General features: G+C 37.3%; 1 protein-coding gene across 1 annotated transcript; it reads left to right on the forward strand.

The window, feature by feature from the left end:
- Positions 1-1,317: 1,317 nt before the first annotated feature.
- Positions 1,318-47,867, forward strand: CCDC82 (coiled-coil domain containing 82). The gene is made up of 8 exons (XM_036747212.1): positions 1,318-1,533; positions 2,938-3,671; positions 4,200-4,404; positions 6,883-6,975; positions 11,064-11,188; positions 12,453-12,623; positions 40,051-40,236; positions 43,686-47,867. Exons 2-8 carry the CDS (start codon positions 2,952-2,954, stop codon positions 43,749-43,751), a joined length of 1,566 nt encoding a protein of 521 aa, XP_036603107.1. The 5' UTR covers positions 1,318-1,533; positions 2,938-2,951; the 3' UTR covers positions 43,752-47,867.
- Positions 47,868-72,089: the final 24,222 nt, after the last annotated feature.

Here is a 72,089-nt window from a genome sequence, read left to right on the forward strand (position 1 = left end):
CTTCATGAAGAAGTCTTCAAGAAAAAGTTAACTGATCACTTGTCAGAGGTGTTGGAAGGGGACTCATGCTTTAGGTAGGTGTTGGACTAGGTCACACTAATAAGGTCCTTTCCAATTCAGGATTCTATAATCTCTAAATTTTTTAATCAGTCAGGAATCATTTATTAAGTGCTTACTGTGTGCTAGAACTTTCCTTCTTAAGTGATAGGTCTTCAGAATGCCCCTAAAAGAAATTATATTCACAGTTTGGAGACCAATACAACCATGCTTGTTTGAAAAATTATCTTTTTCTGGAAATTTCTAGAAATGTATTATTAGAATATTATGCTAAAAATCAATAATATGGTATAGACAAGATAGGCAAATTTTCATCAGTGCTATGTATTTTCTTCCTGCCCAGTGGCTTTCATGGTTCACATAAATTTATGGGTTATGGCTTCATTAATGTAGACTGAGATTTTTAAAAACTAATTTTTAAATTTTGATTTAAGGAATTTTTTCCTAATGTTTTATCCTGAAATTATAATTTTGTAGAATTGTTATATAAACTGCTGGCCACTTTAGTGGTCTCTCATTTTAACAATCTTAAATATAAATAATGTTGACATCTGTCATTTTGTAGCACTGGATTAATACCTGTTCTACTTAATATTTCTATTATCTGGGAAAAGTCACTTAGTTTCTCTGTCCCTCAGTTTGTAGTGGAGGAATAACAACAGTAACTCATATGGATATCATGCTCTATGGTTTACATGGAGTTACTGAGAAGAGAAAATAGCATTATGGAAAAGTACTTTGGAAAACATTAAAAGTACTGTCACAAATGCATTCATTTTTTGTTATATGAGTCCTATTCAAACAAGTACATTATCATTACCTAGAACTGATATATAAATCTGTTAGTGATGTGGCAAGTATTTATAGTGATTGACTTATTAATTGATGCTAAAACATATTAGATACATTATGTAATGTGACCAATTAACATTTATTATATCATTTTAGCTGCTGAGATAGCCAGCTTTGTTTTTATTTTTTTGGACTCTAATTTTTCTTCTGCTTATTTGCTGTAACTTGGTTTCTTTGTATGTTTTTATGTTAACTTATGTGTCACATTTAACTGTATTATTAATTTTATTTATCACTCTGTCTTTTAGTAGTTATTTTCTGAATTATATTAGGTTTCATACTTCTGTTATCTAAAATCACACAAATCTATACAACAAAGCTAATTTCTGGTATATAACATTAGCAACATTATTGAGCTTGTTACTAGAAGGCATGACTGTAAAGTAATATGACTCATTTTTTTAACAGACATACCAGAGCCTATATCCAGAGAAGGATTGCCTCCCTCAAAGTAGTCACTTTGGAGGCTCTAGTGATGCATCTGTTGCTATATACATTTTTGAAATACCTCTTTTGGAATTGCCTTTGTAACCTGTAGCAACGCCAAAAATCTTTGTCCTTTGAGGGTGGATTTTATTTCTGGAAAGATCCAAAAGTCATTTGGAGCCAAGGCTGGTGAATAAGGTAGGTAATCCGAAAAATGAGTTGTCCCTAGAGTATTGAGAGTGGCTTTCTTATATGACTTGCAAACTTTTTGAAGGCATTTCCAAATGAGGAGATCCACAAATATTTTGAGTAATGGTATCATTGAAACACATACTCCCAAAGTGAGGTCTTTGAAGGACAATAGTTATTTGTGTGTGTGAATTCTACCTCAGTAAATCTCATATTTTTCAGCCGCCTCAGCAGCTCATCCTCTGATTGTATGTCCCATCACTTTGCTAATCATCGTATATCTTGGTCTCTATCATTAACTAAGTTTTTCTCTATTACCTCCTTGTGACAATGTTTTGTGGCAATTGTCCTATTCTCAATCTCCATGATAAACCTTTTAGCTTCAGCAACACAGTGCCTTGCCTCAGCCATAAATTAAACATATTATTGGTAAAGATGATGTGATAAGGTACAGTGTTTTGATATCTGAGTATTCTGTTGGGTTGTTTGTAGTTTTTCTGTCTGTTTTACTCTCTTTTCACATTCTGTTGCTTTATGACTATGGTCATGTTTAACAATCAGTCTCTATAAGTTGCAGTCTGACAAGTTTCTGTTCCTAAACAGTTCATCTGACAGTTCTATCATTGTTGATGTTACTTATTGCCCGACTGCTTTTTTCACATAGTTGAATGATCTTTTCTATTATTGTTCATCTCATTCTCCTGCTGAGGAAACCCAATATGGATAGAATAAATTTAGCTTTTCAGCCTGGCGTTTAAAGCCTTCCACAATAAGGCAATACCCTTCTTCCAAACAGTCCTTGAACTCAAAAAAAGCTCTCTGCCCTTGTTGTCAAGTACGCCTTTTTATTGTTCTCTAAACCGACCATATTCTAGCTGAACCTCAAACCTTTATTCTTGCTGTTTCTCCTACCTAGAATGGCTCCCTCAACATTTCTCCTTACCCAAACCCTATCAGCCATTCAGGGCCCATGTCAAGTCTTATATCTTCTACAGTCTGATATTCCTGCCTCAATCGCTTTGCCTTATCTCTGAATTCTTGTAACATTAATGTCAGAATCACTCATTATGGCACTAAATCACAGTCTCCTTGGATGCTGTTACTTAACTGTTTTGTGTGTGTTTGTCTTGTTTCTAAACTTGAATTATAGATTTTTGAAAGATAGGGAGTATGTCTTCTATTGTTTGTAGCCTTCTCAGCATCTTGCAGTCATATGCATATTGTAGGCACTCATTACATATGTGGTGAGTGATTGTTTTATTAATTCTGCTAGATTACTATGTATGATTTCCTAGAATGACCATGATATGACCCTAGATTAATATAATTGACATCATAAATACATTTATTACCTTAACCTGACTACCATCTTCTTTATTATGAGATTATTCCTAATAACATTTTTTTTTGTAGAAGCTTAAGTGAAAATGGTACATGTTAGAAGATATGAAACAAGGAATAATTCTAAGACTCAAGTGCCGGCGTTGAAATCCCGGGTTGACTGGAGACGGACTAAACGAAATAATATCTTACAGTTACTTGATAGTGATGAAGAGCTTGATAGTGATGAAGAGCTTGATAGTGATGAAAGTGTTGATAGTGATGAAGAGCTTGATAGTGATGAAAGTCATGACAGTGATGAAAGTATTGATAGTAATAAAAAGCTTGATGATAAAGAGCTTGACTTAAGTAATAAGGCAGAAAATAACAAAGAACACGTAACTAAAAGTGGTGGCCTTTCAGATCGTGAGGAAGAAAAAAATGAAAATAAATGTAAAACCATTAACACAGATTATGAAAAGGATCTAAGTCAACAACATATTGATTCTAAACAACAGAATGACCAAATAGTTACAGAGGAGGATGTAGAAGAAGAAGAACACATCACTCGAGGAAAGCGAAAAAGGGTATCTTCTGTGATGTATGACAGTGATGATAGTGATGACAGTGACATTTTAGTTAGAAGAGTAGATGTTAAGCGTCGTCGTATAGTGGAGGATGATGACTGTTCTTCAGTGGAGGTGGATCAAAAACCTCCTAAATCTGAAAAAAGCTCAGCCATTCGGAAACAGGAACAACTCCAGAAGCTGAAAGAGCTCTCAAAACAAAGATCTCGTCAGAGACGCAATAGTGGTAGAGATTTTGAGGTGTGTTTTTTTTTATTGAATTTCACTTGAAGAATATTTGCATTTTATAACAAAGAAGTGTTGATTATCATATATTTTTGAGTCAAATTATTATTTTTTCTTATTTAAAAATTTCCTGTGTACATTTGACTACACTGTCATATCCAATTTCTTATTTGTCATAACAACATGAGACTCAGCTAGTCTATCATCAGTTCTGTTTTAAGAATTGAAGGCTACTTTTTGTTTTCGTACAGTCCTTTCAATTTTTAACTTTTATTAAAGCTTTCATTTTCAATCAATCATTTTGTATCATTTAAACATTAAGAAAATAATGTCTTGTCTTCTTCATTTTAAAAGTCAACAATTAATATGAAAAGGAAGTCATTTTTTTTACCTTAAGTCTTGAATTCACTTAATTTCTCTTTATCATGCTTAGAAGTATGAATTGGTCATTGTGTTTCACATTCATATTGAAATTATTGTGATTTTTAAAAAGTAAAATAATAGATATAAAATTTCCTGATTTGCATGTTCTGATTTAATTAGGATTCTGAAGAGGAATCTTTACCTGATAGTGATCTTGATGATGATGAAGATGATGATGATGAAGATGATGATGATGAGGAAGGAGATGATTATATTATTGATGGTTTTGTAGTTCAAGACGAGGAAGGCGATGAAGAAAATCAAAACCAATCAGGAGAAAAAATGACCGCATCACAGCTTCAATTAGTGAAACGAAATTCTCTTTGTAAGTTAAATATTAAGGGTAGGGGTTTTGGTTTTTTTTTACTTACAACTTTTAATCATGGTACCCTATTATTTTGGCTTTTTAAATAATTACTTTCCAAACTAATGGTAAGAAATGCTGATTTTAAATAAGGTAGGTCTTTTGTAATCTAGGTTTTTTTTACTTAGGCATTTTGCTTTTCACAGATTTTTTTTTTTTAATGCATGAGTAAGAAATTAACCACTTTAAATGAGAGGAAATAAAATTCATGGTAGTCTTCTGCTACCTTGTTGTATGTTTGGTAGAAGTTTAGTATGAATTTGAAACTCAGGTTTAATATTTTTCTAGCTATTTCATTCATTTATTACTATTCCTGTTGTCTTTGAGCATGACTGGTTTAGAGTTGTTAGTATCTTACAACTTTTTAAGTTTATCTCTATTGATAGCTTTTTAAAAATATCAGATTCATTGTTTAATATATCCTTCTTTCCTCCCCTACCTAGCAAACATTCCTTGTGACAAATATCTTTTCTAAAAAGTACAGGAAAACTAACCAACAAATATCAAGTATTAAATTTTTTCTCTCTCGCCTTTCCCTATTTATTTGGGGAAAATAGAAAGAAAGAATTGTATTACTTATGTCAAAGTCTAATAAAACAGGTTGTTATACTGCTGAATCTTTTTCTGAAAAGTTTCCTGAACTATTTCCTTACATTTCACATTGTGATACATAAGTAAAGTAATAAAGGTTATTACAATTATATCTTATTATCAGACTGTTAAGCCTTATGACATAATTAAAGAAAAAGAATGATATAAATTTCAGGAAAATTCACCTTCCTTGAAGAGCCATGTAAATTAGTAGCCCTATGCACTTGGAGTGTCACACAATTTTACCTGAAAATAGTAAACATTGATCGAGCTGGCATCTGGGAAATAAGCTATTGTAGAAATCCAAAAATCCCAACAGAAACGACTGGCCAGCATTGTAATTCAGTTACAAAAAAGAATGGAAAAGAAATAAAAGAATTTCCACAGAAGTTTAAAAGAACTCTGAAAGTAGCACAGCAAAATGTATTTCTCCCCTTGATTCCCTCTGACCTCTGTGTACTAATTTGAGTGCATAGTATTTCAGTTTTGTAGAACTTTTGCTTTCACTCACAAACTTGATGCATGTGTGCTACAAGATTAGATCTCTTGTTTCAAACCAACCTGTATCCTATATCCTTCCCTCACAGAGATGGTATCCTTAATTAACTAGGGTCTAGTTAGGGATTTGTTCTGTGAAGTTAGGATTCAGTCAAAGGGCCACACTTGAGGACCTAGAGGGCCACAGGCTCCCCACCTCTGAACTAGATAGTATTAGCTACTGGTCTTGGGGATGGATTATATTTAAAATGGCCCAAAGAGGTTAGGGGAACCAGAAAGTAGGCACTACATTCTCTGTGATAAGAAGTTACTAGGGTTCAGAAATCCCACTACAAGTTTTTCTGTAAGGGCTAAGATCCATCTGGTTTTAGGGCTAGGATTTAGATGCTGCCTATTTATCATTATGTTTATTATAATGGCATTCTTATTATTCTTAATAGGACCTATTCTCACCAGAGCAACATTTTCTGTTTCATTTATCTATTTTCTTAAAGTTCACTGGCACAACGTCTTCCTCTCTTTAAATAAAAATTGCTTTGATTCCATAGGATTCTAGTCATTTGACTGTACTAATTTTCTAAAAAATATTATCTAATGAAGCTCTATGTCCTATTATTTATTATAGGTGTCCAGCTTATATTTATTGGTTTTTACAATTTACAATACATTCGTTTAAGTCCTCCTGTAATATCTTTACTCTGTTGCCATATTCCACTGCTTTTCCTGTTCATACTCTTTCTTTCCCGTTACCTAGAACCAGCCTGTATTGGATTGAAAAGAATAGTGGAAAAAATTTTGTTCTTTTTGTCATATTCCACATTTTTGTGTGGCATTTATATTTAACAATACTTCCTATCGAGTTGCCATAGGAAATGGAAGTGTTATGAAAAGAATATAAGGTCCCAGATATATGATTAAAAATCTCTTTAATGCAGAGAAGTTTTGGTATCTTTTTAAGAATAATTTTGTGTATAATAGTAATAATGTTAACCTTCATACTATGTTTTACTTTGAGAGAACCATTTTAATCATTTATTCAGAACTCTAATTTCTTTTTTTTATTGTCAATTAGACTTTTCTAGAGAGACAGCATGAGATAGCAGCCAAAAATACTGTATTTGGAGTTAACAGATTTGAGAATTCCAAATCAAGAGTTTATAAAACTGGATCCCAAATCTCAAGAATGTAATACTAACATTAGGAAGATAAAACTAGATCCCATATCTACCTGTATCCTAGAGATTTGAACGCTAGTAAGCTGATATTTTTCTTAAGTTTAATGAGGAGATGGATTTACATATATGTAGCTTTTGATATTACTTTCTAAATTTTATCTAAAACACGTTACAGATTCTTTCAGTGACCACTACACTCACTTTGAAAGAGTTGTCAAGGCTTTTCTGATCAATGCTTTGGATGATACTTTTCTGGGAACATTATATGGTAAGTGAATAGTATCTAATAGCACATTTAATTATGTATTTTTTCCTCTTTTTCTCATTTGAAATAAAGAAAAGCTGTCCTTAAGACCTTTTCCTTATTCACCCTACAAACAACTTCATCAAAGTCAGGTTAGTTCAACACGTAGTTATTGGACTCCTATTATTCAAAGTGCTATGTAAATCATTTTAAAAATGGGATTCTTAAGAATAAGTGGTCATTGCCTTCAAATACTTACAACCTAGTAGGAAAGACCGAATATATGAAGCCACTAAATGATGATACAAAAAGCAATATATTCTTAAATGTCAAAATAATTATTACAGACAATAAAATGATATAAGAATTCAGACGAGGGAGACATCACTGTGGGTTGGGTTGGTCAGGAAAGCTTTCCTAGAGGATGTGGCACTGGATAGATAGGTAGGACATGTATAGCTAACAAGGGAGAAATAGCATGATCAAATGAAGAATAGGTGTGTTATGTTTGAAGAGCAACAAAGAACCTATCTTAGCTGGAGCAATAGGGTTTAGTAGGAGTAGTAGGAAATAATATTGGGAAGGGAAGGTGGGAAGATTATGGAGAGCCTTGAATATCAGCTTCTGTGGAGTTTGAACTGCTATATATCCTAAAGCCATTAGAGAGCTTTTCAGTGAGGAAATGAGAGAGGGAATAAAATGGCAAGCCAGTACATCTGGTATTGCCCATCTTATTACCATCAGAAAGTATTTGGTAAATATTAAATTGTATACATTACTATGCAAGATATTATACCAAAAGAACTAGAGACCTCTTCCCTACCATTGGGACACTAAGTGATTTTTACTTCCTTTTGATAGTGTGATTTTTACTTCTTTTTGATAGCTCTCCTCCACAAAAGTCCTACTCTGATGCCTCATCGTGGTGTGGAGGTGACCCTGGGTTCTCGAAGGCTATGCCAGCGGAGCGCAAGCTCTGACAGGTTCTACCAAGCTGGAAAGGCTTCGAGTATGGTCCCAATGACAGACTGTGTCTGCTGTCCAAGGACCAGCCTAGCTAAGTACAGAGAGGCTCATCACCAGAAGGCTGGCCTCTAGGTGATGAATTCTTTGTCCATGCTGACGTATGAAACATAAAAGTAAAAGATGGCCTTTCATCTTTTTCAGTCTACTTCCATCTCCACGGTGACAGTAGTGGAAAAAGGGGCAGGGGGGTACTAAGAATCACACATTGTTTAGACTGTCTAGAGACATTAATTTAATGGTTGGTACTCTTAATATGAGATTTTGATCCAACAACCAAATTGACAGGCTCTTAGAGAAATTGAACCACATCTATATTGACATTTTTAAAAAGAAGTCTGAAAATATAAAGAAGTTTCATCTAAAATGAAAGATCGTTCACAAGTTTTTCTTGAAGAGATGAATAAGGAGATAATGGAGTTGGTTTCATGGTGTTCCCAAAGACAACAAAAACATCATTTCATGAGCCACTTGGTCATTTTGCCTTGCAGTGCTCATGATGAACATAAGCAGACTATCATGAAGATAATTGTAGCTTTTGTGTCAACATCTGCTGCAGAATATGAAGATATAGAGCAATTCTATGAAGAATTTGATATGATTCTCTGAATTAAATCAACATACTCAGTGATTTCAATGAAAAAATGAGCACAAGACATGGAGGTAAAAATATGTTGGAAAATATAGTTTGGGAATAGGAATGAAAGTAAGTAAAATCTTGTAAACTATTCAGAAGCACCATGCTTGTATATCCTGAATAAGTTCTTCTGGAAGAGATTTGGAAATCACTGCATATGTCCAAACTGCATCACAAAAGATGAGATTAAGTATATTTTAACAGAGAGGAAATGACTAATTGCTGACCTAGGAATCATTTGAGAATCATTGGTCATTGGGCAGTCAGGTTAGTAGCTGATTAGAGCAAACATTAGAACTAATACCAAATTAGAATAAAGGAAAAAAATAATAAGACAACACTGCAGGCAATTATAATAATTCAGTCTTACTTTATTTAGACAATTTGTTGAGTCTGAAAAATTGGAACTAGAGAAAAACAAAGACATTGGCTTTGGTTATCATTTATTAGAGAACTCAGACCAGTGTAAAACAGTTGCCATAATGACTGGCCAAAAGAGCCCAGAAGCTACCCTGGTTGACCAGTGTTTGATCCTCTACTCAGGCAAGGAGATTTGTAGAAGACAATGGCAACATCAATTCAGGCCACAAGTTCATTTATAAGACATGGAACAAGATGGTGCAAGAATGCCCAGCAATAGGTTTATTCCAACAAAATAATGAAAACTATGGAGGATAAAACTAATGCTGCAGAGAACTTGGTATGAGATTCAAGAGGATTCATAGATGAAATTGGAAAGATGCCAAATAGATATGAACTGGAACCAGTCTGCCAACTTTCTTGTAATGGTCTGTTCTCATCAGTAATGTTAATAGAACTACCACATTTTGATTCTTCCACCATAGTACTAAATGTGCTATGTAAAAAAGTGGTAATGATACTTAAGAAGATACAAATAGGAATAGCATCTGGATCTTCCCAAATACAGAAGAAATCTATGTTAAAGGGTGCAACATGTTAAAAGAGACTCAAGGTTCATCTTTTCAAGATAAATCTAAAAGGGGAAATTTCCAAACCAATAGAAATGATCATGGGTGGTGGTGTTAACAGATGAAAAGTGAACAAGAAGAGATAATCAACTATCAGATCATATGTCTACTTTCCTTTTGTCTATAAAAGCTTCATGAGAATTTTATATATACGAGATGTGCTTGATGGAAACATAAGAAAATAGGCAGGCTTTCATAGGTGATTTTCTGCTGCATTCCACATCTCTTCACAGTCACATGATTGAGAGAGATAGAAAACATAAGATTACTTTGTGTTTGTTGATTCAAATAAAACTCCATTCAGTAGAGCAAAATGCATCCTTAAATTCTTTCCTTCAACAAAATGTCTCCCATACATATTTTAGAACCAAATAGGAATCCTTGATAATCAACAAGGTTAACTTTGTTCAATGATCTTTGACATGTCAAGATCAAGTAAAACATGAGATGTGTTCACTAAAGGTGTTCACAAATATCATGGAGGATGTCTTGCACCAAGTCGAGATAGATGAGAGCTTCTTTTACAGATGGAGAGGTTTTCTTAGTGCTCTTATTTGCAGATTACACTGTGAGTATATCAAGTTGTGGAACATTATCAAGATAATATATAAATAAGATACATTGCTAAAAAGAAATTATTTCAGCAGTCCATGTGAAGAAAACAAGTGGTTGAAGAATGCATGTTGTCCACATTATGAAATGTAATTGGATGTTCTGCTCATTAAATCCATCCATCCATCCATCCATGCATCTTGGACAGAAGAGATTGAAGTGGATCATATTTAGGAAATGGCACAGTGCTTTCAGCGATCCCAAGCTGCTTCCTGCCACACGAACCCATTTCTCTAATACCAGTATTCTCTCCTTGTTGCTATTTTGCTGGCAGTCATAGAAAATCATGACCTTAGAAGGATCAGAATTGCAGGTGATTCAAAGGGCAATTGAATTAGGGCATGGTGGTTATAAACAGGCTATAGTATTAAAACAGTGATGACTCATATGTGAGTGGTAGGCATCACGGACACACAAGACCAGAAAACACACTAAACCAGTCTTGTAAGAAAATCAGAAATTATAGATTGTACAACATGAGTGCTTACCTGCTATTCATGAAATATTAAAATAACCATAGGAAGGCCTTCAGCATTTTGAATAGATCCTCTATGGAGGACTTATGGAAAATAATGGACAAAAATCGTACAGCATGAGCAGGCGTGGAAGAGTTGTGATCTGTACTATTGGAGGGATTACCTATATCGATGAGATCACGGATCCATTGTGCCAAAGTAAGTTTGATAGCTCATTTTCTCTCAAAATGTACTTTGTTCTTCCTGACTAATCATGGAATCTGCCTGAAAATAGAGGAAGAGATCCTTCAGTGTAAAGTTAGATAAATGTTTTCATGGCTGCAAAGTTATTTACTTATTTACTTGCTCACTTTTTTTTAAATTGACTCTTAATAGATGGCACAAGGCAAAAGTCATATGCACAAGACATGTTAACATCTCTTCATTATTTGGATGGCCGTTTTGTTCAGCCTCGCCTAGAAAACTTAGTTTCCAGAAGTCGCTGGAAAGAGCAGTATAAGGTATTCAGTTTCTTTATCATTAGTGCTTGAAGATCCTAATGGCAACAAGAACAGATTATCGCAGCCTCAGGGAAAACTTTCCTTCACTTGCTTACATTTAAATATTCAAAACTTTTAACCCTGCTTAAATGTAAATGACATTTGTATTTATAAAATCAACTTGTTTTCCCTCTCCCTTTTTAGGAAGATGTTGACTGTTTTGATTATTCTTACTTGTATGTAGTTCTTGATTAGATTATTCTAATAGCTGTTTGATTTCAAATTCTCTAATTTACTATTGAATGTAACACCGTTTAGGTCCCAGACATAGCTAAAATACCTTGAAAGTCTTACCCCCTTTTGCATTGTTCTGAAGGCCAATTATTTAGTTTGTGTTGTTGGGTATCTAAAGGCAAGGGAGAAATAGGCCTCCACATTACAATCCTTTATCACTACAAGGCTATTCTAGGAAATTCCCATCCTAAATCTCTGTAGATACAACTATGGTAATTTTAAAAGAATAAGAAAACTAATATTGTACCACAGCGCCACCTGGCATACATGAAACAGTATGCGTCCAGATTGCTTCCGTCTGTACCTAAACTACAATATTTAGCACTTAAATTATATTACAGCTTTTCTGCAGATGAAACCTCCCTTTCCATTTTTGTTTACTTCCCAAGGACTTTGACAGTACCATGGGAGACTGGGAGACAATTTCCATTACAGTACAGGTTGTATTAGCATTCAGAGTAGACAAATAACAGGAGTACTTTAGCCAGTTTCCCCCATGTAGTTAATATGCATGAAAAGCTTGTGATTCTTGGAACCATTTGTTGCAAACTTTTTATAAATTGTTGCATTGGTTGGAATGCATCATGGTCAATTTCTGACACACCTAAAATAGAAAATCCACATTATGGATTATCTAGTCCCTTTGCTTCCTTTTCCAGATAGTTCTTTAATAGAGAAAATCATTCAGTTTTACTACTAGTTATCAATTCTTATAATTTAAGAAGATAAAAATGAATATATTAATATTTTCTCATATATATGTGTGTGTATATACGCTGTGTTTCTTTACATTAGTTCAGTTAATGTAATGAACTATGAATCCATTCATTTAGCAAACATTTGTCAGGTGCTTGCTATATGCAAGACATTGTTCTAGGCACTAGAAGAAATAAATACCTCGTTAGCTTTTCTTATATAATTCCTAAGGTCATTTTGAATATACTTATTTTTTAAAACATCAGTCATTCATTAATTCATTCATTGTTTTCAGGAGCGGGTGGAAAATTATCCTAATGTAAGTATCCGTTGGAGAACTCCTGAAAATTGTTCTTGCCAGGCCTGTGGACTCCATCGATACTGTAAATATACAGTACATTTATCAGGAAAATTGTACAATGACAGGACCATGGAAACAGATGATTTCATGTCACATGACAAACAGGTAATTAGTTTTCTTCTAAATATTTTCAATAGCTAGGATTTAGAATTTTGTAGTAAGTGAATATATGCTGGTTGTCATCATCAGAACCAATAGAAGAATATAGGTTCAAAGTAGAGAGGACAGTACCAGTAGTTAATATCTGATTGAATCTGGAATAAGTTGATGATTTTATGCAGTAGATTTACCTTACTGTTTATATTCTGCTTATGCTAATATGAACATAAAGTTCATGTCCCTAAATACATATTAACTGGGTAGTGATTGGGAAGGTTAATGGTTGTAGAGTAGTCAGTTTAGGAAAGTATTAGGCATTGGGTTAAGGATGAAAATTTTACTACAGATAATTCACTAAATGGAGAATTACTAATGAAAAAAGTTTTAATCCATTTCACCATACATGAAACCATAATTTCAGGAGTTTCTGTAACATCTCACTGTAGCTTAAGAAGTACATAGAGGGTTCTCACTTTTGGGTGCAATGTATTCCTGAAGATATGTCTTAAAAAGGATTGCTATAAAGCAAAATCCTGACTGCACATTTATTCTTATCTTTGTTTGGACTTCAGTAGAAAATATCAAGTGAATGAGTAAAGCCAGTAAGAATAGTTTCTTGTTAGATATTATTTAATGAATTAAAACAATGAAATGTCCATCTATCCTCCCCCCAAATGGGGCCTATTTTGGGGGGGGAAATCTACGTTCTAAAATGTACTGCATTTATAACCAACAAAATGTCTATAATTGAGAGATGTTCCTGGAGATTAATCAGCATTTCCATTGTCTGGAGTTGGAAACCCCAATCTGAACTCTTTAGTTCTTCACAGCCAGTCATCAATATGGCAAGGCCTGCATTTCTCTATCATGTAAGGTAATGTGTTTTTTCATAACTCTTGTGCAGTGACTGACCAGGTTCCTATGGGGAAATTATGATGTGAATACTGCTCAAAAGGTTCATAGCAGGTAGTGAATTCAAAATTAGGCTTTATCGATTAAATAAATTATTGTAAAACGTCTGCCTTTCTGATTGTTTTATGCAATACTTATATTGTCCACTTCACTCATTTGATAAATTATCATATGAGTCAATAGACGGCCTGTATAGCCTGTGCCTTTCAATCATGGGAACAGGATTTACCCAGCTGTGTGTTTGTGGAATTAAAAATACCTGTTCACATCATGTTTGTCATGTATAGCTAACCCTGGGTCTGTCCCAGAAAAGCCTCCCATCTGTTTAATTGAGAATAGGGGTAAATATCAGCTCTTAACAAGATGGGGTTTGGGCCTAGAGAGAAAGCAGAACAGCTGCAGAAAATTGGCTATACATCCATTTCTAGGATTACCTGATATGGGATAGACTAAGCAGGATTATCAGTTTTATTGAGGCTCCTCTGAACATCCCATATTCCATAACTCAAGAAAACCAAGGTTCCCTCACTTTTATGGCAGAGGATATTCATGATCTAAATGTCTTAAGATCAGACTCTATCTGCTGAAAGGTAATGCCTGCCATTAGGAGTTAGAAGTCAGGTTCAGGATAAGCCAGATGCTGCAGTCCTGAGTATTTTTCTTTCTCATTGACAGAAAAAGATCCTTCTGTAGTGGCCTATGGAATTAAAACTAGTAGGGCTGACTAAAAAAGATGATTCATTGAGCACTTGAAAGAATCCACAATGAACTTCTCAATTCTGCTTGAGAGTCTATAAATCAAGGACTCATTGGATTAACAATGAGTCCATTTTAAAAATGAAAATAAGCCTATAGTTTATTATAGGCTGCTTGAGTTGCTCCTTCATAAAACAGAGCCCACTATGAACCGATTTAACCTTATTTCCCAAGGAAAGCCTAGAGTGGTATGGCACTGAAGTCAGGGAGGAGCAGAAGACTTGCTTTGTTAACACATTTGAGAAGGTGCCCTTTCTCCTACACTTCTCAGATGCCTTAGGGAGCTGAGGTTTCACAAGTGACTGCTAGAGTCAGATATGCCTGAAAAATGCAGTGTCTTTGAAAATAAAATTTGATGGGCTCAAGTGCACTCAAGGAAAAGAAGTGAGCTTGTCTACTAGTAAGAATTGAAGACAACTCACATGGAACACTTTAAACAAAAAGAACAGGAAGAAAGCCTCTAGTACACAGGGTATGGAGAATTTGTGATAAAACATGGACAAGAGTCACATAGGATGAAAAGGCAGAGTCTGTGGTTTGTATTAGTGTGGGCAGGGTCCACCCCAATGAAACCAGAGATCTTTCTAACAGAATGTCATAGCTTATAGGAAACACTAATTGATTAGGTTATTCAGATTAGCAACTTTTTAACTCATTTTTAGCACATTAGTTGCACTAGCTAATTTTAATTTCCATCTAAATTTTTAAATAACTACTATCTTGAACCCAGGTCTTCTCGATTGTAGGCTCATAGGATTTAGATAGGATAAAGATCATCTAGTTCATCCTCCTCAATTTACAGATGAGGAAACTGAGACCCAGCAATGTGAAGTGACTTGTCCAAGATCACATGAATATTAAATAGCAGATCCTGGTTTCAAACACAGGACTACTGCCTCCAATGCAGTGCCTTTTCCACTCTATCAAACTGAAATCCTGTATCTACAGAATAAAACTAGTATATCAGCTATAAATAGTTGGAACAATAATTAACTAAAATCATATTCTGAAAATAAGGTTAACTAGTACAATTTGATTTGAATCTCATCTGACAAAACAGTATAAAATTCTGGTAGTACAATTATCCACCATAATTTTTTTGTTGATAATTATCCATGTGTCCTATTTATTTACCAATTAATTTTTGAAACTGCTTACTGGACCTGATGATTAAAAAAGCTGCTTCTCATAGAATTATGATCTTACCTATGTTAGGTACTTCTTTAAACAGGGCCAGTCCCAATTCATCCACATAATTTCATTCTGCATAATTTTTGTCCTTTGAGTCCTCCCATAAATCCTCCCCAGAGTGGCCACCCAATTTGCCTAGGGACCTTCCTCTTGACCTTTTTGTGAGTATCCATGCAGCACTTGGGCTTTCCATCTGTTAGCCATCAGTTTCACTGCATAATCATCCCACCTTATTTCTCTCTCATACTTTTCTTCTGAAAAGTATTGCAGCCTATGTATGCCCATCATGTATCTCTCCATTGTCTTTTGGGCAGCCTGTAATTTTGATTCTTTGAAGATTGACTCTATGATGTCTAGCCATATGGTATCATTGGAAGAATATTGGTGTTAACATTAGCTGAGAGATTTGCCAAATACAATTCATCTATTCTTTCCTTCATGTTCAGATCTAAGGCTTACCTCGTTACTCATATGCTTTGTCTGTCTAAAATATGTGTGTTGATGGACTGGCATTATGTTAAATATTAGTACTATCATGGACACACATGCAGATTACACTAATATAAAAGTACCTTTTTAGTTGGAATTAAAAGCTGAAAAAATAACTTCTGAAGGTTTTTAAAAGGGGTTGAACCCAATGGGAAGTTTTAATGCAAAAATAAATTTCTGACTTCAGGTTTCCATCAATTTTTCTACACTCACATGGCCAGCCTCTTTGTTTCTCACCTGAACCACTTCAGTGGCTTAATAATCATTCTCCCATCTTCAACTCTCCGCCCTCTCCAGTCTTTCCTCCAGCTGGTAAATTGGTATTCATAAAGCCCACATCTGAAAATGTTACTCCCAGGCTCAAGAAGCTTCTTTGACTCCTTATTACCTCTAGAATAAATACAAATTCCTTGTTTGGTATTTAAAATTCTTCAGAGTCTAGCTTCAACCTATTTTTATAGAGCAAAGTTTCCTAACCTATATTTTCCTAACTATATTTTAATATAAGTGGCTTCCTTTGTTATTCTACATATTTTATTTTATGCATTTAAAATCATTATTCTGAGAAAGGGCCATTAGGATTCACCAGACTGCGAAAAGGGTTCATGACATAAAAACCCATGCTCTACATCAATTTCATGTTACTTCCCTCCCCTCATTCACTCGGTGTTTTAGCCAAATTGTATATTCTCCATCTGTGATTATCTCATCTCTCACCTTTGTGCCTCTGCAGGCTGTCCCCCATGCCTGGAATATTCTTCTCTTCACCTCTGCCTTTTAGAACCGCTAGCTTCCTTCATTGCTTAGCTCACAGACACCTCCTAGACAAGTTATTTACTTATTCCCCCAATTATTAGATTTCCCCCTGACAAATTACTGTGTTTTTATTCTGTATATAGTTCTCTGTTTACATTTCATCTCCTATATTCTTCCTTCCTGGTAGAATATAAGCTTTTTGTGGGCAGGGACTTATTTGTGTTTGTATCCTTTGCATATAACAGAGGGCTTGGCACATGAAGGGCACTGAATAAGTCTTAGTTAAATTGAATTTTATCATTTTTTTTCAACTGATGCATCAACAGATAATATGCTGACTTAGTGTAATATATGGAGAGTTTCTAGTTCTTTTGCCAGTGAAACTCTGAGAGTCTCCCTGAAGCATTCAACTCCCTGGATTGCTATGGGAATTTTTTATATTAATCTCTTTTTAGAAAAATTTCCAAAAATTATCCAGAAACATGGAGATGCCAATTTACGAAGGACCTTTATTCTACATAAGAACATTATAGCATTGAATTAGTTAAGCATTGGTGTGGCCGTTATATCATGCAACCATGCTTTACTCCATTGATGACAGAGAAAAGGGAGACCCGCCATGCAGTTGTGTAATAAATGGGAGAGAAAATTGGTGAACTAATTAGGGCAACCAATTTAAAGTATTCTCAGAACCTAGGTCTCTTAGAATCATGCTTTCATAAGAACAAAAGTGTAGCCTGGATGTTCCCTGTACTTGCACTGTTTTTTTTACAGGAAACATCATATTGTGTTCTCTAAAATCACAGTTGCAAGGGATTTGGTAATGATGTTTGGTAGCTGACTGAAGAAAATTCTAGCCATGATCTTGCCAGAAATGGAGAATAAAAATGCAATAATCGTTGCCACAGTTTCCTTGACTTTCTTTAAAGTAGCTGTTTAGCAGCATTTTAGAAGTCTGGTCATATATCTGCATTGCAAACTCTTTTAGTATGCCAAAGCTGTTCCCAGAAACACCACTGTTGGCAATAACAACAGCCTGCCTAGGATAATTTTCTATAACTGCTTTTGATACAACACAGATAGTGGATAATTCAAGAGGTTTAAATTTAATTCAAGTTGCATAACAATAAAAGCAAACTTTTTTTACATTTACAAAACACTCTGAATATATTATCACATTTGATTCACGCAACAACTTTGTGAGATAGGTAGAATAAATAATGTCCCCACTTGAGATTAGCTCTCCCAAGTCTAAATTTATTGCTTTTTATTTCCACAAAGTAAAGAAAATATTTTATAGTCAATTTTTAAGTTGGAGAGAAAAGGAATAAAAATATTTTACATTTCAATTTCCTAGGAACAAAAGCATTCTTTATAGGTAACATATTTTTTACTAATCTTATTACTTCCATTAGCAGCCTCCTGGATTAGATCTTTACCTATCCAAACTGCTATTCTTAAAATTTTCTGCAAATATCAACCTACACAGTGGTTACTATGTTTTGTTTGCAAAATCTTGATAAGGAATTTTAAAATTTTATAGAATATAGTAGGTTTCTGTTATAAAATGTGCCCCCAGTGGTGTGTGTGTTTACATTTTAAGATACCCTTTTTGCTTGTTACATGAATTCAGACACTTTTTGCTTGCTACATGACTTCACATATACTTCAATTCATTTCATGTCTCCTGAACCACAGTTATACATAACAAAAACTTGAACTAACCATGATAAAGCCTATAAGGTGAGGATTAGTTTATTCTAACAATACCAATGTAATATAGAGTACTCTCTGCTGTATTTTGAAAAATTCAATAAAGTTAGTCAAAAGATGTGGCTAATGTAGTTTCCTTAGTTGTGACCCTTTTCATATATTGAGGAGAGAGGGGAAGTTTGTTCTTTTAAGAGAATAGTCTCATTTCTTTTATTTACCTTTTTACTGTCAATTTTTTGTTTCTGATTATATAATATTCTCCCCCAATGTCACTCCCATCCGATCTACTAGTTTTGAATTTCACACAAGAATCAGGACATGTCCATTTGTGACAGTTTATACCAGCAATGAGTCTAGTTTGTTTCTATGTGTAGAGGAAGTTTTATGCTCTTTTGTGTAGTTTTTAGATTTTTCATTGTATTTATAATCGTCTCTTTTTATTCCATAGTGATCCAGATAGAATAAGATTATAGCTTCCCATAAACATTATTATTTAATATTTATTGGCCATCAACATGCTTTTATTTTAATACTAAAGATGGAGTTTGACAAAGTCCTTATTTCTTAAAAATCTAAACCCAGTTTAACAATTCGACACATGGCAACAGAATTATAGAACAAAAGGGGAGGGGTGGGCATTGAGATCTGTAATTAAAATGTAAAATAATATACACTGGTACTCAGTTAAATCCTAAAGTAGTCACCATAGCTAGAGGCTGTGAATTTAAAAATAACAATTTGACTGAATAGATCTAGGTCTCAAAAAGATGTTTTTCAGATTTATCATCTTAGTAAGTTGTGTTTTTGAATACAAAATAGAATGCTTTTACAAGATTCATGTTCACAAATTTGGTATATATTTACATGAGTATATATCGGATTCCATGAATAAAAAGCTCACTTTCCTCATCATTGCCCTTTGTCAAAGGTGACTAATTGTAGCCACATTACTGTCTAGTCTTAGGAGGGAACAATTTATTGAAATATATTTTTGCCCCTTGTGATAAAAGGTTCATCACCAGAAGGTTGTCTACCAGGTGACAATTTTTTTTCCTATAGCAACCACAGATTAAAAATAATAAGTGGCTCTCATTAAGTACTATTGTGAAGGATGGCAGAGAGACAAGAAAGGGGGCAGAGAATGCTACAAATACTGTCTACAACCATTGACCATCACAGTATGGACTCTGTCCAATGGCCAAGAGTGAACACACTACTGGAGAAGGTGTACAACATGCATAATGACACTTTCTCTGTAAATGAAATCAATAAACAAGCTTTTTAAAGTGATTGCCATATGCCAGCCACTATACTAAGCTTTGGAGAGACAAAGAAAGGCAAAAACAATATAGCAATTAAATTGAAGGATAAGTCAGGCTCTCCTTGGAGAGGCCAATTTTGAAAATCAGTGGTATTGGTCTCATCACGTGCCGAAATACAGGACACATCATTTCATGGAATATTTGGCCCTTTTGCCTTGCATTGCCCATCATGAATGTAAGAAAAGAGATCATCATGAAAATAATTGCAATTTATATGCTAAGATCCATTGCAGAGGATGAGTAATTAGAGAAGTTCAATAAAGAATTTGGCAAGATCTTCCATTGTGAGTGAACTCAGTATATGCCTTTCTACTTGGTAGCTTCACTGCAAAAATAGATGGAGGAGAGGAAGCTAAAGCTTTTTGGAAAATGTGTTTTGGGATCGAGAAATATGAAACAATGATACTCAGAAACTATATACCTATGAATATTTGATTCAAGAAGAGGTAGATAATGCTGATGGTAGAAAGCACCAAAGCACAACATAAAAAAAATTAAATTGACTATATTTTAACATACTGAAAGTAGTTTGTTACAGATGCAGGAGTCATTTTGAAATCAGCTGGCTGTACAATCAGATTGTAGCTAATAGAGCTGAGATCAAAGTAAATATTAAACAAGAAGAAAGAATAACACTGAGAAGATAATTTTTTGTTATTACCACAGCTCTAATACAGCCTGAATAAACAGCTAATTCTTAAAAATGGGAAATGGACAAAGTAAGAAACATAGACTATGCCACGGTTTAAGATACATTATAAAAATAGTATAAAAGACATCATCACAGACATGTATAACCAGAAAAAAGAAATGGATTAGTCACATACTAAGACTGAAAGATAAGCAGATCTAGAATGCCACAATGATACCCACAAAATATTTTTAAAAGGCAATGAATTGGGTAAATGTGGATATTAAAATTTATTAAAATGCATGGACAAGAATCCCTTCAGGTGATGATTTGAGTGCATAGTGGTCTAAAATGGTGGAGTATGACAGCCCATCGTAATGCCAGAGGTCACATATTTATGGTTACATAATTGACTGAGAACAGAGAAAATGGGAATCAGTAGAATTATTATATATTGATTTTAAGAAGTATGCAATTAGTTCCAAATGAGATGTAAAATGGAGAGCTAGATGATTGCCAATCTGTTCTATTGCCATAGAAAATATCCTTTGTAAAGTGCCAGCAAAAGAATTCACTACTAAAGATGTGCACCAAAGCTTTTTTAGTAAAGTCCATAGCACTGTGAAAGATTGTTCTAACTATCCACAGAGTAGGCAAAAAATATGTATTGTTCAAACTGACAGGCCTCTGAATAGGTAGCATGTTGAGTTAATTTATCATCACAGATACATTTGTACACAGAGGTAGGTATTGGGCTTGTGTCATTGGTATAGGGGAATCCCAAGTGATCAGATACCCTCTGCCAGTGCAGGTCAGCATCTTTCTTAAAACATGTCAGCTGATCAATAAACATTTATTAAGCAATTACTATGTTCCAGGTACTGTGCTGGGCCCTGAGAGCACAATAAAGCCATCCCCGCTCACAAGGAATTTTCATTCTAATGCAACAAGGACATATATACATACAGGACAAATATAAATGGAACAAATATGAAGAAAGCTTGAAAAGGTTCTTTAGAAGAGAAGGCTCTAACAATGAAGGGGATCAGGAAAGGCATCATGTAGAAGGCTGTGCTGGAGCTTCATCTTAATGGAGAAAAACGAGGCTCTCTGAGGTGGAGCTAAGAAGGGCATTTCTATCATGGAGCACAGCCTGTGCAAAGGCATGGTGATGAGAGAGGAACAAAAGGAAGGACAGTTTGACTGGATCACAGAGTGCAGGAAGAAAGTAAAGTTCCATGAGGCTGGAAAATAATTTGGAGCCTGGTTGTGAAGAGCTTAAGTTAAAGCTAAACAGAGGCATTTGTAGTTAATTCTAAAGACAGAGGGAGACCATTGGAATTTATTGGTAGTTATCTGCAATTGAGGAAAATCAGTTTGGCAGCAGTGTAAAGGATGGACTGAAATAGGGAGAGATTTGGGACAGAAGACCAATTAAGAGACTTTTGCAGTTATCTAGGCAAGAAGTGATCATCTGAAATAAGGTAGGAACTGTGTTAGTAGATAGAAGAGGTTGAACATGAGCAATGGAGTGGGGAAAATAATGTTTTAAAAGTTATTGAATATGTGGGGTTAGGGACAGTAAGAAGTTGGAGATAATTGCAAGGTTACAAATCTGAAACACTGAAAGAATGCTGGTGTCTTCAACAGAGGGAAGTGTGGAAGAGGGATGGGTTAGAGTGGAGGGTTTGGAGATACTGTTTCGGACATGGTGAGTTTGAGATGACTCTAGTACATCCAGTTTGCAATGCCCAATAAGCAATTGGTAAGGTGAAATTGAAGCTCACAAGAGAGCCTCGAGCCAGATGTAGATGGTAAGAGTAATAAATAAGAGATTTTTATTAAATCCATGGGAGCTGATGATGTCACTGAGGGAGTGTAGAGTGAAAAGAATAGGCCTAGGAGAGTGGAGAATACCCATGATCTAGATCAGTCAAACAGATACGAGGAGAATCAAAAGAGTAAATGTCATGAAAGTGGTCAGCAGTGTCAACTGCAGCAGATTGGTCAAGAATGATAAGGACTGAAAAAAAGATAATTGGATATTGCAGCTAAGAGCTCATTGCTAACTTTGGAGAGAGCAGTTTCAGTTGAGTGATGTCAGAAGCCAGACTACAAAGAGTTTAGGAGTGAGTGAGAGGAATGAGGGTAGATAGCTTTTTCTAGGCGTGTGGCTGACAAAGGAGATAGAGCTACTGAGGGAAAGGAGGTGAAAGTAGGAGATGATAGGGATGGATTTTGAGATAGAAACAGGGGGAAAAGGAAATTTTGGAAGCTTGAGGGAAAAAGGAAACGTTTTGAAAAGCTTTTGTGAAGTGGCAGGGAGTGACGTATGGAATTAGCTGAGGAAGAATAAAAAGATTGCCTGGATGCAGAGAGGACCTAGTTATAAAGATCACAATGACAATTCTTAGTTTGACTATAGATGCTTGGACACCTTGTAATGAATCTTTTATAGAACCACTATTTTAGGTAAATATTTTTGTTAGAGATCCAAGTGTTGTGCTCAGTTGTAAATGATAGAAAAGGATTTATTTCAAGGCAACCCAACTCATGCTTTATCTGAGGGAATAAAGCTGGAAACAAAGTCTGGAGCAAATGCACATCCTATTTTAAAAATATAATCATTTGTAAAAGAAAGGTCAGTAGCAAAAGAATGATTTATCCTGGAAAGTGCAATATTGACAAATACAAGCATTTAATTCATTGCTAACATTTTTTTTGTCATAGTTCTTCTCTGGGAAGAATAAGTGAAATGGGACTTTTTTTTCCTCCTTAAGCTTCAGGAGACAGAAAAACTGACTGACTCTCCAAAAGAAGCCTAATTAATGTAATGTTGAAGGGACCTAAAACATAGTTTTAGAAGAATTTGTTTAGGGTCACGTGGTCAGAGGCAGGACTTAAACTTTGATCTTCCTGACTTCAAAGCCAGCTTTCTATCCACCACATCACACCGTCTGCCTATACAGTAGACTAGGACTAAATGAAGTAAGAATGTGTTGCCCACACTACTATTACCTCTTATCTTGGCAAGTGCTAAAGCAGAGCCAAGAAATGAAGTGGAGAAAGGGAGTAGATTGGACTGCATTTGGGAAATGTACAGCATTTTCTGTGGTCCCAAATTGCGATAAAAAACATATCCTTTAAAAACTGATATTCTTCCGATGAACATATATCTTTGTGAATTATGGAACATAACAGTATCCAAAAAAACAAAACTTTGGTTAACCTAGAGGGCATTTGCGGACATAAGTAGGCTACAGCATATACCCAATAATGCCTCATGCATAAAAAGTAGAGCAAAAAATATTTCATCCAAGTAATAAATGTATGATGAGGAGAGGAATTAGGGCAGTCATGTATTGAAAGCAAAGGATAACAAAAGGACATTCTGATTATTATACTGGTACTGAAAAAATGTTAAAAGATATAAAAGGAATGCTTTCATCATATTGAGTAAATCATATATGGAGAATTTCTGGGAGAACATGGAAAAGAAATATACAGCATGAAAAGGCATGAATGGTTTGTGCTCTCCATTGTTAAAGGGAATAACTATGCTGATGAAATCTCAGGTCTGTTAAAATTTTTTAAGTATGGATTTTAATTCCAAAGTTTATGATTCTATAAAAGGTTTTATTTTATTCAAATAAAACTAAAAACAATTTCTATTTTCCACTCAGAACTTTGCAAACTGTGTTTTTAAAAACTCATTTGAAAACTGTTCCAAAAACTGTACAACTCTAAGAAAAAGCATAACTAAATGCCACGGATTTAAATTATTAATTATTTCTCTGGTTCACAAAAGCTTTCCATGCATTTACATGTTAGCCCTAAACTCTTTCTATTGGTGCTTTTTAAAATGCCTATACTATAAGAAAGTCTGAATATGAAGCAGCATAGCATAGTGAAAAAAGTACTGGACATGGGAGTCAGAAAATCTGAGTTCATGTCCTGACTCTAATTACTAGTGTGACCTTAGGGAAATGACTTGGCCTCTCTGGCTTCAGTTGGACTAGATGAACTCTAAAATTATAGAGATGCAAACAGATATCACCAACTAATTTAAATTAAAAAGACACATAGAAGATTGACGCAAAGGTGATTAACAGAATGAATATAAGCATGGGACAATACTCTAAGAAGAGTGTCAGTGTTGAATTTCAGGACTAGGTAAGGCTGGGGTAGAAAGGGGAACACAGGATTTGGGGGAGGGGGAAGGTGAAGATCAAAGAAAGGAAAAGACTGAAAATCAGGGTTGATAGGACAATAGAGAAGGCACAGGTGCCCCATTCTTATTTGCTTCTGAGAGTTGGTGTGATGTGGTCTCCAAAGCGGGAGCTTTGTACCCTTCATGGAGCCTTAGAATGACTATATGGAATTCATAACTAACCAGTGGGCTAATGGAAAGATGGATTACTTCCCACCATCCCTGAAATACCATTTGAGAGACTTGTTTCAAAGGCATCACACCTTCACCCATTATTACTAATACCACCCCCCACACACACACACACACACTCTGTACAAATTCCAACCTTTTCCCTGACTCCAGGAGTCAGTTCCTTGGGGTAATTGTAACCTATGACCTAGATACCCAGGAGTCAGTTCCTTGGGGTAATTGTAACCTAACTATGACCCAGATAAGGTGCCTTTGGGAAAATCCCCTCTTTCCCCGCAAAATACCCAGATCCTACTCTCCAGATCACCTCATGGTTTTAATAGGTGCCTCTTGGCTGGTTCTGGGGACCAGGGCAATGATTAGAGAGAAAGATTCCTATTTCCTCCCACCTTTTCATTTTCAATAGGATAACAAGTTGCAGAAGACATATAAGGATGGATTAGTTGCAGTCTGTATCACACAATCTTAATATCTTTTGTCCCAAACTGACTCCTCATTTTAGTTCCCCTATATCTGTTAAGAAAACCTTCAATGCACTCAGATTTACAATGTTGGAGTCATCCTTCACCCCACGCTCATTTGCCCTACCATATCCAGTTGTCAAATAAGAAACATCTACCTCCGCAGCATCTCACATCTTTTCCCTTCTTCCTCTACACAATACTTCCCTTCTTCCTCTACACAGCACTATCAAGCAGTCACCTTCATCACCCCTTATCTAGACTACTTCAATAACTTCCTAATTAGTCTCCCTACCTCAAGTCTCCCCTCTCCGATCAATCCTCCACACAACTACGTAAATGATAAAACACCATTCCGCTGTCAGTCCCCTATTCAGTAATCTCCACAGTAAAAAAAACTCTGTTTGAAAAACCCATCACAATATGGCCCCTTTCCTGCCTATCTACCCTTATTATGCACCACTCCCTGTCCTGCATTGTAAAGTTCAATCAAACTGGTCACCTTGTTGCCATATGACATTTTATCTTCCATCTCTGTGCCTTTTCACTGGCTATCCTCTATGCTTGGAAAATATTCCTCAATTCTGCCTTCAAGATTCTTTTGTTTCCTTCAAGGCTCAACTCAAGCACCACCTTCTACATGAAGTCTTTCCCAGTCCCATCTGTGTAACTTCTAGTGACCTCCCTCCCCATAGTAACATGTACATATTCTACATGTGTTCATTTATGGGCTCATCCCCTCTCCCCAAGAGCATAAGCTCCTTGAGTGCAGGCGATTTCCCTTCTGTCTTTGCATCTCTAGCATCTAGTAAGTATCTGGCACGATAGAGGTACTTAATAAAAACTATTGATTGATTAATTGTTGGAAGAAATTTCCAAATCAGTGGGATCACAGATTAATTATGTATTTAAAAGATTCATCTGTTTGGTTTCAACATCTGCAAGTTGAGCTAAATCCTTAAGTCATGAAACAAAGCCATGGGAAGAATAAAATCTGTTGAAAAAAGATACAAAGAGAGAGGCAATAAATTTCAAAAAGGCTTCATGGATTCTAGACTTAAATATTGAGGGAAAATGCAGCTATTTCACCATGAAATATTTATTTGGCAAATGCTACCAAAACAGTTAAAAAGAACTCCAAAAATTTTTGTCAGGAAAGATTATATATGCCAGCATCTTCTCCACACAAAAATTTGCTCTTTGTCTCCTGGGACTGTACTTAAAAGAACTACTAAACTTAAAGATGTGTTATACAGCTTTCTTCCACAAAAAATAGATGTTTCCTGACCTTTTCTCTAATGAAAAGTGACTGTCAGTAGTATATGACCTAACAGATTTTTGAAAAAATGGAAACATTGAATATGTCCCCTTAAGATAAAGGTGACATTTTTTAAAGAAATATTGATATCTTCTTTTTATAGTTATTTTTGTATATCCTTCCCCTACTCAAGGATCCATCACTTATTACAAAAATATTTTTAGAAGAGGGAAAAAGCAGGCCAGAAGAGCTAAGCAAAACATCTATAGTTACCTTCCTTTGAGAAGAGGGAAAGCCAGTACATTTTCATATCCTTTATTCAGAGTCCAACTTGGTCATTACTACACAGCGCTCTATTTCCTTGTGTTTTTTTCTTTACATTTAAAATGTCATTGTGTATCTTGTTTTCATAGTACTGCTTGCACTTTGCTTCAATACATATAATTCTTCCCTTGCCTCCCTAAGTATTTGTTTCTTATGGTGAAGTACCATAGTCTTTATATCCATTCTCTAGTAGACAGGCATCTATTTGGTTTGCAGTTCTTTGCTACTAAAAAAAGTACTGCTGTAATTGTTTTGTTATACATTAGATCTTTCTTTTTATAACCTCCTTAGGAAAACATACCTAACAATATTAGAGAGTGGATCAGAATGGAAAAGAGAAAGGATCAGAGAGTGTAAACATTTTTAGTCACTGTCTTAACATAATTCCAGATCGCTCTCCGGCATGATTGGATCACTTCAAAACTCCATCAACAAGTGTTACTGTGACTCTTTCTTGACTCATTGAGATCTTTTGCTATATTTAGCAATTTTCTGCATGTGAAGTGAAACCTCGGTTGTTTTTATTTACATTCCTCTTAATAATAATTTGGAGTAATCTTTCATATGGTTGTTAATTTTTTTTAAAGTTTTATTGCTATGTTTTGTTTTTACTTTACAAATATTTACAGATTACTCCCTCTCTGTGAAAGGTCTCTTCTAACAAAGCAAAGCAATTATGCAAAACTAACAATGTAATAACCTCATCTGAAAGTGCACTGCAGCATTTTACATCAGTAGCATCTACACTCTCCTCCACTTATCTGTTTTTTAAAGTTTTTTTCAAATTAACAGAAATTTATTTTCTCTTCCCCTTACCTTCTACCTCATTGAAAAAGAAAAGAAAAGCAAATTACTTATGACAAATATTCATAATCAAGCAAAACAAATTCTTTCATTGGCTGTGTGTGTATATATAAATGTGTGTATGTGTATAATAATAATAATACTAACTTTAGTGCTTGCTTGGGCCAGGCACTGTGCTAAGAGCTTTATGATTATTATCGCATTTAATCCTCACAACAGTTCTGGGAAGTAAGTGCTATTGTTCTTATTCCCATTTTACAGAGAAGGAAACTGGAGCAAACAGGTTAAGTAACTTGCCTGGCTAGTAAGTGTCGGAGGCTGGATTTGAACTCTGGTCTTGCTGACTCCAGGCCCACCATTCTATGCACTGTGCCACATTATATTTGTCTCATTCTGTACCCTAAATCCATCTATGTTCTTTAACCCAACAATCCTTTACAATTAAGTTATTTAGTTTTCAATTGATTTTAATATGTTTTTAGTGTTCTTTTATTTAATATAATTTTTATTACTTAGTGGTCAGTAACGGGTACATATAATATGTCTATTTTTCTGCATTTGTGTGGGACTTTTAAGTCCTAAAACCTAATCAATTTTTGTAAAGGTGCCATGCGCAGCTGAGAAAGATATAAATAAACTCCTTTCTATTTCCATTCAATATCAATGTCTCTATATATTTTATAGTTTTTTCCTTTCTATTTACTTCCGGGTTTTTTTTTTTGTTAAATGTAAAGAAGAGGACAAAATACTATCACAGTAGAGCAGTTTTTCTTCTCAGAATCAGACAAAAAACCCAGAAAACTTCATAGTGCAACATCATGAATCATTTGGTTGATTATAAATAGTTGTTGGTGATTTTTTTCTTTTTAAAGAAGTATTTATTTTTAACATTATTTTTAAATTTTGAGTTCCAGATTTTCTCCCTTCCTCCCACCCCTCCCCCACCACTGAGAAGGCAAACAATATATCAATTATATATGTGAAATCATGCACTACATATTTCCATATTAGCTATATTGCAAAATAAAAAATAAGAAAATTGTACATCACTTTGCACTCAGAGTTCATCAGTTCTCTGTGGAGGTGGATAGCAATTTTTATTGTGAGGAAGAACTTTTATAGTGGAGGGGAAATGGGGGGAGCAATGGGCAATGTTTGAACCTCACTTTTATCAGAGTTGCTTCAAAGAGGGAGGTGGGGTGTGTGTGGTCTCTGTCTCAGTTTCTCTCTCTCTCTCTCTCTCTCTGACAGAATTCCATCTCTTCCTAATAGGAAAACAATAGGGGAAGGTGATAAGAGATATGGGAGTGGGGCAAACGATAGGAGGACAGATTAATACAGGCAATGGTCAAAACAGATTTTTGAGGAGGGACAGGATTAAATGAGAGAGGAGAATAAACAGAAGGAAATAGGATGAAGGGTAATGTACAATTAGTCACCATAACTGAATGTGAATGGGATAAACAACCCAAAAAACAGAAGTGTTTGGCACAGGGGTGGGAAACTTGCAGCCTCGAGGCCACATATGGCCCTCTAGGTCCTCAAATGTGGCCCTTTGATTGAATCCAAACTCTAACCTAAATTTGTTCTGTGAAGTTTGTATTCAGTCAGAGGACCACACTTGAGAAGCTACAGGGCCACATATGGCCTCAAGGCTATAGATTTCCCATCCCTGGTATAGCAGAATGGTTTAGAAACTAGAATCCAACAGTATGTTGTGTACAAGAGACACACAAAATAGAAATATAGTTAAAGAATTGGAGCAGAATCTATTTCAGCTGAAGTGAAAAAAGGTAGGGGTAGCAATCATACTATCAAAAAAAGCAAAAGCAAAACCACATCTAATCAAAATAGGTAATCAGGAAAACTACATTGCCTTCTGCATTATCATATTCCAAGTCCTCTATTCCTTTAACGTAGAAGCTGCTAAATCTTGTGTGATCTGACTGTGGCCCCATGTTGTTTGAATTGTTTCTTTCTGGCTACTTGCGGTATTTTCTCCTTGACCTGGGAGCTCTGGAATTTGATTATAGTATTCCTTGGAGTTTTCATTTTGGGACTTCCTTCAGGAGATCAGTGGATTCTTTCAGTTAGTTCACCTTCTGGATCTAAGATGTCAGTAGTTTTCCTTTATAATTTTTTGAAGATGATGTCTAGCCTCTTGTTTTTTTATCATGACTGTCAGGTAGTCCAATAATTCTTAAATTATCTCTCCTCAATCTATTTTCTAGGTCAGTTGTTTCCAATAAGATATCTCTTCTATTTTCATTTTTGACTTTGTTTTATTGGTTCATGAAATCTCACAGAATCATTAGCTTCCACTTGCCCAATTCTAATTTTTAAGATTTTTAAATGACCTTTTGCACTTCCTTTTCCATTAGGGCAACTCTTATTTTTTAAGATACTGTTTTCTTCAGAATTTTTTTTGTGCCTCTGTTGTTTGTTGTTATTCTAGAAGAGAATTCATAAGAAAGTTGATCCATGATGCAGGCTCTATGATTTTAGTCATTTTCCAGTCATGCCTGACTCTTTGTGACCCTATTTAGGGTTTTCTTGGCAAAGATACTGGAGTCATGAAGAATTGGACACAGCTGAACAACAACAAAAAATGAGTGAGGAAGTAACTGCTTCTTGATAGAAACTCATGCTGTGGTGAAATCATTTTGAAAGTGAATATTTGGAAGTGTTTCCATCATTATGTGATTTTGTCAAAATTTTTCCCCAAAATGATGTGTTACCTATAAAAAAAAACTACAAAAATTCTTATATCCATCTGCTTGAAAAACTTAGAAACAGAATTTTCTAACCTGTTTAAAATTATTTCCTATTTCCTTCAAACATGCCCACTTCTCCCCTATCCTCTTAAAAAAATTATTTTACTACAATCATACCTTAGCAATGAAATAATTGAAAAATACAAATACCGTCAACTTTAAATACACCTAGCAATTTTTTTTCAGTAAATATTCTCCATTCACGTCTAATAAAAGTAATAACAACAGACTTATCTCAGTAAAGCAGTGCTCTGGTCTTTACCTGAGAAGGAACCCTGCTTCTCTGCAACTGCAAGTACTAGTGCTCTTCTTGGCCTTGGAACCATGATGAGGGCCCCTGCTTCCTGGTGAATAATCATATTTGCTTCTCTCTGTCAAGAAGTAAATAAGTAGTGGGTTTCATCTTCATGATTTTGGGACTTATAGATTATCATTATATTGGTGAAAGTACTAAAGTCTTTTAAAGTTGTTTTTCTGTATTATGTTTTCATCATATAAATTACTCTCAGGAGCTTTGCTCACTTTCCTCTATATCAGGTCATAGAAGTCCTCTTAATTTTCCACGAAACTGTCCTTTTTGTCATTTCTTATGTAACAACAATATTCCATTCTATTCTATATACTACATTTCATTTAGCCATTTCCATATAGATAGACTTTGTTTCCATTTTTGGCTAACACAAAAAAGAGCTACTAAGATATTTTGTACATATAGACCCTTTTCTTCTTTTATCTCTTTGGGGTATAGTTGGATCAAAAAGTATACACAGTTTAGTAACTTTGATGACATAGTTCCAGTTCTTTTGCAAATGGCCGGACCAATTGTAGCCCTACAAAAAGGGCATTAGTGTGCCTGTTTTCCCACAATTAGTCCGCCATTTGTCATTTTCCTCTTTTGTCATTTTTGCCAGTCTTGGAAATGAGTTTGAAACTCAGAGTACCTTTAAATCACATTTCTCTAGAAAAGAAATGAAAACTATGAAAGAAAGTATTGGAAAGGTTATTAACGGCTTAGCACAAGAGGTACAGAACTCCCTGAAAATTAAATCAGACCAAATAGAAGCCAATGAGACAATGAGAAATATTTTTTAAAAGCCAAAAGACTGAAAAAAAGATAAAATATATGGTATCTCATAGCAAAAACAACTGATCTGGAAATCAAAGAGAAAAAAAGTTAAGAATTATAGGACCACCTGAATGCCATGACCAAAAAAAAAAAGTCTAGACCTCCTATTTCAAGAAGTCTTTAAAAAAAAAAACTGCCCAGATCTCTTAGAACCAATCTCTTAGAATTCTACTTTTGAAAGTAGAATTAGAAAGAAAATGTTGATCACTCCTTGGGAAAAAAAAAAAACCAAAACTAAAATTCCCAGGAACATTATAGCCAAATTCCAGAGGTCCCAAGTTAAGAAAAAAAAAATACTGAAAGCAGCCAAAAAGAAAGAATTCAACTACTGAGAAGTCTCACATGACTTAGGATCACACTTGATTTAGCAGCCACCACTATGAGGGATTAGAGACCCTGGACTACAACACAGGAAAAAGATAGACTTACAACCAAGAATTACCCAGCAAAACTGAGTACAGTCCTGTTGTTGTTCAATAATTTCAGTCATGTCCAACTCTTCATGACCCCATTTGGGGTTTTCTTGGCAAAGATACTATAGTGGTTTGCCATTTCCTTCTTTGGCTCATTTTGTGGTTGAGGAACTGAGGCAAAATTAAATGACTTGCCCAGGTTCGCACAGCTAGTAACTGTCAAATTTGAACTCAGATTTTCCTGACTCCTGGTCCAGGGTACTATCTGCTGTACCCCCTATGGCAGGGGGGAGTGAACCTTTAATATAATAGAGGATTTCTAAACATTTCTGGTGAAAAGACAAAAGCTATTTAGAAACTTTAAAATTCAAACACAGACCTAAAATACCAAAAAAAACCACAAAACCATGAATGACAATAAAGGACAAGGATAAACTGTTTACATTCAAATATAGAGAGATGATAGATACTTTTGTCTCCTCTGAACCCTATCATAATCAAGGGGCATTTTTGTTTGGTCATTTCAGTTGTGTCTGACTCTTTGTGACTCCATTTGGGGTTTTCTTGACATTTCTTTCTCCAGCTCATTTTACAGATGAGGAAACTGAGGCAAATAGGTTAAGTGACTTGCCCGGGGTCACACAGCTAGTAAATGTCTGAGGCCACATATGAACTCAGGAAGATGAGTCTTTCTGATTCCAGGCCTGGCCCTCTATCCACTGCATCACCTAGCTGCCCCTATCAGGGAGCATAGAGAGAATCCAATTGACAAGATCTAGCAGTGGTCCTGTTTTGTCTTGATGATTGTAAGAGAAAAATGAAAAGAGGAAAAATAATACACTAGGAGGATGGGAAGGGAAAGAAAGGTAAGAGGAAATTATCTCACATAATCAAGATACGCAAGTCTGTAAACTAGGAGGAGCATCAGATATTTGAACCTTACTGTCACCTGAACTGGTCAAGGAGGGAAGAACACACACACACACACACACACACACATAGTAGAGTACAGAATACATTTCACTCAACAGGGAAATAGAGAAATGGCAGAAGAGAGAAGGGGGAAAGTAGATTAAGGGAGACAGCCCTAAGCAAAACAAACTCTAAGGATGTATAAAATTATTTATAATTTTTCGAAGTAGAAAACAATGAGAATCTGAGGAGATGCTGGTAATTGTGGAAGGGCTGAACAAGTTTTGTTACATAAATGTGATGATAGAATGCTATTATGTTTTGAGAAATGTTGAGAGAGATGGTTTCAGAGAAACTTGAGAAGATTTTTATGAGTTGATATAGAGTGAATTGGACAGAACCAGAAGAACAATTTATATAATGACAATAATATGGTAAAGGCAAACAACTTTGAAAGAATTAAGTACTGATCAGTGTAATGACTAACCATGATTACAAAGGACTAAGGATGTTACCCCCCTCCTCATAGAGAAGTGAAGTCTTCAGAATACAGAATGAGATATAATATTCTTGGACATGGCCAGTGTGGAAATTTTGTTTTACTTGACTATACAGGTTTGTAACAGGAGCTTGTTTTTCATTCATTCTCAATTGGGGTCAGGTGGGAAGAGGGAGAGAAGGTGAACTTTTGCTGAGTGAAAAAAAAGGAAATAAGATTTTTAAAAACCTTAAAAGTTTGCTGTGTACATTTTTTCCTCAGCTATTCATTAAAATATTTACCAGTACACCCCTGCTACTCTCTCTTCTAGTTCTACTACCTATTTAACTGTTTCTTTCCTGTTTTCTTTGCTGATTCATCATCCAGATAATACCTCTTACTATTGATGTTCCCCTAGGCTCTAAGATTCCCGACTCTTCCTTTATCTACTCACTCCTTGTTGGAGACCCTATCAGCTTCCATGGATTTAATCATTTTGCCTATTCTGATGACTCCCAGATTTACATATCTGACAATAGTCTCTCCCGTAAGTTTCAATCCTGTATCACCAGTTGCCTACTTGATATTTTAAACTGGCTTCCTTGGATAATCTCAAACTCAGTTTGTCTAAAGCAGAATTCATCTCATGCCCAACCCAAACCCCTCTTCCAAACTTTCCTATTTCTGTCAAAGACACCATGAATCTTCCAATCTCCTATGTTTATAAACTTGGCATTAGCCTTGACTCCTAAATCTAGTCAGTTACCAAATCCTACTTTTTCTACCTCAACATGTTTTATCTGACTCCTTCTTTATACTTATACAGCTGCTACCTAAGTTCAGGCCCTTATTACCTCTCATCTAGATTACTACATCAGCCTCCCCCTAATTATTCTCTTGTAGTTCAGTGCATCATCCATACTAACATGTAAGTGATTTTCCTTAAGAATAGGTCTCACCATGTTAATCTCCTACTCGGTCATCCCTAGTGGCTTCTTATTGCTTGTAGAATGAAATATAATCCTATCTGGTTTTTATTTTAAAGGCCTTTCACAACCTTGCCTTGACTCATTTTTCTTGATTCATTATACATTGCTTTACCTCCTACACTCTGTGGTCCAGCCAAACTGGACTTCTCTCTGTTTCTTATGATACTCCATCTTCTGTCATATTTAGAATGCATTTCTTCCTTACCTCTGCCTCATAGAATTTTTCTCCCCTCAAGATGTGACTCAAGGGTCATCTTTTACATGAAGCCTTTCCTTCAATTTCTAGTGCCCTCAAGCTACCTCATATATAACTATTTTGTATTTATTCTGTATGTCTATTTACATATGCATGTGTATATGTCCCTGTTCTTTCCTCCATTACAATATAAGCTCTTTGCAAGAAAGGATTGTTTCATTTATTGTATATGTCCCTAGCACCTAGCACAATGCTTAGCTCAGTCAGTGTTTTAATAAATACTTATTGAATAATTGATTGAAGAGTTTCAGTAGTATTTGAACCCATTTATTAAAAACATAAAATTCAACACTTTTGAATTTGTGTGCAAGAATAACTGATTCATTAAGATGGACATGTTTTAGCTGAATTTCAAGAAAAAACCCTTGAACAATTGGTAGAGGGCTTGAAAAAAATGAGTATCGTGGTTTCGAAAGCACAACCAACAATGTACTTCTTCCATTTGAACCTGCATATCTTTGTGAAACATCTTTTTTAGCCATGATAGCCAGTAAGGCTAAATATAAAAATAATCAGAATTTAGAACTATATACATGTATAGGGATAGGAACAAGGACTGGACCTGCCATCCATTGATTTAGAGAACTCCCTGATTTAAAAAAAAAAAAAAAGCCCTCCAGCAATGCAGGTTGACACTTTCTCTACAACTTATTATCTTACTAAGTTTCCTAGAGCAGTAATTTACAAATAAATATGCATATGTTGAGGATACATGCTTTTTTTTTAACTATTTAAAGTTTTTTTTAGTTTTTTTTTAAACTATTTAAAGTTCAGGAGGAAAAAGTTTGAAGACCATTAGTGTAACAGAATGCTAGTGGGGGTATTCAGGAGAGATAGCTTCAAATCCTAATGCAGACATTTTCTAACTCTGTGAGTCCGGGTAGGTCATATGACCTCTTTGAGAATAAGTTTTTTATTTTTTTAACATGCACTTAGCATAACAAAAACATTGCCTCACAAGGTTGGTGTGCAGAGCAAATGAAACAATTCTGTAAAACACTTTGCAAATCTTAAAGTGCTAAAGTTATGGATAGAAATGAGATTATTTTTTCATCTTTTTCTTGATCATAATTCTCTTCTGTCTCAGGGAATAACCTTTGGACCAAAAAGGGCAGAATAAAAACAGCATTTAGGGAGTTGATACTGTAAATAAGGACATAGTAAGAGATCACTAACTATAATTGATGAATTCAGATCACATGGCAAAAAAGAACTGTATCCCTGAGTACTGAAAAAATTGATGTGTGAGCCACCAATAGTTATATCTGAAAGATTGCATTGAATGGGTTCCTCCATTCAAAAGGAGTGAGGACTGATATAGAGGGTGTTCCTAAAGTCTGGACACATAGGCAAAAATGCATATTTTCAAGAAACGAAATGAATGAAATTTTTATTTAATTGGAATATTAACAAATAACATCTTCGATATGATTTCCATCATTTGTGATGCAAAAGTTGATGCACTTTGCAAGATTCACGTGAACTTGATGCAATAACTCCACATTGCCATCAATTACCTGTGTGTCCAGACTTTCGGAATACCCTGTACAAGTACTGTAGGATTGAGAAAAGGCAGATTTTCTGACTTTTCCCAAAAGAAACAGAGTCTACAAATTATAATCCAATGAGCTACATCTCAATTCCTTGCAAAATTCATATAACCTCATCATTCAGCTGAAATTAAGCCTAGAAAGTTACTAAACTGTGTACACCATTTAGCCCAGCAATACCACTATTAGCCCTATGCTCCAAAGAGGTAAAAGATATAGGAAAAGGATCCACATGTACCAAAATGTTTCTAGCTGCTCTTTTTATAGTGTCAAGGAACTGAAAACTGAGGAAGTGGCCAGGAATGATTGAACAAACTATGGTATATTAATGTAATAGAGTACTATTGTGTCATAAGAAATGGTGAAGACAGTTTCAGAGAAACCTGGAAAGACTTGGTATGAACTGGTTCTGAGTGAAGTAAGGAGAACTAGAACAATTTATAGAATAACAATATTGTAAAGACAGCTCTTAAAGAGTTAGGAATTCTTTTTTTTTCCTTTTTTTCAGAGGAGGGAAGGCAAGGCATTTGAAGTTAAGTGACCTGCCCAAGGTCACACAGGTAGTAAGTGTCAAGTGCCTGAGGCCTGGGTGCTCTATTCACTGTACCACTTAGCTGCCCCTACAGTTAGGAATTCTGATCATTTCAATGACCAACCACGATTCTAGAGGACACGTGATGAAACATGCTACTCACTTCCTGACAGAGAGGTTAGGTACTTAGGATGCATATTGAAATATATATATATATTTTTGGACATGGCCAATGTTGAAATTTTTTTTGCTTGGCCGTGTATGTACAAGGATTTTGTTTTTCCTCTCCCCTCCCCTTCCAAGGGCATGTAAGAGAAAAGGTAGATTTTTCTTATTTAAAAAAAATAAAATTTAATTTAAAAAGAAACAAACCCCCCAGAAGTTATCAATGATCTCTTAATTGCCAAATCTAATTGCCTTTTCTCAGTCCTCATTGTTCTTGATGTGTCTGTAGCTTTTGATACTGTGAATCTCCCTATCCTCCTGGATACTCATGAAAGTGCTTTCTCCTGGTTCTCCTTCTGCCTTTCTGCACCTTCTCATTCTCCTTTGCTGGATCCAGGTCACACTACTATGTATAAGTGTGCCCCAAGGTTCTGTTCTAGGACTTCTCTTCCCCTATATCTATCTTTTGGTAATTTTATCAGCTCTTGGGTTCAACTATTATCTCTATGCAGATGGTTCCCACATCTGTATACGTCAAGCACTAATCTCTCTCCTGAGCTTCAGTACCACCACATCACCACATCAACTGCCTTTTGGACATCTCAGATTGGATCTCAAACTCATTATGTTTATCATGGTCAGCATCTCAAACTCAACATGTCCAAAACACAACTCATTTTCTCCACCTCCATGCTCAACCCTCTCCTCTTCCAACTTTCTTGTTACTATTAAGGGCTCCACCCCGGCTTCCAACCTTGGTATGTTCTTCAACTCTTTACTTGAATTCACCCCCATATATCCAGTCTTTTGTTGGAGTTTTTTTTTCCTGCCTTCACCACATCACCTTCTCCAAACTCACATGCTACCCTTATATAGTCAGACCTTCATTAGCTCTTTTGGCTGGTGTTTCTGCCTCACATCTCTCCCTATGCCTATCTATCCTGCACTAAAGTATAGGTCTTACCATGTCATCTGCCTATTCAGTGATTCCGGTGGCTCCCTATTACCTCTAGGATGAAATAGAAAATGCTTCGTTTGATGTTTAGTCCTTTTCACCTGACCGCTTCCTACCTTTCCATTCTTCTTACAGTTTACTCCATTCCATATGCTCTTTGATCCAGCTTCAGTAACCTACTTGTTCTTTACACCCAACACTGCCTCTCCTGCCTGCATTTGCCCTGGCTATCTTCCTTTCCTGGAATGCCCTTCCTCTTCACTTCTACCTCCTAGCTTTCCTGATTTTCTTCAAGATTCAGCTCAAATTCTACCCTTTATGGGAGGCATTTCCCTCCCTCCCCTGCTAGTTCCTTTCCTCTGAGATTACTTTCTCTTTATACTATATACACTGGATATATGCATGGTTATTTGCATAAAAGGTACCATGTTTTTGCGTTTCTTTATATCCCCATTACTTGGTACAATGTCTGGCACATAGTAAGTGCCTAATAAGTTATTGACAACTTGCTTAGTGGGCATCTAGAAAAGGAGATGGTATGTATAAAAACCAGCAGAGCTTCGTAAGAAACAGTTCATTCCAAACTAACCTTATTTCCTTTTTTGACAGGGTTACTTATCTGTTAGATCATGAAGATGCTGTGTAGATCTAGCTTACCTTGATTTTAGCAAAACATTTCGTAAATGAATTCATGCCTTTCTTGTGGGAAAAGATGGAGAGAGATGGCCATACAGTTTTGTGTGTATATCATCATATAGTTAAATGGAATTAGAACTGTTGGAATGACTGGATTCATAGTAATTATTACCTTTTAAGACAGATTTCTGGCTTTTGCCCTGTGCTGTTTGCCATTTTTATTAGTGACTTTAATAAAGGTATAAATGGCATGCTTATCAAATGTGCTGATTATGCAAAGATGAATATGATGGTTAATGTACAAGATGACAAAATAGGGTCCAAAAAGATCTTGGCAAGCTAGAATTAGATAAGATGAAATCTAATAGATATAAATGTGAGGTTTTTACCCTTGGAATCAAGAAATTAATTTCTTAAGTATAAGATGGGGGAGGTATGACTAGATAGCAGTTTATCTGATAAAGATGTGGGGATTTTAGTGATTGAAAGCTCGGTCTGAATCAGTCCTGTGATGTGACTGGCAAAACAAAAACAAAAAATAGCATGATCTTGGACTGCATTAAGAAAAGCATAATTTCCAGGTGATAGTCCTATTATACCCTGCCTTATCAGACCTCATGGAATATCATGTTTAGTTCTGAGTGCAATGTTTTAAGAATGACTTTGCTGTTGGTACTTTATATAGAGTAGTAATAGTTTCTCTCAGAGTTGGAAAGATGTCAGTTCAGGGCTAGCTCCTGACACATGCTGTACTTACCACCCTGGGCAAATCATTTAACCTTTCAATGCCTTAGACACTGAAGGAGGGTCCAGATTAGCTCCATGGATGAAATCACAGATCTTTAAAAAAATGTATACCCATAAGCATGTATAACCTATGTGTAATTTTCTTAATCTCCAACTAGCCATAAAATGCTGTAACACAATAAAATAAAATTTGGCTAACTTTTAAAAATGCATTGTATCATCATGGGTAGTGCTTGCTTTGGAAATGTGGGTTCAAATACCACTTCTGACACTTAACTCATTGAGCAAGTCACTTTACTGCTCTGGGCCCCAGCCAGTTTCATAAAAACTCTATTCTGTGGTGATATGTATTAATAGGAGGATTTCCTTCACTTTTACCTAACATTGAAGAAATCACAGATCCTTCAGATATTTTCATAACAATAAAAAGTTGAGAAGGACAAAGAAACTTTTTTTCAAAAGTGAGATACTAATTTAGTCTAAAGTTGAAATAAACTTTTAGCTATTTGGAAAAATCCATTGAGAAATCCATTGGAAAATCCATAAGAGAAGTGCCAAATGTTTTTTTTAAAAAATTAGTAGTAACATAAGCATTTATTTCTATTTGTATTTTGTGTGGAAAATTCTTGGAGTCCAGGAATTTCTTTTTAATAAATATGTATCATGTTCTTATGTCGCCTTTAACAATAACATTAGTAGCTAAAATACTAGTTTTAGTAAAATTGTCAAAATTAGCCTTAGGACCTGTCATGGTTGTAGGCTATTATTAAGATAAATTACAATATCAAAGTATATAAGTATACAATACATACAATAAGTATGTGAGACAGGTTATAATGTTGTCACTAGTAATATAACTCTGCATTTCTCTCATAATTTAGGTTCTAAAGGTTGGCAAAGTTTGTGCTGATCGTACTAGGATTTACCACCAACTGAAACATTTCAAATACAAGTTGTACCAGGAATGTTGCTCTATTGCAAAGACTGAAGAAGTTGAAGATGAGCAGGTCAAAGAAACTGTGGAACGAATTTTTAGTCAGTCAAAAGAGAGTGGCTGGATTCAGGAGGTAAGTTAGATTCTTTTTTAGTATAATAGTGATCCCTTTCAGTTGAGTAAGGAGCCTTTAACAACTACCCAACAATTGGAAGTGACTAAAGAAAACAAAGTTTAAAACAGTTTTCCACTATCTCTCTCTTGTCTTCATTTTCTCTTCTTCCCATGTAAAGCCTTTTCCATGCACATTGTTTTTCTCTCTTACATAATCACTCAATCTCATGCCTTCACTCCAGACACTATGATAGACATATTACGAAGTCAGTGGAACAAGGCCTCTACCTTCTTGCTTTACACTCATGTTGCCTTTTTTACTTACTGAGTCCACCTTTCCCCGTTTTTGACAAAGTACAAGACTTAACCTATGCCTTTCTGCTTTCTGTTTTTTAGACTAGTTCATGTGACTTGGGAATGAGGAGGCACCTGAGGCCAGTTCTGCTGCCACCCACATTCTCCTCTTGGGGACATAGAGCTAACTAGTGAGGACTAGAACTGAAGTTGAAGAGGAATTCAGAGATTTCAGGCCATAGTGCTGATTTTTTTAACCCCTCATTTCATTAGTACTAAATTTGATAGCAGGAATATAGCTGATGGTTTTATACCTAGTCTCCTAAAGATCTCTTGGCAGCTTACAAACCTCTGCTGTGGTCAGATAGTTGTTTGGATTGTTTCTTTTACATTTTTAAAAAAGAGAATATAGTAACAATCTTTTCAATCATATCTAGTTATACAATTGCTTAAGACATAATAAATAGATTTCCAAGTAAACTAAAGTTTCTAGCTAGGGCTTTATCCTAAATTTTTAAAAATTACTGACCTGTCCAGTGCCTGAAGATATTTAGAGGAAATGTTTTAGTAGAAAGGATATAAAGGGAAGTTAATTTTGAGAACTCCCCGTAGTAATAAGCAAAGGGAAGAGGGAAAAGGGAACAAACAAAGGAGGAACTACTCAATTCATTTCTTGCTCTTTGGAGGGCTGTCCTCACAGGGAATGAGTTGTTGGTTTTCCCCTTTAGTAATTATCCTTCCTCCATGCTCTCCTTTACAACCACTCTCATTTTGACCTCTTAGTTTATTTATTTATTTTTTTTACTTAAGCTTTTTACTTTTTTCCTTTCTTCCTCTCAAACTAAGTTCTACTCTTTCCTGCCTTTCTTATTCTTCGTCATCTACCCCTATGTTTTATCATTTATGTTAGAGAAGAGAGGAGAGATCCATGCCCTACCCAGCAGTTTCTGCCACCACCTTCCCGGGTAGCATCAAATCTTTATTTCCCTTTGTTATTGTTTATCGTTTTATCTACTTTACTTACCTAGTTGAAGACTTACTTTGGCGTCTTTGCTTCAATAGAGGATTGTATCACTTTTTTTTAGAAAGATACTATATAAACATGCACAATAAATTTTAAAAAGTTAAAAAAGATCAAGAAACTGAAACATTTTCTAGAAACAGTATCTTTTGCCAATCACATAACTTGTAGAAAGTTTAAGAAAAGCTGTCACAGAGGTTTGGGACAGCAGAGGTGACTCAACTCCTGGATCTAGAAAAGGAAAGGCTATTCATGGTTAAGGAAAGACAACTGCATCATATTACATTAAGAAGAATATCACTTTACATTTGACATTAAAAGGAGCTCAAGGTTATATGTATCTGGGTCTTAATACTCTAAAAGTTCTTCATTTTATTCCTGGCTATCACTCTTTCTTTCCTCTCACTTAAAAATATTTTGTTCCTAGGACTTCTTAAATAACTTCATTTAAACCTAAGTACTTTAAACCCCAGATAAATTCCAATGCACCCTCCATGCTGCGAATTAAATTCGAAAGCTATAAAGGATCCTGGCATTCTCAAGTTGAAAAGATACATCTATCCCTCTCTCTAGGTCATCTACATGCTACTGCATATTCTCCTTTCATGCATGGTGCTTCTCTTCCTGTACACTCTCAGTATAATTGCTACAATCTCCCACTGTACCTACCATTCTCTATCTGAATGCTCACATTCCTGGCTTTAGCTTTTACCTCCCAAACATATCCATCCCTATTACCTGACTCAAACGGTATGCTGATGTTATTCCCTCCTCCTACTTGTGTTTTTTTCCTCTCCTTGTTTTCCTTTACAGTCCCTTTCTCCTCCTTCCCCAACCCCAATTTATCTTCTTCCCAGAAAAGGCCCCAGAACTCTACTAAATTAATAGACATTATCCTATTTATGTATATCTCATGACATGCTCCCAAAGACCTGCTAAATGGGCTATCCTTTCATTCTGCTTATTCCTCCTTTACTTTCATGATCTATTGTTGTTCTGATGTTAATGAAAGAGCATGATTTTTAGTGATTGAAAAAGGAGCAAACTACAGTAAAATAAAGAAATAAAAAAATGGAAAAATCAAAATGTTACAAAATCATAGAAGTGCATGCAGAAAAGCTGTAATAATCAAAATTATAATATGTTTTGCCTTTAAGAAGGTGGACGTTGATGCTGAAATTTCTTAGGCAGTTTAGTAGAATATTGTTACTCTCTGGGAGAGTATATGAGAACCAGGGAATAAGGAAAGTATGTCAATTTAGCGTCCTTTGTAGTTACGAGTAATTTATAAATATAGTGTGTACATACTACATTATGTAAACAAGGGTTGGAGTTGATTGAATAGTTGCTCTTCTGTTAGGATCCTGGTAATTGGGTAAAAATATGTTGCTTGAAAGAGAAAGCTGAGAAACTGTGACTTTTACTTTTACATTTACATTTTGAGAGGCAGGATGACATACTGGAATGAGAATTAGGCTTGGGCACAGGAAGACTAGGGTTCAAATCCTGCTTCTGACACATACTAATTGTAGCAGGTCACGTAATCCTTAAGTGCCCCAGTTGTTATTGTTGTTTTGTTGTTGTTGTTCAGTTGTGTCTGAGTCTTCATGACCCCATTTGGGTTTTCTTGGCAAAGATACTGGAGCGGTTTGCCATTTTCCTTTTCCACCTCATTTTACAGATGAGGAAACTGAAGCAAACAGGATTAAGTAACTTGCCCAGGTTCACACAGCTAGTAAGTGTCTGAGGCCAGATTCGAACTCAGGAAGATGAGTCTTCCTGACTCCAAGCCTGGTACTTTTTATATACTGAGACACCTAGCTCCCCCAATGTTCTGGGCAACTCTCTGAAACTCTAGGTTTCACATGAGTTGCTGATCTTCATAAGAAGAGCGATCTTTAGCATTGAGTTCTTTATACAAGTGAAATCACAGGTTCTACCTTAAAAAAAAAACAAACAAACCTCCTTTTACTTTTCTTAACATTAGAAATTCTTGATTGAATCAAGGCTCCCATTTATACCCTTGGCTCTTTTTGCCTTTACCATGAATTACAATTAATACTACTCTTGTTTATATGCCAAATGAGGCCCAATTCATCTCCAGTCAGTTTTTGCCCTTTGTGAAATAACCAGTATTTTTGTTGTATGTGCAGAAATATGATCAACTTGAAGAATATCTCAATTTTGCGGATTACTTTCATGATGAGAAGTTTGACTAAGTTGTAACTTCCTTTGGAGAAGATTTTATAAAATTGCGATGAACATGAAGAGCAATGAGTACTTGTTTCTGCATACCATGCTGAATATATTTGCACATTTTTGAAGATTTTCATAGCAAAAGCTCTTGTTTTTAAATATATAGGTCCATTTTAATTTTTGTGAAATCAAATCAGTGATCTTATTTTAATATTTTATCTGTGGTACATAGAAAGCGTATGCTAAATAATTTTTTAAAAGCTAATCAATGTATTTTTAAAATCATGTCAGTGACTATGTAATAGCTTACTATATGTCAAGTAAATATGAGTTGTTAATTTCATGCCAGTTTGATGGAGATATGCTGTATTTTAAAGTTGTATTTAGTCTTAAATATTTATGTGTATTTATTGCCTTCCCTCTCCCAAAACTTTTTGCCTGTCCATCTTGCAGTATTGAATGACCTTCACTAATATGTTATTCATGCTATGAACTAAATCAGTGGGCTGGAAGAAATCTCAGTAGATCTTCAGTTCATTTCCCACCCATCCAACCACTGCAGGACTGTACCTCAACCACCTAGACAGAGTAGTGTCATATGTGTTCTTAAATATCCTCTGAAAGGGGATTTCAGACCTCTTATTAGTCCATTCCAGTGTCTCACAATCCTCACACTCAGGAATACTTTAATGTAGTGTCCTTTCATGATTTGGGATATTCTTTCTTTGTGCTTGCTCAGTGTTAAGTCTAGATATAAATGATTGAGGTATATTTTATATTTTTAAAATTGTAAATGTTCCCACATCGAAGTTTACTTAATCTGTGGAGATGTAAAAATGTCAAAGGTGATTTTTAGCCAAAAAACTCTTAGAAAGTATATTTTGTCTTGTGCCAAATCTAGAAAAATCCAGTTTAGACTGGTGAAATAAGTTGTACAGTTTCAGAGGAAACAAATGGGCCTTGTCAGTTGTTTATCTTTTGTACTTGGAGTCCCTCTGCAGTAAGACAAGCTTTTATGCTGCGGACTTCGGTATAACATAAGTTCATCTTGGCCCTTTTCCAGTGTGGCTTAGGTACAGGAAGTATCAGATGGACACCATTATAGTATGGTCTCAACAATAATATGTTCCATGGCGTGGACGCCAAGGACAGTCAAACGAGGCTCTGGTGTCTGAAGCAGGATACTATTAGAGACTGCTTCATTATCATGTTTCTTCAATTTGTTTCTTAAATATGGCTCCTCTCATGGTAACCTACTAAAAAAACCCCACAAGATAGAGTGGATTTGTCAATGTGTAACAGTATCGTGGAGCACGTAGTCTTAAAAGTGTGGATGACTGAAATTTCACTTGCAAACCTCTTCATCCTTCTGGATGGCTTGTGGAAATAATTCTTAGCTGTTTTCTAGGGAAGGAAACAGATACAGAGTTGGAATAAGAGGATAAACTGTTCAAAGAGGAAATGTTTAAGCAAGGAGAGAGTGGGAGAGAAGTGATGTTCAAGTTGGAATGTAGATGGAGGATGAGAAGATGTGATAAATGAATTGGAACAAAGAAGAGCAGGAGAAACAAAAGAGATTGGCTTCTACTGTACTTCACTCTTGACTCTGGAAACTACCCTTTCTGTAAAGTCCGGGGCAAGACGGAGAGGCCAGGAAAGTGCTGAGACTGGATGATTGTTGAAATACAAGAATCTAATGAGCTGAGGCATTTCATGTAGTGAGTACCAGTGTGGCTGCAGTTGAGAAGTGCTTATGAGCAGCTTCTCAGGTATCTGTAGCACTTTTAAGATCCTGAGATCATTATTCCCATTCCCACTCCAAAGTTATCAGTATTTGTTTTACCTAATATGAAAAGAAGAGTTTTTAGGAGTAGGATTTTAAAAAAATTTTAAAGAAAAACCACTAGCAACCATCAAAAAGGGACAGGCTGTTAAGTGATACACTTGGTGCCAGTTAGGTAAGGAGAAAAACAGTTTGTACCAAAAACAGTCTGTAGGCAAATTAAGAATTTTGATAATATAGAAATATCCACAGCATTATTGTATTTCAGCTACTATTAATGATAGTAGATATATCATCTTTGTAGCATTTGAAAGAACTTAAGAGTTTGTGAATATGTTAAACTTTTTCATGGGCCACCAAATAGGGGTGAGGGGAGAACTACCTATGAGTAGTTGTTATTATAATTCCAAGTGCTTGATTACATTTGTCTAAATCAAGTAAATGGAGACTGCTGGTAGCAGTAGAGGAGGAAAAAAGCAAAGGAAGAAAAAAGTCTTTTGTTGGACAGTTGTAGTCTAAGGATCTGCCTTCTCCTTTTGCCCAACAACATTGTCTGAGTAGAGAATAATAGTACTAAGTGGTTAGGTAAGCCACTCATTCTTTAGGCTGCCCATTCTGAACCACTCTCCCCCATCCCTTCATCCCCAGTGAGGCTCAGTTATGAGGCCTGCTTAAGTCAGGACAGCTAGAAGGTTGAAGCTGAGTCCCTGAGGTGCCCCATAGGTGGTTTGCCCTAGGAACCATTAGTAACACTCTTCTGCTTTACTAATTCTCTTTTCACATTTCTCTGTTTCCTTTTAGAACTCCTCCTCTCTCTGAGGCCCTCCTCTCTCTCTATACTCTCTGCTATGGCACTCACATTTGTACTCATGGCTTAAGCTACCATTTTTATCTGAAATAATTCCCAAATCCATGTCTCTAGCCATGACTTCTTTTTTTAGTTCTAGACCTTTATCTCCAGCTGCCTACAAGATATCTTAATCTAGATATTCCACTGGCACTTCAAATGCAGTATGTTTGGTGCTGAGCTTATCATCTCCACCACCACCACCACCACCACCTCCTCCCCTCCCCATGCCCCACCCCCGCTAAACCTTGCTTCTCTTGCTTCTGACTCCTCTTTTTGCCATTGGCACATGCATTCACTGAGTCTTTCTATGTTCAAATTCTTCGGGTTATTTTGACTCTTTCTTTTCTCTGATTTCTGTCTAGTTAGTCACAGCCATCCTCCCTTTATCCAATTGCCACCACGCAGTATAGACCTTATTACCATTTCCCCTAATTCATTCATATGAACTCTCTCCCTTTCTAACTATCCTTTAGCACCGTATAGGGGATAGAGTGTTAAACTTGGAGTCAGAAAGTTCTGGATTCAGATCCAGTCTCTGACACTAGCTGTGTGACCATAGGCAAATCACTTAGCCTCTCTGAGCCTCAGTTGCCTCGTCTGTAAAATGAGGATAGTAATACCTGTAGTACCTACCTCACAGGGTTGTTGTGAGGATCAAATGAGATATTGTATGTAAAGCGCTTTGCAAGCTTTAACGTGTTATATAATTGTCAGCTATCATATTCTGCCAGAGTTATCTTCTTATGCATAGGTCTGGTCATATTGCTCAGCTCAAATATCTTCAGTAGCTCTCTGTTTCCTACTGAGTAAACTTCATATGCCTTTGCCTGGTATTCAAGGCCCTCCACAACCTGGTGCCCCTCTACATGGTGAGGTGGAAAGAGCACAGGGTTTGTAGTCAGGGGACCTGAGTTCAAATCCTGGCTTTGCTACTTACTACCTATATGACCTTGGTCATTTAATTTCTCTAGTCCTCAGTTTCTTCAGTAACTTGAGAAGGTTGGACTAGATGATTTCTAAGGTCCCTCTAGCTCTCAACCCTATGATCCTACCTTTCCAGCCTTATCTTACATTAATCCCCTCCACATATTCTGCTCTGGCCAAACTGGACTTCTCTTTCTCCCCTAACACACCCTGTGCTCTCTTGCCTCTGTGCCTTCGCTTAAGCTGTTCCCTATGCCTGTAATGTTCTCCCTACCTTTTGAATTCCTTACCCATCCTTGAAAGCCCAACTCAAACGCCACCTTCTCCTAGAAGCTTTCCCTCATCCCTGTTGTCAGTGATGACCTTCCCTTTTGTACCTCACATGGCACTTTGTTTTGCACTGCTCTAATGCACTTGTTATGTATTATTGTATATTATGGTTGTCTGTGTATGTGTCTTATTTCTCTACTAGACTGTACGCCCTATGAGGGCAGGGACCACGTCTTATCTAAACTTTGTATCTCTCAGCTCTCAAACAGTGCTCTGCACACAGTTGGTGCTTAATAAATATTTGTTGAATTGAATTGAATGTGTACTTGAAATTAAATGTCTATGGGTACAATAGATAAATAAATAGATTTTTCATCCATACCGCTGAAACACAAAATAGAAATTTTATCATTGCATAATTTATGAATCTTTGACTTAAAAAAGTCTTTCTAAACACAAGGATTAGTGCTTACAATTTTATAGAAAAATTAATTTGATTCCCCTGGACTGCTTGCTGATATCCATAAAGCCAAACTATTCCAGGACTGGTAGTAGAGACATTTTATAAATCTAATTATGCTGTTTTTCATCATGTTAACCTATTTAGGTGTAAGTGAAGCACTCATTTTCCATACATCTTATACATTCATGGATCCACAAAATCTTTTCTGCCCTTTTGACCTTAGGGGTATTGGACCTGAGAAGTATAAGGGACAGATAAAAATAATGTTGTCTTTATTTTAGACATTTTTAAATTATGCATCAATGAAAAGATTAGTAAAGATCTTTTTTCAATTATAGTTAATGTCTACCCAGTTCCAGCCCAGCATACAAATCTGTGGAGAAAAAAACAAAACCTGGGAAATACGCTACTATGTGGGGAACTGAAATATTTAAATAAAAATAAATAAATTAACCATAGTTTTAATGCACTCTCCTTTACCTATTCAGTTAATTAATTTACTAGTCTGCAAACTTTGCTAATGGACAGGCAGTGTAGAGTAGTTAGAAAGAGAGGTGGAGAAGTAGTTAGGAAGACCTAGACAGCTCAAATAACACATTTGTCAGATGACCCTGTGCAAGTCATATCCTCTCAGCTTCTAGGGCTGATCAACTGTCTAAGCAAAGAAAAGTGTTGACCTACCTTGATACACCTACATCAAAGACCTAGTCTTAAAAATACAAAAAAAAAAAGAATCCATCAAAAAGATGCCATAGGTTTAAATGCATTTTAAGCTGTAGAGGAACCATTTAGTGTTCATACAAATACTTATGATTTCATTTATATACCAAATAGATGCAAACACTTCACTGAAAGTCCCTGGAGAATTTAGGTGGTGCATGGCAATCTCATGGACTACAAAAAACAGCAGTTACTTCTTAGTTGAGTTGTTCAGCTATTTTTTAGTCCTATCTGACTCTTTGTAACCCCATTTGGGGTTTTCTTGGCAAAGGTTTACCATCTCCTTCTCCAGCTCATTTTACAGATGAAGAAACTGAGAAAACAGAGTTAGGTGAATTGCCCAGGGTCACACAGCTAGTAAGTATCTGAGGCCATATTTGAACTCAGAAAGATGAGTCTTCCAATTCCAGACCCTGTGCTCTACCCACTTCAACACCTAGCTGCCCTACTTCTTGGTTGTGAGGAATGGATAAGCCTACTTAATGATCACTCAAAAAACACTTTGTTAAATGTTAGTGTCCCTGTGTTGCTCCCCAAACTGATCTATACACACAGCACCTGCCTTCCAAGAGCTTACAACCTACAATGACTATTGCTGTTCTATCTTAGTGTCAGTAATTTAGATGCCCTAGTCGTCTCTAGGTGACAGCTACTAAATGGCTCCCCTTTACAACATAATTAAAAAATGAAATCCTCAGAGGGAAGATGTAAGTTTGAAAGGGAGAACACATTCCCTGGCTGGGAATTTCTTCAATATTTAGAGCTGAGGAGCTAGTAAGAGAGAGGATGGGGAATTTCCCTAGCTTTCCCCCACCAGAATCAGTTAAGCATCCAAGAACAGCTCTTTCTGATTTACTTCTTCTGCCACTGGGAGGCCCTCTGTGCTCCTCTTTCCCCTCTGCCCATCTCCAATTAATTACTCACTGGTGCAGTGGCACCAGCCATCCACCAGGGAGTCTCCAAATAAGCTTGCTCTCCCTCCCCCTCCCTCTCCTCCTCACACACCACCTCCCCCCCCCCCCCCCCCCCCATCTGCAGCTTTGCTGGCTCTCTCTCTTTCTCTCTCTCTGTCTCACTCTCTCTCTTTCTCTCCTATCCGAGCACAATGAAAGCCTGTGTATCTCCGTGACTCCAGGCAGTGGAGCGAGTGTCAGCAAAGCGACCAACAACAGAGGAGAAAGAGAAAGGAAAATACCAGCTACTTTTTTTTTCCATATATAAATCGGAGCGATCCAAGAGATTCACATTGGTCATTGCGAGTCCAGACCCCGCAGATCAACCGGCCGGGGATGGAATGTACAAAAACAGAAAGGAAAGTGACTGGACGTTACTTGGTGCAATACGCTGGAAGTTTGTAAGTTGGACTATCATTTGTAAATTACTCTGGGAAGAGTTGTTCTCTGTTGATACTGTTTCTGAATAGAGCCCGGGTGGGGAAGAGCAGCATAAGCGGGAAAGCAATGCGCTAAGTGATCTGCCTGGCTAGCTACTTTAGATTGCTTTCATTAAGGAAAGGGAACGTTACAAGCGATGAAGCTCTTACCAGTGGCTGGATTCGCGGAAGAAAAGAGCATGGTCTGAAAGTCCAGTTATTGACATTGTGAACAACCAAGAAACTGTCTCCCTCTTTTTGGGGGGAGACGAAATAGAGGAGCTCTGTTGCAGCAGGGACAGTAACCAAACAAGGAGGAAGCATAGGGAGCACAGAGGGGAGGAGGGGGAGAAAAAAAGAAATTAAGACCAAAAAGACAGTAGTTCCTGTTGGCACATTGTAATCCTCGGCTTCTAAACTCAATTCAAAAGGCAGCACATTTAAAAAAAAAAAAACAACATGAGAAAAAGTGACTGTGGCGAGGCCATGAATCCAGGCAGCTTTGCATTGTGCTTCCTTGCTGAAATTTCCCCATAAAGAAATATCAGGAAACAGGAGGGGTGGGGGGTGTTCAGGTCTTGATTAACCTCCCCCTCAACTCCTTTCAGTCTTGCTTTCTCTTGACAACTCCTTAGTCCTTATAGCTAAACTCTGTATCCTATAACATTTGTAAAGTACGCAGTGGTTCTTGTCAGCCTGGTTAAAAAAAAAAATCCCTCAACTCTGCCCAACTTCTCCAGAGCTGTCAGATGCAATTAGAGTAAGTTGATTAGGGTTTGTTGTCATTTTACTTGGCCTCTCCAATTGGCTTCCTCCCCACCCTTCTTCCACCAGGCTATTCCTCCACCCCTTAACTTCTTCACTCCTCCTCCAAGCCTCAGTTTCTCCATATGTACTCACTCTACATGTGGCACTGAAAACAGAGTCTGTATCATTATTGTTAATAACAATATTATTGTTGAAAACACAAGTTTCCAGCACTAGCCATAGTTAACCACCATAATATCCCAGAGGCAGCAATCATTGTGGCCAACAGGATGGGGGACACAGCTCCCCCTCAGGCCCCAGCAGGTGGGTTAGGGGGGGCTCCTGGGGCAGGGCTCCTTGGAGGAGGCTCAGTTGCCCCTAGAGTACACAGTGCTATTGTGGAACGTCTGCGTGCCCGCATCGCCATCTGCCGCCAGCATCACCTAAGCTGTGAGGGACGCTATGAGCGAGGGCGAGCGGAGAGCTCAGACCGAGAACGGGAGAGCACCTTGCAGCTCCTGAGTCTTGTGCAGCATGGTCAGGGTTCAAGGAAGGGTGGCAAACACGCTAAGGCTAATGCCAATGCCACGGCCACTGCAGCACCTCCTCCCACTGCCGCTCCTCCTCCTCCAACATCAGCAGCAGCAGCAGCAGCAGCAGCAGCAGCAGCACCAGCCCCACCACCTCCACCAGACTACCACCACCACCACCACCACCCCCAGCACCTTCTCAACAGTGGCAGTAACTCTGGTGGGAGTGGGATCAATGGCGAGCAGCACCAGCAGCAGCCACCTCCCACTTCAACTACTGGGGACCAGAGGAACTCAGCCCTGATTGCGGTAAGCCACACTTTCCTACTCATTCTCACAAGAATCTGGTGGTCTTTGGTAGCATTGGGTATATGCCGGAAATGGCTATCCATTGGGTGTCTGATGGGGAGTCTTCCCTTCAGAGGCTAAGGATGAGATGGTTTTGAAATATCACCTGTCATTTACATTGACATTCATATTATTTTCTCCACCTATAGATGACCTTCCTATCAGAACCCATGCATCTTTTCTAGGCATCTTTGGAGTTCATGGAATGTTCAGGCTGAACCTGGCAAGGAAGGCCTGGTCAAACCTCTATCATGGCTCTGTCTCTATGCCAGTTGGCACTTTTCATCACATGTACCATGAGGATGGATTTGAAACACCTTTAGGCCCAACTCGCCATTCATTTGATTTAAAGTACACGTTGGTCACCTCTATCTCATTTTAGTTCTGTGAACTCTTCTCAGACTGCCCCGTATCTTTTGGTTTCAAGGATACCTGTGGTTACCTGTAGTTGCAGAGCAAACATTTAATTCCTTTCAGACAGGAATTCCTATGAAAAGTTCCCCAGAATGGAATAGGAGGTTTTGAAATAGAAGGAAAGTTTGGTTCTGGTTTAGTTTCCTTGGTGTGTGTTGCTTAATGTACTCTAGATCCTGCCTGTTTTCTTTCCTGCTATGGACAAATGAGCCCCCTCAACTATTCCTGAGAAGTTAGTTGACTAACCTGCCTGCGTCAGTATACACATGAACAAAGGTGTATTTGCACAACATCTTCTGAGGAAGTACCCAGTTGTTGGCTGCTGCCAGAGACAGGATATCATACTTGAAGGGTCTGATTAAGTTTCTGGCCTGGAATTCTTCCCCAGCTGCACAGACACACCCTGTCCCAGAGGGAGGATCTTTTCAATAATTGGCTCTTGGTGCCAGGCCTAGTCACCTGACCTCTAGTCGTGTGTATGGTTTTGCCCAGATACATGTAGCTAGCTGGTCAGCGGTCCTTGGATGGAAGGTGGCGCCCCATCCCACAGCATCCCAGAGTTCTGTTATGCCACTGATGCTTTGCATCTGTTCACACAGCATAGCTCAATTCAGCCTCAGCCAACTCTAATGAAAGCCAGCCACAGGAAATGGCCAAGCAAGCCAACTCTAAAGTATTCAGGAAGCCCACTGGAATGGATGAGAAGGCAGATGCAAGTCACCTGTTGAATGGCCCAGATGATGTGCTTTGGGTTTGGGAGCTACAGATGGCAGCCATGATAGCTATAAGAAACAGCTAGATACCACAGTGGAGAGAGCACTGGGTCTGACTTCAGGAAGACTTGAGTTCAAATCTGGTTTCAGATAATTACTAGCTGTGTGACCTTGAGCAAGTCACTTAACAATTGTCTGCCTCAGTTTCCTAAGCTATAAAAAAGGTATTACAATAGCACTTACCTCCCAGGGTTGTCATAAGGATCAAATGACATAATTGTAGGGTCGCTTAGTGCAGTGCCTGACACATAGTTGGTATTCTATAAATGCAAGCTATCATTATTAATTCTTATTATAATATGGTGCAACTGCCCAAGCAGCCCTTGAATTATTCAAGGGGCCTGCTGTCACCCCAATTTTCACTCTCTCCAAATTTTGCTGTGGGGAGATCTGGCATTTTCGCATTACTGAGAGATCTGTGTGTGATAAATATTTAGTATTTAGATCTCCTGGCTTCATTTTCCTTCATCATCTTTGGTTCTTCTTTCCCTCTACCACCTGCTTCATCACTAGCCAGTGAATCAAAATTCCTCAGAGGGTAACAGGAATTTGGTTTGTGTAAGAGAACATGAAATATGAGAAAATATTTAATATGAAATATGAAGCAAGTAATGGAAGGTGGGGGTTGGGAGAGGTTGGAGGGCTTCATTGAACCAATGAGAAAAGAATAGGGTTTGTATTTATGTATGTGTGTCACAGGCGTCTGGGGGCCTAGAATATCTAAATGCATTGATTGTCTTCTATGGTAAATTTATAATCTGTCTTCAAGTCTACTAAGAATACAGCTTTGTGTGCTGTCTAGTGTCCTAATCAGTGTGCCTATGTATGATCCACCGAGAGTGAGGCACCCATCCCAGTAGACAGTAGAACTGACTAGTCTCTGCTCTCTGTGCCAAGACTAGAGAGAGAGAAAAAAATACATTTTGGGATTTTTTTTTAGGAATCCTAAAAAATTCCTGCCTTGGCAGTGATTTCCCCAAAACCCTCTTCCTAAATGGTCACGAACGGGTTTTTACTTTGCACTAGAAAGGGACAGATGATTTGGGATTAGATGTAGAGCCCAGTAAAAATGGTATCTTTACTCCTGGTATTTGGCAATGGAAAAGGAAACAAACTGCTGGGATTACTAAGATTTTTCAGTGTTTCTAGGGAACTCTAGAGCCATATGAGGCAGGAAAGGATGCTCTGCTTCAGCTGAAGGCTTATCTGACTGTTGTACTCACTTCTTTTTCCTAAGAGCGAATCAATTTTGTCTTTTCCAAATATGGGTCCTCTTTGGGCACAAAGAATTGGAAAAGTTTCCTGAAAGGTACAGTTAGAAGAGTGAGTGAAAGGAGCCTTAAGGGCCTTTCTTAAGTCTTCTTAGAGGTAGGTCAGTGAAAATGTGATGCTCCATAGGGTTTGTCCTCCCCAATTTGGTTATTGGAAATTCCATTTAGGTTTTGTCTTCTAAATTTGGTGCTCCATTACTCAGCATATTATATAGAGATGGGGATGTAAGTTCTGTATTAACCTGATAACATTGTGTCCAAGGAGAGGCCAAGCCATTTGGGTGTGATTCACTGGGCAGATTAAATCTGTAGTCAGCTAAGCTAGGCTAACCTTTATTCTCAGAAAGTCCCAGTTTAAAATATCCTTTTTCCCCCCTCAGTATGTGTGTGTCAAAATTCTTAAAATGATTGACATCCTAGATGTGTGCAGATTTATGTGGCCTGGATGTGTTCAATTTTTATAGCCAATTCATGAAAGCTATGTGGTTCTAAAAGTCCGAAAGCAGCATTTGGAGGAAAGCATTAATGAGGATACTGATCTTCAGTGAAATACGTTTTGGTATCCTCAGTATGAAAGCATCAGTATCCCCACAGTACCTCCTAGGGGTGCTTTGCGCCTTGCAGGTGCTCAGTAAATATTTTCTGTGAATAAGAGATGAGTGAATGAGTATGAAAAGGAAGCTCACTGTTCTCTGTGACAGCCTGGGATCTGGGTGCTACTATTCAGCTACAGATGGGTACTTAGTCTCCATCCTTTCCAACAGATAAAGCTGTAGGGACAGTACGACATAATCCCCAATCCCTATATAATTCTGTACAAATCAAGAGCTGCAGTCTGGAGCCCTCATTCAGCCAAAATCTTCATATAGCTCAAGTACAAGTTCAGAGAGGAGCCTGCTACAGCAAAAAATCAGGAATGGGAGTTTTGCTCTCAGAAGTTCTTCAGGTCCAAAAGAATGATTCGAGGCTATAATATTACTAACAATCATGTGATTAAGATTGTGGAATAAATATGAGTGAATCTAAGTAAAAGCTTGTGGCATTCAATAATTTCTGGTCTGTGAAACAGCATCATTTTGGAGCCATCATTGGCTATCGCTAATCTTTCTCTTTAGCTTTGGGTAGATTTTTTTTTCCTTAGGTGTGGGCTGTTTGGCTAGGATGGATAAGTGAGTCTAAGTCATCCTTGGAACAATCACCAACCTCTAACATAGTGTGGGTGAAAAGGACTACCATACCATGTGTTTGGAGACCTATGTTCTTGTCCTTGCTCTGCTCTATGATTTCAAGCAAGTTACCCTCTGTACACTGGTTTTTTTTAATCTGTAATTATAAGGATAGTCAGTCTGAAAGTCAGCATGATACAGTGGGAGTGCTGCATTTAGAATCAAAGGACCTGGATTCAAATTCTGGCTCATCCACTACTACCTGTGTGACCTTAGACAGGTCTCTTTAGCTCTCTGGGCTTGGCTCTAAAATGAGAAGATTGAACCTGATGAGTTCTGAAATCTTTCAGCTCTAAATCTGTTATCCTACTTTCTTACCTTCTTAAGAGGGTCAAATGAACTCACCTTTGTGAGAGCATCCTATACAAGGCACTGTTTTTGACATAAAAAGAATTCTTTAGTGTTTGACCAGTATACTAAAATTTTAGTTTGTCTGTGCCTAATAATAAAATAGCTTTTATTCTCAATAGAGCTGTTGCCATTTCAGATTCAGGGTTGTCAAGATAAGGCTATCAGGGGAGATATCAATTCACTTAAGCGCTCTTACAGGCCCTAGTAAATCCTAGTTACAATGTGCGGCTGCTGTTAGCAATGTGTTGGGGTCTCAGAAAACATGCTCTCTGACAGGCACATATTATGGCTCAGAGGCTTTGCTAAAGAGCCTGAAAGGGTGTGTACAAACAGTCCTGATAGGCAAATGCTACTGCTTCTAAGGAATATTAGAAAGGTCGTTTACACAAATGGGCCTGGGAAAGTTAAATATTTTGTTCACAATAGCCTAAAACGTTAATTGTTAGCTTGAGAATGTCAAACAAGTTAAATCATTGCCAGGACTCCTTGGTTATTTTTATTTGATGATAATCAAGTTTCCAATGGACAAGTCAAAGCTAGGGGAGCTGCTAGGAAGGCCAAGCAGGGAGACCTGTACAGAGTCCAGGGACAGCCCAGCTCGATCTGGGTATCTGGAGCTGCCAGAGTGACAAATTTCCTTTCCAAGACACCAATAAGAACACTTACATTACAGAGATGCAGCAGACATTTCCTCAAAAACTGACCTTTTTTGTTGGGATTCATGGAACAGAGAGTTAGGAAGAGAGCATTCTTATCTACAAGGGACCTTCTTATCCCTTTTTTCAATTACCTAGGAATTATAAGATTTCACAAAGGTAAAAGGCTCCAGTGGAGATAGGACTTGACCCAGAACAGTATTTTCCCTTATCTGAAGTTAAGAAGGATCTTGCCCTGGAAACCAGAGGAAGCCCTTTTGTAAACGACAACTTAAAAGCCAACAGGTTAGACTCAAGCTTGTTTAGCTCAGTGTTGGCTTTCAGAAAGCATCAGCTTCCTCTGAAATCCTTCCAGTTATTACTACTACGGCAACAAATAGTAAAAACAATTAATAACTGACATTTATGTAACACTATATATAAGGTGCGAATTGCTTTTCCATACATGATCTCTTTGAGCCTCACAACAATTACATGAGGTAAATATTACAGGTATTATCATTCCCATTTTTACAAATGGCCCAGAGAGGCTGTGATTTGTTCACAGCTACACAGCAGATGGGACATCATAAGCGGGATCTGAACCCACATTTTACTGACTTCAGAGGAATACTCTATCCACTTTACTGAACAATTAGGCAACTCTCATAGAATTCTCAGTTTCAAGCCACTTTGTCTTATGATTTACTCTAGAGCTATGACAAAGAATGGAGTTTTAATATTCCTAGCTCTGACATATAAATTGGACAAAAATAGTTCACTTTATTTTAATTAGATAATTTTTAACTTCAAAGACAATTGTAACTTGGAAGGGAAGTCCATCCTATATGCTTTGCACAAGCACAGTTAAACCAAAGGGTTATAGAAGCATATATAAACATATATGTTGGGTGCTTATGCACAGGAAACCTACACACATTGCACACATTGAAGTTATACACATACATGTAGTATATAATGTACACACAGATAGGTGATATACACATGGCAATTCATGAGGCATGTGTGCATGTCAGTCAACAAGCATTTATTAAGCACTAACAATGTTCCAGGCACTGTGCTAAGCCCTTTACAAATAGTATCTTATTTGAACCTCACAACAACGCTAGGAGTAGGTGCTGTTATTATCACCCCCATTTTAGAGTTGAGGAAATTAAGGCAGACAGAGATTAAGTGACTTGCCCAGAGTCACATGTATAGTAAGTATGTGAGGCAGGATTTGAATTCAGGTCTTCTGACTCCAGGTCCAGATCTCTATCTGCTATGCCACCTAGTTGCCTTCTTAATGTTCTCCAGGGAAAAGAATCTTCACACTCCCTTTATTAGAATGAATGTCAACACTACATGACCAGGATTTCTCTTTTTTCCCCATAAGGTCTAATCTTACTCCCTCTTGAAACAATTTAACCCCATTCCCCTTTGTTGATTCAATCAACCAATCTATAGAATTAAGGAATCTTCTATTCTAAATAATCGAATAGACTTCCCCTCAAATGTTCCTGGTGAGCTTTGCCTGGTCTACTTTGCTCCCATTACCCTGTGGCATGCTTATTTACAAGCAGGCCACATTCCCCATATATTTTAAGTTAAACACATTGTATATGATATAGGCTTACTGTTTTAGTTTTAATTTAGAATTTGGTCTCAGCCCTGTGCTAGGCTAAGTGGGGGCTACAGTAGAAACCTAAGGAATTTCATGTCCTAAAAGAATTTACAATCCAGTAGGAGGGACGAGATCAATACATATACAGCAACAACAAATAGCATAGGTCAGCATTTCAATAAGTGCAAAATTGAGTGTGTGTTACAGATATTTGAGGACTAGATTGATTATAAAGGACTTTATAGAGTAGTTGCTTAGTGAATACTTACTGAATAAGTAAATGAACAAATGAATGAATTTGAGATTGGCCCTGAAGGATGGGCAGAATTTGGATATGAAAAACAAAAAACATAAGAGGAGTAAGGAGAAACCTGATCAAAGGCATAAAAATGGGAATAACTGTCATACATTTATGGGGTATAGGAAATACTGACTAGGGCTGAGATTGTGGATTAAATGATAATAAAAGGTAATTTTTGAGATTTGGGATGAGGGTAGTCCATGGAGGACCTTGAAGACTACACAGAGAAATTAAGATTTCTAACTGCCACATTTTACAAGACACATTGACAAGATGGAGTGCCAAAGGAGGGTGAGCAAGATGGTCAGAGAACTGGTAACTGTCATACAAAGGTCAGTTGAAGAAATTGTGGATGTTTTGATCTGGAGAAGAAAAGATTGTAGTGTGAAACATGATAACTGTCTTTAAGCATTTAGAGGATTGACATGTGAAAGAGGGATTAATTTGTTGTTGTTGAAGTTTTTGTTTCTTTGTTTTTAAATTTTTTTTTCCTATTTGACTCCAGAAGGCAGAAGTAGTACAATGTGACAGATTTAAGTTCAACTAAAGAAAATCTCCCTAGTACTTAGAGCTTCCCAAAAATGGAATGGAGGTTGGGGAGTAGTGAGTTTCATGTGACTGATCATCTTCAAATGGAAGTCTCAAGTTAAACTTTTTAGCAGATTTGGATGGTAATCATGCTTTGGGTGTGGGTTGGACCCAATGGTGTCTAAAGTCCCTCCAACTATTAGATTCTATGATTTAATATCGTAGGAAAGAGGTAGTAACTATTGAAGGTCTCTGAAGAGGAGTCATAGTGGAGTTTGATCATCAACCATAAGGCAAAGACAGAAAACCAGTATAGTCTAGTATAATGAGCAGTAAAATGCCCAAGTTCTAGTTCATAAATGCCTATATAATAGCTGCATGACCTCGAACAAGTCACTTATCCTTTCTAAACAACAGTTTTCTGACCTGTAAAAATGGGGGTGATATTTCCTGCCCACATCAGAGAGTATTTTATGTGTTTGAGCGTGGCTTGTTTTGGGGGAGGTTTGTTTTGTTTTGGTCTGGATGGACCCAATCTTTCACTGCTATAAAGAATGGCCCAAGAAGAAGTTCTTTCTACCAACGTGGATGGCAACTATTTTGCAACTTAGAATCATAAAGAGTTTTCTGGTACCCCAGGAGGTTAAGTGATTAAATTGCCCAGAGTCACACAGCCAGTATGTGTCAGAGGTGAGATTTAAACCCAGGTCTTCTTGATTCCAAGGTTGGCCTTCGGTTTACTACTCCATGATGCCTCTTGTTATGAGGCTCAAATGAAATCTCTTCTGTGAAAGACTTTGAAAAACTCTAAAGATGCAAACATAACTATTAATATATTCTAAAGTAAAAAAGTCATTTAGGTATTGAAAAATCATCAAAATACTTTCCTTTGAACTAATAATACAATCTTCCTTCATCTACTTGAAGAGAGATTTCACATTCTCCCACTGAGGAGCATCTCCCAGACTCTTGCCCAAATATACTAACTTACCTTTCTTTGAGTATGTAGTGCGTGCCTTGGTCTTTGCTCACAGCTCTCATTTATAGTGGGCTATGAACATGAATGACATGGCCTTTGACATAGAAAGGAGATGGATTAACATGAAATTACGCTTACCAGAAACAGAAGAGAAACCAAAAGAACCATCTAAATTTGCTCTTCTCTTAAGATGCCCCTGAAGTACTTCCATTGCTAGCCTAACTTTTTCTGTGGATGGACAACTCTCATTGCAGAAATTGATGTTCTGAGTGGACGACTCTGCTTCCTTTGTTATCTGGTAAACTTTTTCTTTTTTTTTTTTCAGGAAAAACACCAAAAATTGTTTTTCCAGATGGTCTCTCTGATTCAGATCAGTTTTTAAACACCAATATGCTAAAGCTCTTTTAGGAGTCTTATTATACCTCAGGTTTAATTTAATTTCAACAGTGGGCCAATTTGCCCAGTTCTGTGCCCTTCAGGTTTCATAAGGCATGGAAATGTGAGAGGTAAAGGAGAGGAAAAAGATTTTCTTCCCTTCTCCCTTCTAGATCCTTTGTATAGACCAAGCTCATGTACAGTTTGAATATATCACTATGATCTGTAAGTCATAAGTGACTTAAATATGTCTGCCAGATAGGAAGCTTTCCTACCTATCTCTGAGAGAAAGGTAAGAAAGAACACGAGAACAGATTCTGTCCCAGTCCTGTAGGGAGAATAGTTCATTCATTCTCCCCCTTGACATTAGCATGATCTCTCTAGCCTCTGGGTATTGCCCAGATGATTAGGTTAGTGGCATAGTTTTCCCTGTGGCTTTTGCTGAATTTAGCAAATGTCTTAAACCCACATAGAAATGACATTTGGAGAGAAAGAGTCTGGACATGGGCATGGGTATGCATTTGGGATTGAAGGAGAAAAAACAGAAAGTTAAAGTTGAGGAATTCATGGGCTATTGCTTCCTTAAGATTTGATCAAAACTTAAGAATTTCCATACTGGGCCATGTTCCACATAGCCCAGTAGGTATTCTGTCTGTGACAATAGCATCAAAGAGTGTTTTGTGGGAAGGCATAGCCCTTTACCCAATTTGGCAACCAGGGCATACTGGAGCCAGTTTGAACTGACTGAAGAGAGCTGATTGTTAAATTGTCCATGCCAACATTTATACTTCAAAATCAGCACATTCAGGGTGGGGAGGGAGGGAGAAAAATAAATTAAAAGTGTATGGTAGAGAACAAAAAGAAACTTAGAAGGAAGCACAGAAAAGCAGGGTAGCTTTGAAAACAGTGTGCAGTATTCTTTACATAGTTGTTTTTTTTTTTTAAATAAACAGTCTGAAATGGAAATTCATGGTTTTATATTGAATCTTCTCTTTAAGAACATGGAAATGTTCTTTTTTGTCTTTTTGTATTTAAGTTCAAAATGAACAAAAAATTAAAATAAAAAATGAAATCACAAACTACAAATCAGGATGTGATTTTTGTTTTGTTGATTTCTACACTTTAAAAAGTGGTGGAAAAAATGTTAATAATGAAGATTAAATTTAAAAATGTGTCATGTGTGTATTTTTTTTAATGAGAGAGCCAGTTGTGAAACATTTGCCAGCATGCTCCTGGATTCATCCCATGCTGCCTAGGTTCCCTCAATAACCCAGTATATTGCTGATATCCAAGAAATTTTTGTCTATCTATGAATTAGGTATGGTGCCTTGGAAATAATAAAAATACAATAATAGCTCATATTTATATTTTATTTTAACATTTACAGAACACTTGGCACATATTAGGTAGCCTCTAGGAGCTCTAGCCTTAGGATGCTGTAATTCTACATGTAGAATATTCAATCAGACTAACAAAAGGTTGGCTATGGAGGAGAACCATACAGGAAACTTCTTCCTTTTAGAAATGGAGAGACACAGAGAGGTTAAATGACTTTTCAAGTCGTCCAGTTAGTAGTAGAAATTAGACAATCAATCAACAGGCATTTATTAAATAGTCTATACTAAGAAGCCAGATAGTGTAGAATGTTGGACCTTGAATCAAGGGATTCTGAGTTCAAATTCTGCCTCAGACACTTAATAATTGTGACTCTAGTAAGGTTATTAACATCTGCCTCCGTTTCCTCATCTGTAAAATGGGAATGATAGCAGCACCTATCTCCCAGGTTGTTGTGAGGAGGAAAATGAGATAATACTTGTAAGAATGCTTTGTAAACCTTCAAGAGTTATATAAATACCGTTAGTATTACTAATATTATTTGTCAAGCACTAGCCAGTGGGGGTAGAAATACTAAAAATCAAGTCTCCTGAATCTCGGTTTAGGGTTCATTCCAATATGAGCCAAACACCTAGTTGTGGGTGTCCACTAGGCTCTTAGAGCCAAAAGGAAGGGTCCAATTGTCAATTTTCTGGTAAACTGTGACTGTGTCTAAACTAGTGTGAGCGATTCAAGGGGAACCAAGTCCTGAACATTTAGTTCTCTGAATCATTAAGAAGACTGAGCAGCCTCTATTTGCATAAAATTGGCGATTTATGGGGCCCCCTTTCTTATCCTTTTTGAAAACCAGAAAGCTCATTCATTCTCACATTGAGAAGTTATCAGTAAGTTAGCCCGGGCTAATGAGCTGGAAAAACCAGTTTTCCCTGTGCTCTGGTCTGACAGTGCCAGTGTTGAAAGCTCCGTGCCTTGATGTGGTCCTTAGCTATCCCTGCTTTGCTTAACTCCACATGACGTATCACTTTCAGGAAGAAACATGAGGAAGATGTTGATGAAGCGTCCAAGTAATTTTTCTGAGTTGTGATAACTCTTAGTCATAAGTCGAATGTTTATATGAACCAGTCATTAGTTTAGGTATTCAAAGTCATCCTTGTTCAGTGGTGTAAGCGAGCCAGAGAGTGGAGACACTAAATCTAATTAGATAGTGCAAAGAACATTGTCAAAAGATCATAATTCAACTGGATATTTTTCTTGCTCACTAATAATGATTTTTAGACCAGTTGAAACTGAACTAATTTTTATTTTGTTTTGTTAAGAATAATTTTCCTCTGTTGTCACTGCAGGCTTCTGCAGCAGTATGAAACCATTCACATTATTACCTTTTTTATTTTAAATGATCTTTTTGGGAAACATAGTTACCTTCCCTTCATGTTGAGTTTTGAACTAACACAAATAAAACTCAAAAAATAAAAAGAAAGAACAAGGCATGTCAGTGGGAAAATGATAACTGGCAACAAAGGTAAGACCAAGGTACTTAATTCCTATTCTATATCTATTTCCTCTTCAAAAGAGAATGACCTTTACACTGGAGATGGCAGCACCAAAATGACTAAAAGGGAGTTGATACCCAAGATAAAAAGAGAGAGCACCTAGTTGTTCTTGAGGAGATCAAGTCACTTGGACCAGATGGATTACATCCTCAGATCCTAAACAGACTGGCAGGTGATTGCCAAGCCACTGTCAGTGATAGTTAGTTATCCCTTCCCCATCTCGAGGATTAGGGGCACAGAGACTTTGCGATCTGGAAAATCCTCGTAAAAATTTTTTTGGCTCTCCCTTCATACCAGAAAAGAAGTCTGATTTTCTTTTATTTTTTTATGGGATGTTTACAGTACTTTATTGTAAAATTGGGTCAAGTATTTGGTCATAGCTCCATGTCATCTGCCAGCCTTCCCGTGTTGTCCACGGTTCCTGCAAAACTCCCCCCACCCAAATTCTCATTTAATTTCTTATTCCCACGATATATTGAAACTGCAGTGGTGAAAGTCGCGATGTGGAAGGGATAACTGTATTTGAAAGATTATGGAAAAAAGGAGAGGTAGCACAAGATAGGAAAAAGGCAAATATCTAAATTTTCATAAAAGGGGAAGAGGGCAAAGTATGCAAACCAGAGATCAGTGAGTTAGACTTCTTTTCCTGGGAACATTCAAGGACACATTATTAAAGAGATAGCACAGGAGAAAGGTAAGCAATGATTACAAAGTGCCAGGCATGGCTTCATTAAGAACCATGCAGGACTAACCTCATTGCCTTTTATGAAATGATTGCTGAGCTAGTAGATGAGCTGAATTCTATGTATATAGTTTACCTGGATTTTAGCAAAGCTTTTTATAAATTATCTCATACAATTTGAGTGGAGAAGATAAGCAATGTGGATGGGGCTAAAATTCAATCAGAAAAATTGGATGGCCCAGCTTATCAAATAGTTGTTAATGAGTCACCGTCAGAGCAGCAGGAGGTCTCCAGAGGAGTACCCCAGGGATTTGTGCATGTCCCTAGGCTTTTTTTTTCTTGTAATTTCTATCAGTAATTTGGATAAGGACATATATGATACATTCATCAAATCTTCCCCTAACAAAGTCAGGAGAAATAACTAACACACTTGATGACAGGGCCAGGAACCAAATGGATCTTGATAGGAGAGCATTAGGTTGAATCTAACACGATTAAATTAAATAGTGATAAATGCAAAGTATAAGATGGAGGACACATGGTTAACAGTTGTCATTCTGAAAAAAAATTAGGGGTTTTAGTAGATTGCAGCAAGTTATGACTCAGCATTGTGATGTAGCTGCCAAAAAAACCAATGCAAATTTGGACTGCCTTTAAGAGCGGCATAGGGAGGAATAGGGAGGTAATTTGTTGTTCAGTCATTTCAGTCATGTCCAACTCTTTGTGACCCCAGCTGCTGTTTTCTTAGCAATGATACTGGAGTGGTTTACCGTTTCCTTCTCCAGCTCATTTTACATATGAGGCAAATAGAGTGAAGTGACTTGCCCAGGGTCACATAGCTAGTAAATATCTGAGGTTGGATTTGAACTCAGAAAGATGAGTATTCCTGACTCCACTGTGCTCTGTCCATTTCCACACCTGGCTGCCCTACTTAATTGTAAGGAATGGATAAGCCTAGTTAATGATCACATGGCTAGTAAGTATCTAAGCCTCATTTGAACTCAGATCTTCCTGAATCCAGACCCTGCTCTCTAACTGCTCCACCTAGCTGCCCAGGGAGGTGATAGTCTCTCTGTACTGTGCCCTCATCTGACTTCTTCTGGAATATTGTGTTTAGTTCTGGGCCCCCAAATCTAAGGATATTAATAAGCTAAAGAGAGATCTAAGGATGATAGGCTGGTGAAAAGCCTTGAGTCTATGGCGTAGGAGATAGTTGAAGTAAATGGGCTTGTTTAACCTGGAGAAAAGAAGAGTCATGGTGAGGGAAGGGAGGGACATGATAGGTATGGTAGGTGTCTTCACATATTTGTAGGGATTTCACTGTGGAGTGGAAATTAGACTTGGCCTCTTTAGCACTAGAGGGCAGAACCTGGAGCAAAGGGTAAAAGTGTTGCAAAAAAGACCCATTGAGGCTTGATGACAGGAAACAATCAGAACTGCCCCAAAGCAGAATGAGCTGCTTCTCGAGGAAGAGGTTCCCCCAAACCCCCATCCTTAGAGGTCTTCCAAGCAAAGTGGAAGACCACTTGTCTGGTATGTGATAGTGGGATATTTCATTTATGTATGGGTTACTAGATGATCATAGAAGATTTTTCCAAACTCTCAGATTCTGTGGTTCTGTGAATTCCTCCTTTGTAACCAGCTCTTTTCAGGTAATCTCAGCTGATTTGAACAGAAATTTAATTGTTCCCTGCCTCCACCACCACCCCTCCCCAAAATTACTCAAGGCAAAAGTATGATGAACTTATCAGCAATGTGTAGACACAGTAGAATCTCTTTGAGACCATGGTAACAAGGGGTGCAAAGAAATCGTTTAATAAAATACAATATGTACTGTGTCTCTGGATTGGCCATGTTTGTGTCTCCTGTTCATTTCTGGAAGTCTCTGGAGTCTCCAGTATTTAAAACACAGTAGTGTTCTTTTTGTGGTAGCATCTGAGAAATCTAGCTGTTTTTGCATACAAGAGTGGAATGATACTTGCTAAACCTGCTAATGCTTGTGAGATTATCACATTGCACCATATAATTTCACAGAGGAAAAAAAAACAAAAACAAATGTGTGCTCAAGAGTATTATCTCAGTTTGAATTCCCCCCCCCCCCGAAATGTGTTACAAAAATTCAAAGTACAAATACCCACAAAAACCAAGGGCATAAGTTACCAGTCAGCTTTGCTGTGACAAGCAGAAGTAATGTGGATGTTTGGGTTCTAGGCCTAGTCCTTAGATTGGTAAAAATTCCATTTTACTTTAATAGCACTTCTGAATAGAGCAGAGTTTGTAGGTTCAGCCTCTTCAGAGAGGAGAAACTGAACTTTCTCTTATGCTAAATTAAACATTAGTTTACTCCCTGGGAGCTTGCACCTTCCGGGAAGCAGCCAACAGTGGCTTTGCTTTCAGAGAAAGTCCTCAAGTTAACTGTTTTCCCCAGGAAAAGAAAAACCTCTGGGGCCTTTTCACCTTTTGTAATGCAGCCACCTTCTGGGTTGGTTGAAGTGTTGTCGTGTGTGTGTGTGTGTGTGTGTGTGTGTGTGTGTGTGTGTGTGTGTGTGTCTGTGTGTGTGTCTGTGTGTCTGTGTGTCTGTGTGTGTGTGTCTGTGTGTGTGCATGTGTGTGTCTGTGTCTGTGTGTGTCTGTGTCTGTGTGTGTCTGTGTGTGTGTGTGTGTGTCTGTGTGTCTGTGTGTGTGTGTGTGTCTGTGTGTGTGCATGTGTGTGTCTTTGTGTGTGTGTGTCTGTTTGTGTGTGTGTGTGCATGTGTGTGTCTGTGTGTGTGTGTGTGTGTGTGTGTGTCTGTGTGTGTGTGTGTGTTTTGCACTGTTTTGTTTATCTTGGTCAGATCAGAAGCCCTTTGAGCAAGAACAGGGTGTTTAAGCATAATTGTGGAGGAGCTGCTAGTGTCCAGTTTGCAATAAATAACAACAGTCTCAGCAGCAGCCTGATGGCGTTAGATTCCAGCTGCCCCATCAGAGCTTCCTGTTTGTTACTACCTCCTGGAGCGTCGTGGGTTCCTGCTCCTGAAGCAATAGAAGGGGCTGTGTATTGAAGAACAGCTTTAGCAAACCTGAACCACACCTCACCCTAGTCCAGCCTGCTCTCACCTCAAGCCCTCCCCAACCCAGTGGCTGCAAGATGACTATTAGGAGACTTGCATAGTTCTGCTGGTTTCAAAACAGGACTTCACAATGTAGAAGGGGGCTGATTAGGGAACTCCTCTGATCATCCTCCACCCGCCATTGCAACAACATCAGAGTTTTAGAATGTCAGAACTGGACAGAAACTCCCCCCCTCCCCCCACCAAATCCTCATTTTTTTTTTTATTGATGCTAAATTTTTTTAATTAATTTATTTATTTTTAGTTTACCACACATGGTTCTACATAGTTTTGAGTTCCAGATTTTCTCCCCTCCCTCCCCCCTCCCTCCCCAAGACGGCATGGAAGCTCATATAACTGTCCTGTATAACTTCGCATTGAATTAATTTATGCACTAGTCAAGTTGTGGAGAAGAATTTTGACCAACGAAATGAATCATGAGAAAGAAGAAACAGAACCAAAAAAAAAAACAACCCAAGAACAAAAACAAAAGAGAGCAGAAAAGGCGAGCATGTAGTGCGCCTCGTTCTGTATTCAAACTTCACAGTTCTTTCTCTGGATGAAGATAGCATTCTCCATCATGAGTCCCCTGGAGTTGTCCTTGCCCCTTAGGTTGCTGAGAAGAGCGCAGTATGTCAGGGTTGGTCCTCACGGAATCCATATATCTGTGGCTGTGCACAGCGTATTTTTTTTTTTTTTTACTGTTGTAGAAACTGAGGCTAAGAGTTATGAAGTGAATTGGCCCCAGATAACCTGGCAGCAGAAAACATAGATCTCCTGCCTTCCCAGGCACAGTTACTTCCAGGAAATTAGAACCTGAAGGGACCTTAGAGAACGTCTATTCTAAGCCTCTCATTTTACAGATGGAGAGAACATGGACCAGTGAGGTGAATGGTGAATAGTCTTTCGTTCAAGTAAAGCAACCTTCATTTGGATTTCTGTAATTACACACACACACACACACACACACACACACACACACACACACTTAAATCTGGACCTAACTCTGTATACTGTAACAAGTCTAGGAGAACTCCCAGTATGGAGATTCTCTCCCTAGGTACAGATAAGCAACTTCTCTGTACCTTATTATCTTAGAAAGCTGCCTGGAGGCACTGAAAGGTCAAGTGATTAGCTCATGGTCACAAGCCTAGAATGTTATATAACCTCCCTGGGCCTAAGTTTCCTCATCTTTGAAATGAGGGAGTTGGACTGAAATGCTCTGAAGTTCCTACTAGGTCTAAATGTATGAATTCATGGTCCTTTATGTCAAAGACAGAGCTGGAACTCTAAGGCTTCCTGGCCCTATCACTAGCCACAGGACCTCTCAGTACTTTTATGCAGGCCCTCCCACCCCCAAAGTGGGTCTGGCTTAAGGATCATTTGTACCTTCTCTTTCCCAGGTCTCATTTCTCGATCACTTATGATCATGTTAATTTCTAATTCATTTGCAGCCTTCCTCCTAGAAGCTTTACCAAGCCTCCTGTTCCCTTGCTCTCTCACACTGAATCCCGTTCCATTCCTTGTGGAGGATGTGTTGGTGTCGTCATTTCTTCCACTAAGTATCCAGTTCAGAACACTCCACTCACAGTCTTGAGTCTCACTTCCTCGGCCTCCAGTAACCCACCAGCCAGCCATTAAACAGTTAATTCTGTCAAGATGTCTCTCTCGATGTACTGTTATGTTGCCCTTGGGACAGGTAAAACAGTACAGCAAATATATACGACATAATGTCATTACATTCGATCTTCTAGGTCACAGCAGAAGGCTCAATATTATCCATAAGAGAAAATAAATGGTTTATTTTTCAAGAGCAATGCTTCTCCCACCTTTTCATCTTCAAAAAAAAAAAGCATTACCTTAGGCAGAATTCCCTGCATAACCCAACCTACTCAATACATAAATAACCCTTTGCTTTTGTTTCTCAAAGTTTTGCTTCTTAGTTATGATCTTTTATTTTTTAGAACTAGGTAGAAGAAAGAAGAGAGAATTACCATACGTTACATCTCATAGTACTTTAACATTTACAATAATAACAGAGATTAAGGCCTGAAGCTGTGATTTCATTGGCATAGAGAACCCTCTGGATGAGGCAACCCTCACATCCCCACCCCATGCAGGGTACAACCTTCCCTGAAGTTCATAGTCTTAAAGACTGCCCTGAGAGGCTAAGTCACTTGCGCAGAGTCACACAAACCAGTATCCTTCAGAGGAAGTACATAACCCATATCTTCCTGGTTCTGAGAGGGGCTATCCATCCACTGCATCATGGCCTTTCTTTTTCAATAACAATAATAATAGCTCTTATTTACATAGAACTTTAAGGTTTAAAATGTGCTTTGCATGTGTTACCTTTCCCTACAACAATTCTGTGAAGTAGAGATACGGCAAGCATCCCCAGTTTACAGATGAGGCTCAAAAAGGTTGAGTCATTCAGATTCCCATAGCTAAGCCTCCCCTAACTTCATATTTCCAACTGCAGTGGGCTACTACAATGCAGTGAAAAGTTCAGGGGCTGAATGAGATGGGGGTGCTAAATGGAACATTTATGTGCCAGGTATCACGCCAGCTTCTTGGGAAACAAAGACGTAAATGAAATAGTTCTTGTCCTCCTGACTTTTTTTGAGGGAGGGGAATTACAACACACGCATATATGAGTATATATGTATAGACATACATAGATCTATCTGTACATACTACTATATTTGTTGTTCTGGCAACTCTTCATGACTCCATAGACCACAGCACACCAATACTGTCCAAGGGGTTTTCTTGGGAAAGATATTAGAGTGGTTTGCTGTTTCCTTCTCCAGTGGATCATCTTTTGTCAAAACTCTACACTATGACCTACCTATCATGGGTAACTCTACTCAACATTGCTCATAGTTTCATTGAGTTTCATAAGCCCTCTGCCACAAGGCAGTGATCCTGGAGCAGGTATATTCTCTCTCTCTCTCCATATATATATAATATATATGCATATAGAATATGTAACAGATGTGATATGTATATTGTATTATGTTACTGTGTATATATTCTGTATGTAATAATATATATTTTATATATTATGTAATACATAGTTATATGTATAATATATAAATAAAATCCACTTATATGTATATATATATATAATGTGGATTTATATCCTCCCTGTGCTTGCCAGGGGGAAGGGGGTAGCTAGCTGAAACCTGAGCTGAAACCATAACACACACACACACACACACACATATATATGCCATAAATACATACATATAATCTATGTATACTATATATGCATATATTATATATTGTTATATGTAACAATGCAATATATATTGTATCATATTACCATGTATCTATTATGTGTATATGTAATGTATATTATATAATATACAAATAAAAATATACACATCTATGTATACATGCATTTATTATAAAACTCATATGCATCTTTATATAATTTATTTATTATACAATTTATTTACATATAATGTATACATATATATAGGCGGCTAGGTGGTGAAGTAGATAGAGTTTGGGGCCTGGAATCAGGGAGACTCCTCTTCCTGAGTTCAAATGTGGCCTCAAACATTTAATAGTGTGTGATCCTGAGCAAGTCACTTAACCCTGTTTGCCTCAGTTTTATATCTGGAAATGAGCTGAGGAAGGAAATGGCAAACCACTTCTGTATCTTTGCCCAAAAAATTCCCAAATGGGGCCATGAAGAGTTGGACATGACTGAAAATGACTTAACAACCTACATATATACACACATACATATATACATATATATAGACACACTAGAATAGGCTGGACTAGATGATACACACACACGTATGCACACATGCACAAACACAGACTAGTTTCAGCAGTGGATAGGAAGCACCAGGGCTGAGGGAATCTGGAAAAAGGTTACATGTTGGAGATGGTGCCTCAAATGAATTTTGAAAGAGGCTAGTACATCCCCAGATATCAAAGTGTGGAGGGAGTGCATTTCAGGCTTGGAGGAGTCCAGACAGCAGGAAGCTCACCGATAGTTCCTAGGAGATAATGAAGGAATTATTGTGACTTACTCTTACCATTGGGATTGTCCCTATTTGTCCAAGCTCCCGGAGCAAGAGTCTTCTCTCGTTCCATTTATTTCTGGCAGCTGGTGTCATGGATAGAGAACCATCCTCAGAGCCAGGTAGTCGTGGGTTCAAGTTCTGCCTCTGAAACATACTGGCTTTATGACCTTGAGCAAACCATTCAATCTCTGAGCAGTGTTCTGGACAACTCTCTGAGACTGCAAAGAAGGTGTCTGCCTACCTTAACACAAAAGTTTCCTTATCCAGGGAATTACCTGTAGCAATAAAATCACAGCTCTAATCCCTATCTCTATCTTTATCTTTAGCAAGTACAAAATTCTCCAAACAATTTTAATGGTAATATAGGAGATAGTATTTGTGAGAAACAAAAGAAGAGAGAGAGAGAGAGAGAGAGAGAGAGAGAGAGAGAGAGAGAGAGAGAGAAAGGAAGAAAGAAAGAAGATTCTGTGTCCATGTAATCCTACATAATAATCACATCAAATGTAAAATGACAAGTCAAAACTTCAGGGAGGAAAAAAAAGATTTCTTTTTCATCTTTAGCCTCAGGATCAGGTGCTCAGGTTTCAGCTAGCTACCCCCTTCCCTCTGGCAAGCACAGGGAGGATACAGCTTAATGGATGGGATTACAGATGAAGAAGTACTTTTAAAAAATATATGCTACCACTCCTTTAGAAGGGAGCTTGAAAGAAAGGCCCTGAAAAATGGGCCAGTAAGAGTCTGAGTGGGGGAAGGGGAACTCTGTCCACTGCCTCTTTCTTATCATAGTGCCTAGCACATACTAAGTGCTTAATAAAGGCTTACTCATTTATTGATTGATAAAGCCTCAGGCTGGGTAACTCCCCAGGGCAATTCTAAACTCCCCAACTCAAATCTGCCCAGGGTTTCTTGGGACCCCAAAAAGGTGGTGGATCCCTTCCCAACAGAACAATTAAAGGGAAGTTTCCTTGTTTCACCACCCCGAGATTTCACTGAAAAAGTGTCAAAAGTGAAACCCCACCAATTCTTATGAAAAGACTGTCTGTCCTCAGCTAGGAACACCAGATTCTGAACAGTAGCTTATTACAGAGCACAGTTTTGTCCAGGGGGATGCATATGGGTCCCCGGATGGAAGGTGATCTATTGATTTATAATAGGGTCAAATCCAACCTAATCTT

This window comes from Trichosurus vulpecula, chromosome 2, assembly GCF_011100635.1.
Source record: "Trichosurus vulpecula isolate mTriVul1 chromosome 2, mTriVul1.pri, whole genome shotgun sequence".
In the NCBI taxonomy this organism is placed as follows: domain Eukaryota; kingdom Metazoa; phylum Chordata; class Mammalia; order Diprotodontia; family Phalangeridae; genus Trichosurus; species Trichosurus vulpecula.

Bases quoted from the DNA above. Each gene is read 5' to 3' on its own strand.
- CCDC82 (XM_036747212.1), top strand. From the start codon at position 2,952: ATGGTACATGTTAGAAGATATGAAACAAGGAATAATTCTAAGACTCAA. The intron at 11,189-12,452 runs GTATTCAGTTTC...CATTGTTTTCAG, and splicing joins GCTGGAAAGAGCAGTATAAG to GAGCGGGTGGAAAATTATCC. The intron at 40,237-43,685 runs GTAAGTTAGATT...TTGTATGTGCAG, and splicing joins AGAGTGGCTGGATTCAGGAG to AAATATGATCAACTTGAAGA.